Source organism: Trematomus bernacchii, unplaced genomic scaffold (genome assembly GCF_902827165.1).
Source record: "Trematomus bernacchii unplaced genomic scaffold, fTreBer1.1, whole genome shotgun sequence".
NCBI lineage: Eukaryota > Metazoa > Chordata > Actinopteri > Perciformes > Nototheniidae > Trematomus > Trematomus bernacchii.
This window is the reverse complement of record NW_022987714.1, coordinates 16,610,284-16,682,372: the sequence shown is the minus strand read 5'-3', so window position 1 is coordinate 16,682,372 and position 72,089 is coordinate 16,610,284. Positions and strand designations below refer to the sequence as shown.

General features: G+C 40.0%; 3 protein-coding genes across 4 annotated transcripts in view; 2 read left to right on the top strand and 1 right to left on the bottom strand.

The window, feature by feature from the left end:
- LOC117491281 (phosphatidylcholine-sterol acyltransferase-like) overlaps window positions 1-12,971 on the bottom strand; it is a 21,236-nt gene extending 8,265 nt beyond the window's left edge. Inside the window, exons 1-5 of the mRNA XM_034141182.1 lie at window positions 12,615-12,971; window positions 5,472-5,628; window positions 4,722-4,837; window positions 4,436-4,531; window positions 2-226 (exon numbers count right to left, since the gene is read on the bottom strand). Coding sequence (XP_033997073.1) covers window positions 2-226; window positions 4,436-4,531; window positions 4,722-4,837; window positions 5,472-5,628; window positions 12,615-12,765 — 745 coding nt within the window. The 5' untranslated portion in view covers window positions 12,766-12,971. The remainder of the gene's footprint in view (window position 1; window positions 227-4,435; window positions 4,532-4,721; window positions 4,838-5,471; window positions 5,629-12,614) is intronic.
- Window positions 12,972-15,803: 2,832 nt separating this feature from the next.
- Window positions 15,804-38,963, top strand: uba2 (ubiquitin-like modifier activating enzyme 2). Its single transcript, XM_034141789.1, has 17 exons — window positions 15,804-16,044; window positions 17,049-17,132; window positions 17,276-17,346; window positions 17,436-17,500; window positions 17,598-17,698; window positions 18,060-18,181; window positions 18,347-18,414; window positions 18,546-18,667; window positions 22,067-22,166; window positions 25,960-26,108; window positions 29,455-29,548; window positions 29,717-29,829; window positions 33,264-33,416; window positions 35,547-35,643; window positions 36,221-36,326; window positions 36,460-36,602; window positions 37,719-38,963. Exons 1-17 carry the CDS (start codon window positions 15,904-15,906, stop codon window positions 37,934-37,936), a joined length of 1,947 nt encoding a protein of 648 aa, XP_033997680.1. The 5' UTR covers window positions 15,804-15,903; the 3' UTR covers window positions 37,937-38,963.
- Window positions 38,964-40,614: 1,651 nt separating this feature from the next.
- Window positions 40,615-56,218, top strand: ca5a (carbonic anhydrase Va). Of its 2 annotated transcripts, none has more exons than XM_034141297.1 (7): window positions 40,615-41,074; window positions 44,894-45,091; window positions 47,030-47,148; window positions 51,549-51,644; window positions 51,751-51,813; window positions 54,053-54,211; window positions 55,493-56,218. In XM_034141297.1, the coding sequence occupies exons 1-7, from the start codon at window positions 40,933-40,935 to the stop codon at window positions 55,655-55,657; spliced, it is 942 nt and encodes a 313-aa protein (XP_033997188.1). In that variant the 5' UTR covers window positions 40,615-40,932; the 3' UTR covers window positions 55,658-56,218. The 2 variants fall into 2 exon arrangements, with proteins under 2 accessions (XP_033997188.1, XP_033997189.1); XM_034141298.1 differs by lacking the exon at window positions 40,615-41,074 and adding an exon at window positions 44,074-44,756.
- The last annotated feature ends 15,871 nt before the right edge of the window (window positions 56,219-72,089 follow it).

Genomic DNA, 72,089 nt, shown 5'->3' with positions numbered 1-72,089 from the left:
CCTGACGACAGGACTCTGAGTGGTTTGACAGCGCCCCCCCATGGAGCTGCCAGGGAAATGAAGCCCCTGATGTATTTGTCCTTCCAGGCCTGAGGCTGGTGGTTGAGGAAGTAGAGGACGTAGTGGCAGCCCATGCTGTGTGCCAGCAGGAACACAGGCTTCTGGTACTCCTCGTACATCTCCTCCACCAGTTCGTGCAGCTTCAACAAATACTCTGCGTTCTCATCTGTTGGAGGAGGGGACATCATGTGTTTTTCTTTGTTATCATGCGTGATGATGATCAATTACTATCATTGATCTCATTATTATTATCAGTATAACTTAAAATTGGGTATTGTGACGGTTCTATCAATACCGATACTGCTTATTGTTGCTCTTATCGATATCATGATGAAAGTGGGCACGTGTCCATCTTACACCATCATCAGAGGGCAGGGTTACTCAATGACTGTAGTTAACTATGAAAGGACCTCTCACACCTATATGCTTCTGCAGCAACGCGGACAGCAAGAACTGTATAACTCTTTAAGCAGCAAAAAAAAAAATGTTGGTTCAAACCGCTGTCCACAGAGTGGTGATCTGCAGAGCTGTGCAGAGCAGACACACCAATGCACATGAATACATGTTGCAAGTTCAAAGTTAGGCTAACTTACCTAGCAAGTAGTTAGCGATGCTATGCTTTAGTAGAGGTTCAGTTGTATCTCCGTAGCTAATATTCTAGCAAGCGGTTGCAAATGTAGGCATCTATCAGAAAAGAGGCAACATTTGTAAGTGTTTGGATTTGTCCTTAGCTTTTTTTTGGTCTCCACCAATCCCTGAGAAAACAAAACATTTAAACTGCTAGATAAATGTCTTGTTTATCACCAATTGGTCACTTTGTCTGCAATTCAAAAAAACTAAACAATGAGCTAAAAAGAGGCCAAAAAGCCAAAAGAGTTGAGTAAAAAAATATTTCTACACCAATAGCACCTTGAACGAGCCAAGACTAATTGTTGGGCAAAGTTAGCTCACGCTAAGCTAATTGAGCATTTAGCTTCTTAACTGTCACATATTTAACTAGAGGTAGTTAGGAGTGAAAGAGGGGGAACACCAAACTGAAGTTTGTCAAGAGACCAGACACAACTTTAATCAATGCTAATGTTGCTACATGTTTACTGGATAGGTAAATCAGCAAATGTTTGCATGCTGACAATGTTGTATTAGGAGCTTATTCAATTGCTTCCAAGTAGCCAATTTCTCTTGGTGGAGCTTTAACAAAAACCAAAGACTGTATATAAGAAGTGAACCTAGTCTCCATGACTTCACCCATTGGTTTGTTTGCTACGGATTTGAAGATTCTAATTTGGCATTTTGGCCATTGCCATCTTGCTGCTTTATTCTCAATGTAACTCTTAATGGGACAATTATTTACAAATGAACATCATGCTTCTTTGAAAAAGTCTTAAGACCAGCAAATGATACCTTAAACTTATTCGGAAACTGTTTACTAAGGTAATACATTAAAGGTCTCCTATTATGCTATTTTTAGGCATATATTATAGGTCTCAGATATATGTCTATGAAGTGTTTTTCTCAAAATACCGAACAGATCCGCCATGCCTCATACCCCTCTATTTCAGCCCTGTTATGGCGCTTTTCCACTGCAGGACCTAGCACGGCTTAGTACGGTATGGTTAGGCCTTGGTAGGCCAGGCTCACTTTATGCTGCGTTTCCATTACAGTTTAATAACAGGGGTAGTAACTATAGTAACGCAGTGTAGGCGGGGCGATCGGCTGTTCGGCGGGCGGAGCGACACTGCGAAAAAAATGCCGTCATCTTCAATGTGAACCACAAAACCAAAACATCAGCCGTTAGCTGTTAGCACTCAGAGCTCACAGCTCCTCATATCTGTTCAGAAACTAGCCAAAAGTTAAACAAGTACAAACGGGGAGACTGTCTGTGTCATGGCGAATACAGTCGCTGGTTTATTTATGTCTGTAGGCCGTTGTTGTGAGTGTGGACGGAGCATATACAACGTTAGCTTAGCCTGATCGATCCGATCTCCATTCAGAAAACACGCATTTTAAAAGGTTTTTCGCCTACCGTCTTGTCTGCAGACTTGTCAAAACATTAATTCATGGTTTTTACTAACCGGTATGTTGTTACTTCGGCATCATTTTGAAACGTGTATTACAATTAAATCACGGTAACATATGTTAATTTTGTTGTAGTTGTAGCCCCCTTGCCAGTGATTTTCTCTGATCATTCAGCAGTCGAGAGTGTATACGTCACTACTTTAGCATATTCAGCCCGGTTGTTGGCCCGGTGAGAACCTCGTTTTTGGAGGGCCAGAAAAAAGGTGAAAAAGTAGCCCTGGGCCGGAACTACCCCTAGTGGAAAAGCAAAAAAAAGCGTGCTACGTGCTGCAGTGGAAAAGCGCGATAATAGAGAAGTGCTGATTCTGGGTCTGGCCCTTTAAATGTTGCTGAGCTGCTGCTGGCCACGCCCCTTTGGAGCAAGCATGAGCTCTCCTCTGTGAAGAGAGAGGTTTCTACCCAGATTCTCAGCTAAATGCTGCCGTGATTAAACGCCATATTATGTTCCAAACCACATGGAGGATTATTTCTGAAACAGTATGGAGCTCAAATGTTTTTTCTCTTGCGGGTTTACTACAAGGTGAGTACCTTTTTATATCCGTCTTTTTTACACATACTCTCTCCAGTACAGTGTTAGCTCTGAGTGTTAGTGATGCTTGCTAATGTGAACACAGACCATATTACTTCCAAAACATGTCGCGCATTGTTCCTGATACAGCACGTTTCTGATAGGGCCGTGGGCGTAAAGCCAGCCCACATTTTAGTAATGTCGTCATGACCGCAGCAAATCTGGATTAGCTCCATTGTATCCCCGTTTTTAGAGATGTGGGTACGGAGGAAAAGAGAGAGGGTTTTATTTGATGACACTTTTGGTGCTTTTCCACTGCAGCACGTAGCACGGTTTAAGGTTTCTTTTGCTTTTCCACTAGGGGTAGTTCCGGCTCAGGGCTACTTTTTCACCTTTTTTCTGGCCCTCCAAAATCGAGGTTCTTACCGGGCCAACAACCGGGCTGAATATGCTAAACTAGTGACGTAAACACTCTCGACTGCTGAATGGTCAGAGAGAATCGCTGGCAAGGGGGCTACAACTACAACAACATGAACATATTTTCCCGTGATTTAATTGTAATACACGTTTCAAAATGATGCCGAAGTAACAACATACTGATACCGGTCTGCAGACAAGACAGCAGTTGAAAAACCTTTTAAAATGCGTGTTTTCTGAATGGAAATCGGATCGATCAGGCTAAGCTAACGTTGTATATGCTCCGTCCACACTCAACGGCCTACAGACATAAATAAACCAGCGACTGTATTCGCCATGACACAGACAGTCTCCCCGTTTGTACTTGTTTAACTTTTGTCTAGTTTCTGAACAGATATGAGGAGCTGTGAGGTCTGAGTGCTAACAGCTAACGGCTGATGTTATGGTTTTGTGGTTCGCATTGAAGATGACGTCACGGCAGTTTTACGCAGCGTCGCTCCGCCCGCCGAACAGCCGATCACCCCGCCTACACTGCGTTACTATAGTTACTACCCCAGTTCCTAAACTGTAATGGAAACGCAGCATAAAGTGAGCCTGGCCTACAAAGGCCTAACCATACCGTACTAAGCCGTGCTAGGTCCTGCAGTGGAGTCTCCTTACACACAGTGGAGTCTCCTTACACACCGGGGACACATATTTATGTATAAAAGACATACAAAAGTGCATTTTGCATAATAGGTAACCTTTAAAGGTGGGGTAGGTAAGCTTGAGAAACCGGCTCGAGATACACTTTTTGTTATATTCCATGGAATGCTCTTAACATCCCGATAGCAATGAATATCTTAAGTGCTTTGACAAAAAATCCATAAAAAAATGTCATCTGTGGAAGCCGTAATAGGCTACTGTAAAAAGTACGACCAATCATTTTAGCCGGCCCGGCTAAAATAACTGGATGGCCTACCTGCCTGTCAGCCTTCCATCTGTGCACAAACTTATCTCGTGCCCTCATTGGTCATGTGCGTGTTCGTGTGTGTTGGAGGAGGGGCTCTGTAAGGAAGTGGCAGATTTTCTCCGGCTGTGTATTTTCAAATTCTAGCGATCTCGAGCCGGTTTCTCAAACTTACCTACCCCACCTTTAAGTAATAACTATGGTCATTTTCTCATAGACTTCTAAACAATCCAGGCCTCTATGAGTTCCATTTATATTTTTTGTTTACTGATTAAATGTTTTTACTACATTCTGTTGTTTCACCTATTAGTTCACCACCTTCTCCCTTCTGATGTACTTTTTATACTTCCAAGCGAACACATTCTTGATTGTTATAATAATCTTGTGTGTGTTTGTGTGCATGTGTGTGTAATTTTGCTACTTACTAGGAGCTAATCTCCAGTCGTACGGTGCTCCTCGGACTGTCTCATTCCGCGTGTAGCCCACGTTGACCAAATGTTGCACCATAGTGTGAAAATAACCTGCAAAACCCAGAAGCAGCACACTCAGTGAATGCCAGATGCCAAATCAACTTGCCATCACTTGGTAAAAAGCAGCTGAGCTTCAAAGATATTTGATTAGGTACTGTAGGAATTAAGCACAATTGCTTGGTTACATTCATTTAATTTCATCTTTAGACAAACCCCAAACCAAGCATTAAATGTTTCTTACCAGCCAGTCTATTGCAGTCGAGAAACTCAATGGGATATGTTTGCCCAAATCCTGGCACCCGCACCTGCACCCCTGGTGAGTTGGAAGACCGCCGAGTCGTCTTGTTGTAAACAAGTCTGGGGCACAAAAATGGACATGGAGAGTTATGAAAGTGTACTTGGGCAGAAACATTCTCAAATGTGACTTTAATATCAGACAGGACAATTATACTGGGCAATATTTTAGCTCTTTTCAGATATTATTACAACCATAGTATAACCATAAAAAGAAAACGTAACTAGCTGTAACACGCCAGGCACCTTGCGGTGAGCAAGCTTAAATGCAATTGCCATAGGTAAATAGCTAGCGATAGGCTTTTAACCAACTACATTACATACATACACGTCACCCCTGCTAAGCTAGTACGGCTAACATTTGGCATGATGACATTTAGTAAGCTAATTTAGTCACTTGTTAGCAACTGCCGTTTTCATGACACAAAGAACATTTGGACATTCACAAGCAGAGTATTTGCTGACGTACTTTTTGTCGTAGAACAAAACGTAAAAATATCCTAAGTTAACCACAGACCTTATTTCAGGTATCTAACCAATATAAACATAAAGAAGGTTGACTTCCAGATGAGGGGAAATGTTAACTCATTTTCAAGCTTCAGGACTTATTTCTGCACCACTCTATTATATCATTAAGATGCTAAAAGCTAATACATGATACAGAAGAGAATAGGCATTAAAAGGCAGTCAGTGTTACCTAATGTTATCAATCCAGCAGTCTACACCTACTGGCATGAACATGTTGAGGTCAATCCACAGGGGGAACCAGTGCTCAGTCTTCTTGTAGCACATCCAGTGGACCAGCGTCGGCTTGTCTATCTTTGCTTCCAGACGGTTCCCCAAATTCCCTGGCACTGGACACACATAAACACAAATACACATGTTACATCAGTGAATCTTAATTCAAGCGAAGCACTGTAGGGTAATTCACCACTATGCTTTTTTTCTGTTGTTTTACCTTTACACTTACACAGTAACAATGTCAATGGGTTACTTTTGTAACGTTAAGTGTTGAGAGTTCTGTTTTCCAAAATGTTTCTTGTTCAGCTTTTAGCTGTAAAATAAACAACAACTACTCTGTATAGTCAAAGATAGAAGTTGTTCTTCTCTGTTTTCTCAAAAATGTTGAGGTGCCATACATTTCTCTTATTTTTTGTGTAATTTTTCTGTTAAGAAGAAAAAGTAGTAGAGGTCAATTCCAGGAGCACCAAAAGTTCTTAACTGTCCAAATATGTTCATACCAATGTGTTTGGAATCACCATGAACTTGGGGTGCATGTCCAATTGTTTTATTAAAAGCATTTGTAATGCATAGGCCTGGCCAATATATTATATTGCATTTGTTTTGGCGATCTTAACATAATACACATAGGTGTTGTGCAAAAATACACAATTGAAAAATTGGTAAAATGCCACCAACAAATTCCATGGTTTCAGTAGGCTACTCCCGGATATACAGGAACATCAAAAAGCATCTAACAATAACCAAGAAGCTCGCCATATCATCCTCTAGGGATTTTTATAGTCTTACTTAGGATCAATGGTCCATTTATCCTTTTTAAGCCCACTCATTAAAATAATCCAATCAATATAATTACTTTTAAACATATAATAATCCAAATAGTAAACTTTTGTCCTCTTGACCACGTCCTAAACAAATATGATGAAATTGGAAAACATCAATGAATACTAGAAATCGATTGGATAACAAAGATTAAAATCATTTTGGATCGTTCAGGGTTTCAGATTTGTTCTGCTCTGACACGTTTTTCCAAATTGAACAATCTTGAAAGATATGAAGGAGGACTCCCTATTTGGTATTTATATTGCAACAAGCTGTTGCAAGTCAACTTTGCCTTAGTTTAAGGGTCACCAGCTGAAAAGGTTGCTGCTGTAGATCCCTGGTCATTGAACTGTCTTGTTTTTCACCTATACTGTAAAAAAGAGAAGCTGTTATATTTGGAAAGAACCAAAGTTAAGACTCAAAGTTTGGATCCCACAATATGTTGGGATGGTTCATTAAATATATAGAAAAAGTATGTCCAATATTAACTTTGATGCTTTCATAACAGTCCTTCATTTCACAACATAATCTGTAGACCACAGCATCTATACTTCTTTTGAGGAAAGAATATGTAACAGTGGATCTAAAAATAAGTAAAACTGCATATTAAAATGTTTATTTTGACTAAACAGCAGGTTTTCTGTGTTTCAACAGTGATTGGCATGGGATTTCTCAACTTTTCACACGTGGAAACCCTCAAGTCTGGGCTCCTTTGCAGCAGACTGCATGAATCATGTTTGGTTAACAACCTTTTGACTGCAAACAAAGGGTCATAGGGTGTGGGAAGAGAAAAGTTCTGCAGGGAATCCTAAAATAAATTAAAATCTAATTCCTAATAATGGTTGCGTAAACGAACCCTACTGTCTTGAATACAAATTAGTTTAATTTCTGATATATTATATATTTATACAGTCAATGTATTATTTTATTGTCTTTTGACGTCAGAGCGTCTGCGCTATTGGGTTATTTGGTAGCAATTTGAAGGTCAGTAGTTAACTAGAGAATGCAATTCCTGAAGAAATTGCTAGTGGGAATGCTTTATGCTGAAAAGTAATGTGTAAGAAGAAAGTGAAGAATTTAGATTGAAATGATACATGAACACTGGGGGCTTGAATGTGTGATGAGAGAAGAAAAGAAAGTGAAAAGGCTTGGAAAAGCAGCAGAATATTTGAACTGCAAACCTTTGAACTAACTTGATGGTGAATGATCTGTCGCCATGCCAACGGCATTTGAAGAAATCTCAAAACTGTCCCGTAGATGTCTTCACGGCTGGACTGTTAGCACACATGTGAAGTTTGAGCACTTTTTGAACATTTTCATAGGAGTTATAGCGACATCGTCTTTTATGGCGAGGGATGCTTTTCCATGGAAACGGCATATGGTGAGATCTCAGATTTGGCGTAGAGCTGTTGAGGCATGGACCGGTGATATACAAGTGAAGATTGGGGGACGATCGGACCGTGTCCATTGGACTTACAGCGACATCGTGCTTCATGGCGAGCATTGTGTTGCCATGGCAACGGCATTTGAAGAAATCTCAAAACTGTCCCGTAGATGTCTTCACGGCTGGACTGTTAGCACACATGTGAAGTTTGAGCACTTTTTGAACATTTTCATTGGAGTTATAGCGACATCGTCTTTTATGGCGAGGGATACGGCCATGGAAACGGCACCGGTGTGGCAGAGAGAGAGAGAGAGAGAGAGAGAGAGAGAGAGAGAGAGAGAGAGAGAGAGAGAGAGAGAGAGAGAGAGAGAGAGAGAGAGAGAGAGAGAGAGAGAGAGAGAGAGAGAGAGTGTGTGTGCGAGTATGAAATGAACAGTTAGAACTGACTGCTGTCAGTTGGAGTGATGACATCATCGTGTTCCATTACACAGGTGTTTATGTAATGCTGCGTTCACACCGGACGCGATGCGACTATTCGCTTCGCTCTAATCGCTCCTATCGCATCGCTCTAAACGCTGGAGTTCCACCGCGGCTGCCAGCTGTGTTTACTCGCATCATTCAAACATGGCTCGGGAGCTACAACTACAACAAATGAACATATTTTACCGTGATTAAATTGTAATACACGTTTCTAAATGATGCCGAAGTAACAACATACTGATACCGGTTAGTAACAACCATGAATTAATGCTTTTGACAAGTCTGCAGACAAGACGGCAGGCAAAACACCTTTTAAAATGCTTGTTTTCTGAATGAAGATCGGGTCGACCAGGCTAAGCTAACGTTGTATATGCTCATTCCACACTCATAACAACGGCCTACAGACATAAATAAAGCAGCGACTGAAAAAATGGAACTCTCGCGTTTAACGCGGCACCGTTCAATCGCCTCAATCGCGTGATTCGCGTGATTCGCGCCGCATCCACCGCTTCATGCGCGCCGTCGGAGCGAATTCACGTCTGTCCGCGTCTCTGCATTGACTTTACATGTAATCGCGCCGCCCCCAAACATCGCATCGCGTCCGGTGTGAACGCAGCATAAGGGATAATGTGCAGCGACAAGGTCATTATGGAGAAAAGAAAGAAAGTTATTTTCCCCATAATGACCAAGTCGCTGCACATTATCCCGCTTATTACATGGCCACATTCTCAACAAAGTAATGATATGACTCCCAATATTAATTTAAATGCTTTTATGGATTTAGAAAATGATTTTATTGATTTAAAAAATAGTTGTATGTATTGATTTAAATTGACATGCATCCGCTAAGGAAAATAGTCCGTTGTTACCGTTTGAAAAACGTAGCAACGGCAGGAAGGCGGAGCTTTTTGATTACAGATTTGAAAACATCGTTGCTTGCTTTAAAAGTAGCACAATTCATTATGTCAAACCTTGGAAAGTATCTAGATATCCCTGCCCTAATGCCAAAGGAACTGCACACTGAATATGTTTTGCCGTTTGATGTCTATGTCTGGACCGCTGTGTAAAAAGGAGGGTTTCTGCCCGTTACTTCTCCGCTGTTTTCTTGTCGCTCTTGTCTTGTCAGTTAGAAAAGCAAACTGTATACAGTTAAATCGAACGGACTTGTTTGTGCAGATGTGAGCGTCCTTAACAACGGTCAATAAATCCTTGACAGCGGTCTGTCTGTTCTGGATTAACAACGTGTCACGTGTTCTGAATTGACCAATCAGAATCGAGTATTCAACTAAACCATGTAATAAAGTTGAGCTAACGAGCTATGAAAAGATCAAAGGCTTCATTGTTCTGAATGAGAGATAAACCTCTTACATGTGAACGTTTTGTGGAAGAACGATAACAGATATCTGTGAAATTTCAAAACGTGAAGCATGTCAAGGAAGTTGAGTATCTGAAGTGTAATTTTTGTGTACTTTGGGTTAATAATGTGGCCTTTTTGGCAGTTTAAGAAAGGTGTGCGGCTGCTGCTGTGAGGAAATATCTGCCTGAAATTACAATGGGCTTTAATGGAGACATGTTGAACGTTTTTGTCACTTCATGCCCTCAAGAGGCATTTTGTTTAATTATTTTGCTTAATTATTTGTCATTTTTCAAGCTACGAGATGTTTTCCTACGTTTCTCATGAAAAATTAAGTCTCAGGAATGTAGGGTTTGGGAATTATGGCAGTTTTAAAAAAAAATATGAAGGGAAATTTCAAGATTTCCTACCCTCTAGCTGTGACATCACGCACTCTAACTTAACGAGCTGCGCAATGTTAAAGTTCAAATGTTAAAAATGTGATGTATTATGGGATGTATCTCTGGAATTATGAAAGTTATGAATGATAAAAGTAATAGCGCCCGATTCCCGACCGAGCTGAACGTTTTGATGTTTGAACGGAGTTTCTGCGATGTTGAATGTGGGAGGAGAAGACGGACAAAATAATTGGATGGAATAATAACTCGTTTGTCCGTAGCATAACATATAGTTGGAATGCTGTATCAGCATTCCCACTAAATGACACATACAATCAGTCTTAGTTAGAATTCAAACATTGGTACCCTTCACGGTAACACTTTTTGTTAGTGCGATAGACAATAAGACATGTTTAAAGTGTTTGTTGATTGTTATGTGTGTACCTGCCCAGATGGAAATTAGCCTTTAGCCATATTCTGTCATATATTTTCTCTCTTTGAGATTAAAGTATTGTATGCATTGTCCTTGTTCAATAAAGACTAAGATAAAGAACATGACATATTAAAGTAAAACAAATACATATCTTGATGATATCATATCATACATCCATCTTATCACAAATATCGACAGGAAAACATGACTTGTCAAAAAAAGCTTTGTTGAACTTTTATCATTTCCAGCCCTTTATAATTGTGCGAGAAAATTGTCCTGAACCTGAATGAAGAGCAGAAGTCAGCAAAATGTCAGTTCTGATTGTAACACCCTTATCTTTTACTGAATTATTTCCAATATTACTTTGTAACTCTTGAATTCTTCCAGAAGAATAACAATATCTGCTGGACTGAAGGGCGCATAGCAGTATGACTCCATTCTTTAGCCCTTTTTTAAGGTTTAAAAAAAGATTCCAAACAAGTCCAATTTTTTCTCAAATTCATAGCTTATTAGCTGTTTTTTGGTTTGATCTACTGTAAGCCAAAGTCAAAGTCTCTCTTTCTAAAACTGGCCCCTTTCAGATCACATGATGAAAACGACCAAAGACACAGGAGCAGGTCTAGACATGTTATATACTTATTGTTATCTACTGTATGCACTTGGGGCAGCTTTACTCTATCTGGGTTGCTGACCTTGCTTTTTTAGCGTCATCATGTTTACAAAATTGAATGGAGACCCTAGCTGTGTATCTTTCTTTGTGTATTTGTCAAGCTAAATTTACTAATCTAATGTCCGATGGCTTTTTAAGCTAAGACGTCTAACTAAGAAGACTTTCTAATACTTTACAGGATAAAATATAATTAAAACCTTAGTGTTAATGAAAAACATGACCCAGACAGATAACAGTGGGGTAGTGTGATTAACACAGCAGGGCTCCTAAAGTGATGTGATTAAATGAGGTAAAGAGTCGGTATGAAAATAGAAGAAGGAATCCAGATTTAAAGGTCAGAGAGGAGGGAAAATGAAGAAGGAAATATTGACCTAAAATTGAAAGAGGGCCAAATTCATTGTCTTCACAAGGCCAGAGAAGTAAAACCCTACAGAGCATGACCACCAGATCAAACGTTGGCCCTTTGAGGCTGAAAAGACTTAGTATGACCTATAAGCAGGAGACAAACAGACATGTTGTCTCTATTCCATGCCAAGGCTATCAGGGGGCGTTTGTAAATTAAATACATTGAAACCTACTTTGGCATTGTTATCATTTTTCATTAAACATCTTAATGTCATTACTACATATATAATATTTTTTATATTTAATTATACATGTGATAATAATATTGGCAAAAAACTTAACAATAAAAAAAACGTTAAATATATAGTTTTTTTAAGGATTCAGCAATGAGTGAAATGACTTTCCAATTAGTCTGACAGAAAGGCCATCAACATAGTTATTATCTTTTTACTTAATATTCTTCGTCCATGTGATATTTCCCTGACTCTTTCGATATCATGCATTTCTACTCCACCCCCTAAATTTGTATTATTTCCTTTTTGAGAATAAAATTAAAAAGCAGGTCACATACAGTAAACACAGGGTCAAATGTACAGAGTACATTATACAGCATCACTGATAGCCTAGACATCAATACACAGACAGTGAGTTAGAGAGAGATAAAGCTGGTATTAACCCCTTGTTTCTTCCACTATCTGAAGAAGAAGAAGAAAAAGAAGGCGACATACTTTCAGTTTGTGCAATGTTTACACGTTTCTATAATTGAATACTTGGTCAAAAGTTTCATCATTTGCCCAGTTATTCAGAAATCAGAATCGGTTTTATTACCAAGTAGGTTTACACATACCAGTAATTTGCTTTGGTATATATGGTGCATAGCCTACAAAGACACAAAGACAAGAATACGTAGCAAAAAATAGTACTAATATTAAAGCATTTAAAAAACAATTTTAAGACGATTGTTTCAAATAAAAAATAAATATAATATTTACAACAAAAAAAAATGCGAGAAACTGAGAGTACAGTTACGGTAAATATGACAAATACTATATTCACACTATTCATATACTTTCAATTAAATAAGCTAAAACTATATGACAAACTTTTAGCTAGGGGCTTTCAGGACCCCTGTTGATATTAAACCTTGGTCAGGCAGGCAGATATTACATTCTGGATATGCTAAAATAAATCAGACATTTAAACATTGACTGCACAGTCCCTTCGCTTGGCTTACCGATAATAAGAGGTGGAGTGCTGTTGCTCGGTATTATGGATTTGGCGTTTGGCGGGAACACGACGTTGAGTATCCAGAAGCCGGAGGCGTGATGGAGCCCCAGCAGGAAGACGAGCAGCAGCCCCGAGCAGAGCGGAGCAGCCGGCCCCATGGTTCCTCAGACTGCGTGTGGGACTGCGCGGTGCTGGGTGTCGGTGTGAGTGTGTGCTGGAGGCGGGGAGCTGGCGTACCAGTGTAAAGGTTATATTCCCTGGACGACTTGGAAAAAACGACAGAACCTTTCTGTTATGCTTGGCTCTCAAACGCGATGATGAATCAAGCTGTCAGAACACACATGTAGGAGGCAGCAGGCACAGGGATATTGATTCTCCCCAATCCCACCAATGTATTTACACAATAGAATGTCAATGACTGACCAAGAGAGAAAACGTCATTTTTCTGAGACAAGAAATCAATTTGTTTCTACGAAAAATAATTCAATTGTGTTAAGTGTTCCTTTAAAAAGACATGTTGTTTTGCCTCTTTTGGGATTATTATTAATTATACTTTATTAAATTAAAAGACACACCGGCAAAGGTAAACTGTTTTAATTTCATTTTTTTTTAAAGTTGAATTTACATGTGTACATTGGTGGAATTTACTCAAACTGTTCTTATGAACAATTTTGAGGTACTTGTACTTCCCTTGATTGTTTTCAAACTATAATACTTTTTACTTTAATACATTTTGGAGGCAATCCTGACTTTTTAAACCACTACATTTATTTTCCAAATGTTGTTACTACGTTGTCACGATGTATTTATAATAGAGAATATAGATTAACTAATACATTATTATGTATTATTATGGGTCAAGTTACCCAGCAGTATATCAGGTTATAATCCCCCCTTTACAAAGTGCAACAAATGCATAACAAATTATAGTACAAAAAAATACAATATTTTTTATTATTTTTTACTTTTTGTACCTAAAGTATATTTTGATGCCATTACTTTTGTACTTTTACTTGAGTATACAATTTTGAATGTAGGACATTTACTTTCAACAGAGTACATTACACTGTAGTATTGCTACTTTTACTTAAGTAAAAGGTCTGAATAATTCTTACACCTCTGATTGTAAAACATTTGCATGATAATTTAAACAAAAGGATAAACTTGACTTCACATTCAGGAGTATTCGGACTGCCAGAACTTTCCAGTCAATTTATGGTGCTTTCAAGTTCTGCGTTAACTCCACTTCTTTCAGACTTTATTATGTAGAAATTATAATAATTAAGAAAGTAACATAGTATAAGGTACAACAACATCATTATAACATTGAAAAACATTTGTGACCTTTTAAATTGTGTTTCACAATCAACCATTTTGTTTTCCAGAGACAGAATTAAGAGAAAAATGTAAGGTGTTTCTATGGCCTACAGATTAAAACCATAAATTAGAAAAGACTTTAATGCCCCCATAAAAGCCTGTGGAACATTTAAACTGCCATATGTATGTACTGTAGGTACTCGTTAATTATACAGGTTTGCTTTGTTGTTCAGTGGCATTTTGATCTTTAAACTTTAAAAGATAGCAAAGTAAGGCAGAATATTAAAATGTCATCAGACTTTGGTTTTTACCATGGATACAGAATACCCCAGCCGGTGAACTCATAATCAGGGAATCACATAATTTCACAAGGTTTTCATGGAAGATGTTTTTCACAAGTCCCATAAAAATATGTTTTAGAGTGAAAACTGAGATATCAACATCCTGACCATAATATACTCTGTTCACTTGCAGCTATAAGTGCACATGAACTATAGTGACCCAGAGTAAACATGCCTTATTGGACATGTTTGGACACAGTCAGTAACTTTTGGGGGGCGTATGATCATTGCCTCATACACCTTTCTATCCATCGTAAACATAATAATGTGAGGGGATGTCTTCCCAAATGAATGGGCCTATTTCAAACACATAGATTCTTATTGCATAAAATAGTGTATAAAATTGCTTTAATAGTATAGATAGTATGAATAAATAGACTCCTTCGAAAATAAATTGTCTCTGTAGCTCATATATCTATGGTGTTACATGTGCACAAGTGATGTCAAATAGTTATTGATTAAAACACTTATTAACTAAGTGACCATGGCAAAGGATCTTGTTGTCCTTTCCTTACTAAATAAAACTAGCCCCCCAAAAAATGGACATTCCTTCTCAAGGTTCAAGGTTCTTTATTGTCAATCTGACATAGCTACAGAGTAATTATGCAGTTGAAAATCTTATGTCACAGGCTTCTCCAACAATGCAACATAATAACATAACATAATAACAATAAGAGCAAGAGCAATACAAAAATAATAATAGTTATAAAAATGAAATAAAGTTATGATGTGGAATAGTGCAGTATGAGTCTATATACAAGTTATTGGAATGATATATATATATTAGGTATTAGGTATTCTGTTATTCTCTCAAGCTGATTTTTCTGGTGTTTTTGCAAATCCAAGGTATGGATTCTGATATATATTTCATATTTAATTCTGAGATATTTCCTGAGACTTGGCAACCCTTAGTTGATTAGAAGACAAATAAAAAAATGCAAAGTCTCTCCTCAGAGCTTATTAATACCTGAAATGATATGATGACCCCTAGAGCAAATTTTGGAAGGGTGCAGCCATAATATCATCATCGATGTTTAATTTAATTTAATTCAGTTTTTGCTGTCTTTTGTTTATGTTATTATTTTACTAAATTAAAGTTATTTTATTATCCAACGTGCCTTTATGTCAGGTTTTTATTGTCTCCATTTAATTTGTGTGAAATTATTTAATACCAGCATGTAAAATAGTCTATTCAAATTGTTGCGGCAACAATGTAGTATACAGAAAACAAATAGTACAAAGTATGCCCATTGCATTTATGTTGGTTACTGATAGGAAAACTCCGGATGTGCTTATTTATAATACCTACATCCAGAGCCATATCATAGAATCTATATGGCGCTGCCCAGAGCCGTATAATAGAATATATATAATATGAGATATGATATGATATGATATGATATATATGATATGATATATGGCGCTGGCGCTGCCTACATCTAAACACCAAACAAACGCACTCTACGTTTCGTTGCGAACCATCCAGAAGAGGGAGCTAATTGGACAATCAGCATCCCAGAACACCACAGAAGAAGTTAATTAACCCGGAAGTAGGCGGGACTCCGGTTCTGTAGAAGAAGAAGCTAGCCGCTAGCCCCTCTGTGCTGCAAGTTCGGATTCTGTCTCTAGCCGGTCAACATGGTCCAACTGGTGGGTCCCCTCCGAAAAGAACTCGCCGACTCCCTCTCCACCTGCAAGGTGCTGGTGGTGGGAGCGGGAGGTATCGGCTGCGAGCTCCTGAAGAACCTCGTCCTCACCGGCTTCAAGAACATCGAAGTGGTCCGTCTCACTTGTGTTTGTGTGTGTGTGTATGTTGGCTAGCTAGCTAGGTCTTTGTGCTACCCAGACAGCGACTGGGGGTTTTCGGGCTGAGGCTAATTGCCGGGTCGTAACATTCCAAGAAGTAACACATGCATTCGTGGTGGTTTCTTGATACCCCTCTGTATCCCAGTGAACATGCTCGTGCATTAATTTGTATAAATATGAACACCGGTGGAGCATTTTCAACTGAAGCATTTGGCGCCATTAACAGTGCTAAGTTAGCTAGTAAACTTATTTCAGATGCACTGTAATTTGGACGCCCCTTTGTTTATATGCGTCAGGTTATCTTATTCTTATTTTTTTCCCTAATATGTTGCGTATTTCTGACCCACTGGATCAGAGTGAAGTGTTTAGAAACATTTGAAGATCGTGTCGTTGAGGGGTGCCGGTACACTGAATATTAATATTGATTAATACATTCTCACCGTTATTAATTTTCTCAGAAAATGAGCAGAAATGTACGGTGGCCCTGAAGTGCAAGACACCACAGCATTTCACAAAACACTACAGCATTTCACAACACTACAGCATTTCACAAAACACTACAGCATTTCAGAAAACACTACAGAAAACACTACAGCATTTCAGAAAACACGACAGCATTTCAGAAAACACTACAGCATTTCAGAAAACACTACAGCATTTCAGAAAACACTACAGCATTTCAGAAAACACTACAGCCTTTCAGAAAACACTACAGCATTTCACAAAACACAACAGCATTTCACAAAACACAACAGCATTTCAATACAATTAATTGTGCAGCCCCTATTCTGGAATGTTAAGAAGTTTAGAGGCCCTTATTATATAGTGGAACTGTTCCTGTTTGTCTATCTGCACAGACATATTTCTGTCCAAAATAAAATAAAAACAAATTGCTATATCCAATGCTGTGACAGGTACATTGTAGCTGCCTGATTCTGATATGTCACATGACATCACAACCATATTGATTTTTGCAGATTGACTTGGACACAATTGATGTCAGCAACCTGAACCGACAGTTCCTCTTCCAGAAGAAGCATGTCGGCAAGTCTAAAGCACAGGTATGAGATCCTCAATTAACCTCTGTCGCTGCTCGGTATAAAAAACAATGCTGAAATGCATTCTTTCTGTAACACCACACCGTAGTCTGACATTTTTTTGGTGTGCTGTTTCTCTTGCTCAGTTGGTTTGTGTTGTTTTGCAGGTGGCCAAGGAGAGTGCATTGACGTTTTGTCCCACTGCAAATATCACTGCCTACCATGACAACATCATGAAGTGAGTTCCTTTTGTTTCTTATTCTTTTTAATTTGTAAAATTAATTAAAGAGTTTGGAAACGGATGGGTTTTTTTTTTTCTCCCAACAGCCCTGACTACAACACGGAGTTCTTCAGACAGTTCATCCTGGTGATGAATGCTCTGGATAACAGAGGTACGGTTCTCATGTGACCTCACCTCCCACACATAGTGTGTTCCTCTGCCAACACATTCAAATAATGAGGAAAATAAAACACTTTCTGTCTCCATAGCGGCTCGTAACCATGTGAACAGGATGTGTTTGGCAGCGGACATCCCTCTGATAGAGAGTGGCACAGCCGGATACCTTGGACAAGTCACAGTCATCAAGAAGGTAGAACATGCACTTCATTATTTTACTTGTAATGACATCAACAGAGTGGTGCAGTGATGATGTATTTGTGTAGGTAGACCCAGAAAGTAGCATAGCAATTGCTTACTTGACAAGCAAGGGGATTTTCCATTGGATTTTAGAATTTTGCGGAAAATTAGTTCTGTCAGAAAAATCACGTTTATGATACTTACATTTTTTGTTCAGCAGGATAATCTTCTCACATTAACACTGCTATATTATTTATAAAACGTAAATGCAATCGCCAAAATCTATCCATTAAAATGTGATGACCACAAACTATACTGCCTCTCACTATGTCTGTTGCACTTTTTCCTTCTTTTATTCCTTTCCGCTGCCTCAGGGACTGACTGAGTGCTACGAGTGCCAACCTAAACCCACCCAGAAAACCTTCCCAGGATGCACCATCAGAAACACGCCGTCTGAACCCATTCACTGCATTGTCTGGGCCAAGTACCTCTTCAAGTAACACAATCTCATTCTAACTAAGAACAAGCATCATTAAAGTTGACTTTGTTTCCGACATAGATGCATTGCACTATAAAACCTAACTAGACTAGCTCTTAACAATATAGACCAGTATGATTTATTCTTATTGTAATTTTCTCTGTTTGTTTATTGCCTCTATAGTCAGCTTTTTGGTGAAGATGACGCAGATCAAGAGGTGTCACCCGACACAGCGGACCCAGAGGCTGCATGTGAGTGAGAGCTTGGCAATGCATTTTTTTCCCAATATCTAAAGAGTTATTTTAACAGAATGGATAGTGATACAGCAGGAAATACACACCTAGTCTACTTTAAAATGTGTGTGTATGTGTTCTGTAAACAGGGAATCCTGAAGACACAGCAGCTCGCGCCACAGCCTCAGAAAAGGACGGGGACATCAAGCGAGTCTCCACCAAGGAATGGGCCCGCTCCACAGGATACGACTCCGTTAAACTCTTCCACAAGGTACCAGTCCAAACATTTAAATTGCAGCCCCTGAAAAAGTTTGTTGGACACGCAAAATATATCTTTAACTTTACACAGGGTTCGTACGGGTGCTGGAAATCCTTGAAAATGCTTGACATTTTATGAGGTGTTTGAAAAGTGCTTGAATTTTGGGAATGGTGCTTGAATTGGGGATAAAGTGCTTGAAATTGTACATGCTTTACTTCGCTTTTTAGATTAACAGAAAATAAAGAAGTCGGAGCGCGCTTAATTGCTTCGCTTTTACATAAAACAGCTCCGCTCCGGCCTTCCCGCGCTATGCGTGTGACCTGCAAGTGTTTTTGTTACGTGTGACCTGGGCATTCTGATGAGAGTGATAGTTGACAGAATGCCAGGAGGTTGCAGTTTCAACGAGCGTTGGCTAGCAGAAGACAAATACAAGCCATGGCTAAGACGAGGGTCAAGCCCACGAGTAGCCTCCTGCAAAGTGTGCAAACAAATCATTTCAGTTGTTCACAATGGGAGAGTCTGCGCTGACGAGCTACATGAAAGGTACGCCGTAGTAGAGCATTTTAGATTAGGCTAAAGTTGCATGTTACGTTTGTTTAAGCTAACGTTAGCAAGCTGAATAGCGAACTCGATGAGGGATAATAATAATTGCAGGGGACAATCATTTCAGAGGAGCGTACCTATGTTCATATGTGCGTTACAGTCGCCATCCTGTGGTGTTCAGAGGATGAAGCACTCACTGTTGTAATTCAACCCAGTCTCACGGCATTTCGTGTTATAGTCACGAAATATAATCTATTGATTCGACACAGAACGATTTTAAAAGCAATGTATTTCTACTGGTAGTATGTTTTCGTGCCTAAACCAAATGTGACTTGCTCTATCGAAATCAGTCACATTGACCCGAAGACACATTTTCGTTTGTATTACTGGTCTGGGGGAAGCTCGCGAGTGTGTGTGTGTTTGTGTATTGTGTACCGGGGAAACACTCACAAGAAACACCGGCTGTTGTTATGCTTCTAGCATTTACATGTAGAAAACCTAAAGCTTTACGAGAGCAGAAGTCAGGGAAACTCCAGTGGCGTTTTCTCCCGGAGGCCAAGGGAAGCCAGGCTTCCCCTGTTTTTTCGGATTGTAGTTATAATTTTAATAAATAAATAAAAACACTTTGTTTAGTTTCGGTAATTCTTCTTTGCTGTGTGTTGCTGCCGGCCCATCTCTCCCCCATTCTCATTGAGTATTTTACAAAGAGGTAAACAGCGCCCCTCTATGTTATGGTGAAACAGTAGATTGCACTCACTGTTGCGAGAGGAGGCCAGCCGAAATTGGCTTCCCTTGGTGAAAAAAAATGGAGGGATTGACCAATCAGACGAGGCTCACGTCATGCCCCTGCCAACCTGTGATTAGTCAGCGTCATGCCAAGGGAAGCCAGAGGCAGCTGGCTTCCCTTGCCTCACAATCCAATCAAATCGCATCAACTTAGTGGTGCAGTGACGCGTCCTAAAACACGGAAGTAAGCTGCGCTCGGGTTCCCTCGACAAAAATGTCTCAACATTTTGGGATTTTGGAAAATAGCTGGAAATAAGGTCTGTGGAAAACGAACCTGTTAGATAAATGCACGTTTTGTTCAGCCGGATAATATCCACGTCTACCCTACTTTTATAATTTTCGAATCATAAATCTAATCGATAGATAGCGTCACTGCACCACTCTCACCGCCGTTAGAAAGTAGCAAGCAACTGAAGCAAGTGCAGTTATGGAGGGTGGAGATTTGGAGTATTTAATCAAAAATAATTGTACTAAACTTCCGCTACAGCAGCAACTAAAAATGAAATCTGATGACAGGCCAATGCCCAAACTGGAGCTGCGTACAGAGAGGAAAAAAGGACAGTAACAAAAAAGTTGTTAAAAATAACAAGAATAGAGTTTATAAAAAGAGTGATTTGTAAAATATCCAAAAAGAAAAATCTGCTTACAGTTCTGTTTCATATGGGTGTTGAAAGATGTATCCATAGATCTCTTCTTTTTGCTCTCAAAGTGCACCAGATTGATGCTTTTAACTTCAATATTTAAAAAAAAATCTTCCCGGGAGAGCATGCCCCCGGACCCCCCTACAGGAGGTTAGGACCACCCCCCACTTAAATCATGTCCACATGGATAGGATACTAAATACATTTGCACACATCTTGTGTCCATATCTTTCTGTTTCGGTGGTCATGCCACAACCGTGCACATGCATGCATTGCATGCGCGAGTCATGGTAAGATATCTGGATTAAGAGGTTGCTTTTTCTTTGCACAGCATGAAAGAAAGGCGAAATGGGCTGTGATTTTAGTATTTTTAAGCAGAGGTTGAGTTCAATAATTTGTATGGCCCTAGGAGGATGTTGTAAAAATTGAAAGGAAAAAGGTTCCCCACCCCTGGTGTAAATAATAATAAAAACCCTTGATTTATAACTTAACATCTCTGTCTCCTATTGATCTGAGTATATTATAAAGAATAGCCAGTTAATTGAAGCATTATAGCACAGGCCTTTGTCAGATGGTATATTACGCAGTTTTTTTTCTGCTTCTAATAGTTCTCTCTTTTTTCACCATACGTGTGTTTGCATCCCTGATTATTGGCTTCCCCTATTTTTTTCCCCACGCCACGCTACTGGGAAGCTCAGATCATTGTGACAAAGATTGACATCAGGGCACAGGTCAGAACTAGAAGTTCCAGGATGACATGGACATTGCCCGATATCATCAGTAGTAATACAATCAGAGCACGGCCAAGAGCTAGCAGTGAGTCACAATGCCTAGTTTGTTTTGTGCGCACATTGACAGTGGAATGTAACGTAATCATCTTGTGTAGAGACCTCATAATCACACATGATAGTAGTGGCGGTTCGCATTTGTTATGCGCAGGAGGGGGTAGGGAGGCGGCGAATAACGCAAGGAAAAAGCAGTACAGTTTGGGATTAGCCATTGTTAGTCCAGTGAAGGTAGGAAGCAGCACTCACCCAGAGGTCAACAGTCCTTGGTTGTTCAAGTCCTTGGTTGTTTATAGCATAAAGAACATCTGATTTAATGTGAGGTAGGGAAATAATCATTTGAGTATAAGTATGTGTATATAAATATGTAATTTACAACAGCTGTGAGATGCTTGAAAAGCTTGAAAATGCACCTTGAAAATGCTTGAAAAGTGCTTGAATTTGACTTTGGAAAAGGTGTAAGAACCCTGTTTACAAATGAACAAAGAATGGGTTAATTTGGCCCCACATGTGATAGTAAACTGAGTAAGATTCTCGAGCGGTGGATTAAAAGTTGTCTCCTGCCGATTTATTGTTAATATTTACATACAGCATTTCTGCAAAACAGGTGGTTAATACCAATACAGTAACAAGCTTTGTTCTGATTTGCTCCCCAGCTTTTCAAAGACGACATCAGGTACCTGCTGACCATGGACAAGCTGTGGAAGAAGAGGAAAGCCCCGACACCTTTGGACTGGCACCAGCTGAGGAACAGTGGTACGTTTGTTTACATATCAATGTCAGAGGCAACTTGACAACTACCTGTTAGTTAAATAGTTCAAGTTAGAGGCGTGTTTACTGCTTGCTCATTCCACCTTGTTGAGAACCTCTGTTCTCCCAAAAATGGCAGTAACTGTTGTATGTTAAGCAATAAACCAAAATCCTAAATGATCACAATCAAAATAAGAAACGTGGAATGGCATAGCAGCTATAGGTGTGAGTGTTGTGCGTTACAAAAGCCAAAAATGTTAACTACTTGAAAAACAACAACTTGTCTGTTAGGAAAATACTGAGCATGTATCTGGAATGCAAACTGTAGTTTAGCTTTAGGGTGAGCAGAAGAGTTTTCCCTCACAAACAACATGGAACCAGATCTTATTAAATGTATGTGCAGAGAAAAAAGCTTTTATAAAAACGGTACCACATGCTGCAGAAAAGGAGATGGTGAATCTTCTGAAGCATTTCACAAATGATGTTAACTTTGCAACTAGACACCTGTTTTAAGTTGGTGACTTCATGCTTAAAATGGGGTTTACCTCTGTGTTTCTGTTTGTACTTTCAGATAGGGCTGGCAAAAATAAGTAATTGCAATCATTTAGTGGGAATGCTGATACAGCATTCCAACTATATGTTCTTCTACGGACAAAATCATTATTATTCCACCGGAACTTTGCACCTCTTCTCCTCCGTTCAAACATCAAAACGTTCAGCTCGGTCGGGAATCGATGGCTATCATTTGGATTATTCATAACTCATAATTCCAGAGATACATCCCATTTTTAACATTGAAGTCAATGGAGAAAATCTTCAGACTTGAACAATCTTCATGCGACTTCAACTGCATGTTCATTCATACTTTCACTCAGAAACCTCATTCCAACTTTAAAATGTTACACATCTTTCTGACATTATTCGTGTAACACAACTCAGACTTTGTTAAAGAGGTTTTCTTCAGATTTTAACATTAACTAGAGTGCGTGATGTCACAGCTAGAGGGTAGGGAATCTTGAAATTTGCCTTCATATTTTTTTTTAAAACTGCCATAATTCCGAAACCCTACATTCCTGAGAGATAATTTTTCATGACAAACGTAGGAAAACATCTCGTAGCTTGAAAAATGACAAATAATTAAGCAACAATAATTAAACAAAATGCCTCTTGAGGGCATGAAGTGACAAAAACGTTCAACATGTCTCCATTAAAACCCATTGTAATTTCAGGCTGATATTTCCTCACAGCAGCAGCCGCACACCTTTAGTTAAACTGCCAAAAAGGCCACATTATTAACCCGAAAGTACACAAAAATTACACTTCAGATACTCAACTTCCTTGACATGCTTCACGTTTTGAAATTTCACAGATATCTGTTATGCAGCCTACACGCGGCGGCGTGCGTTGGCGGTGGGCGTGTCTTGAGCTTGGGGAGTTAACGCGAGCAACGCGACCAACAACCAATAACATGAATCTCCCGTGTCTCCCCCGGGTAAAAAGGCTTTAAAAAGGCTCCCGTGTATGAATCTCACCATAGACATTCATGTCTAAAAAGCGATTTTTAGACATTCATGTCTAAAAAGCGATTTTTAATTAATGTCTATGGTGCTATTTTATGCAACATTGCATGGTGGCTAAATATACTGTCTATGCCTGCTGTCCATTCAAACGAAGTACACTGGATATAAACTCCCCAAACAGGCGAAAACCTACCAGTTTCACCCACTGTCTCTGCCACCTCCCTCCATGCCTGGCTCTTCCGGTTTGTATCCCGGTAGGTGAACAGGGACTGAAAGCACCGGGTGATTCCCTACCGCTACGATGATTTTCTCCTCCATTTTTTGGCATATGAGGAAATGAACTGCGGTCTGGCTGTCTCAGCATACACACGGTTTGATTGGCTAGCGCTTGAACTGGCAGATTTGCATACGCGGGATTTGATTGGCTGACGCCTCCGCCTCAGCTTCAAAAGTAGAACATTGCTCTACTTTTGCAGCGAGCACCGCGAGAAAAGCTACGCTTTGCTCCCAGAATGCAGTTCGGCGAATCGTGACGTCACCCCATTCAAAGTGAATGGGCAGAAGCGTTGAAGCGTCAACGCACGCCGCCGTGTGTAGGGGCCGTTATGGTTCTTCCACAAAACGTTCACATGTAAGAGGTTTATCTCTCATTCAGAACAATGCAAACCTTTGATCTCTTCATAGCTCGTTAGCTCAACTATAAACACCTGTGTAATGGAACACGATGATGTCATCACTCCAACTGACAGCAGTCAGCTCTAACTGTTCATTTCATACTCACACACTCTGGGTGTTTCTCAATCGCGAGTAAAGCTGCTTCAGAGCCACTATTTCAAGCATACTACGTCATCGAGTGCCGCCGAAGTACTGTTCCAATCTCTAGTATACTTGGAAATCTACCGAGCCCGGCGTACTCCGTTTGGAGAAATATCGAGTCTGCACATGAGTAGACTTCGCGGTCTTAAAATCCCCACAATGCTTTGTGCACGGACCAATTTCCCCAAATCTGTGGCGGAAGATGTAAGGCGGGGCCTCTCATATGACGCACACCTGCACACTTGCTAGCCTGTTCCACACTTCGTTTTCCGAATGCCAGGAAGTATTCTTGACTCGCTTCTGAAGCAAGATGCTCGGCAGACATGTGCTACCAAGCAAGCGTACTCGCGATTGAGAAACACCCCCCTCTCAATCGCGAGTACGCTTGCTTGGTAGCACATGTCTGCCGAGCATCTTGCTTCAGAAGAGAGTCAAGAATACTTCCTGGCATTCGGAAAACGAAGAGTGGAACACGCTAGCAAGTGTGCGTCATATGAGAGGCCCCGCCTTACATCTTCCGCCACAGATTTGGGGAAATTGGTCCGTGCGCAAAGCATTGTGGGGATTTTAAGACCGCGGAGTCTACTCATGTGCAGCCTCGATATTTCTCCAAACGGAGTATGCCGGGCTCGGTAGATTTCCAAGTATGCTGGAGATTGGAACAGTACTTCGGCGGCACTCGATGACGTAGTATGCTTCAAATAGTGGCTCTGAAGCAGCTTTACTCGCGATTGAGAAACACCCACAGACTCTCACACAGATCGCCACTGGGCTTACAACTAAAGACACAGCCACGCAAAAACTGCGGCATGTGTACGGCTCCTTATGGGTACTGCAATTTCGAGAGAGAGAGAGAGAGAGAGAGAGAGAGAGATGTTGTGTTGAAGGACCCTGACTTTGGCCAGGAAAAACAGGCACTCGCTTGTTTAATTATTTTGCGGTCTAGATTTCTTACATTTTATATATATGGTTTCGCGGGCCGTATACGCGTTTTGGATTTGGCACAAGTCCATATAGCACTTTCGATACATTACCAATTGATTGTGCAACCCTACTTTCCGATATCAGCCCTATTTTACTGTCACGTTCAATGTTCTGGAGCTGTTAAGTTTCAGATGCAAACATAACCTTTCCTGCTATTAATGCTTCAAATGTAAGCTTACCACTGGCAAATTGGAATGCTTTTATTGTGAAGAACTTATAGGAAATGCAGAATTTATTTTAGTCTGCAGAGCTTCATTAGCTGCTATTCATCCAGAACAACAGGTCTAAATATCCCGATATGGACATCTTGTGCGCTATTTGATCAGTGGATCCGTTTTAAATATTGCAGATGCAAAAGCCAAGGTGACTGTCTCGTTCTGTGTTTGACAAGCACACCTCCATCAACATCAGAGGTCTGTCTCTGGCGTTAATTTGTTAACATTTTTATGTTCATCCAACTTGTTGGTGTGTCCCGGCAGGTCCTAAGGAGGAGTCTGTGGGCTCAGGTTTGAAGGACCAGCAGGTTCTGAGTGTTTGGGGTCTTTGTAAGATGTTCCAGCACAGCGTGGAGACCCTCCGCACAATGCTGCAGGAGAAAGGAGAAGGAGCCGAGCTGGTGTGGGACAAGGTAACGCACAAACACAGACTAATGAAAAGTTGTTTGAGAAACCATAGACTAACATACACCCATCTTTATAGGTCGATATGATATTCAGGGTTCGTACGGTCATCGTACTGGAAAAGTCATGGAAATTCAAAATGCAAATTCCAGGCCCTGGAAAAGTTATGGAAAACAATATTTTTCCCAAAGTTTTGGAAAAGTCATGGAAATGTAACTAAAGTTGCGTCAAATATAATTTACATTTGATCTAATCGCCAAAATAATCTGCGATTGTGTTATGTGCCATCATGACGCGCATGGTGTTATGCTGTTTTTATATATGAAGCGCGAGCTGTGTGCTCGAGTCTTCCTGCCTGTCGGCTACCTACGGTGCGTTCGTTAACTGTAACGGTGCGTTCGTTAACTGTAACGGCCCGTCCACACAGCAGCGTTAAAAAAAATCTTCCAGCGCTTCTGCCCATTCACTTTGAATGGGGTGACGTCACTTTGCGCCGAACTGCAAAGTTGAGCAATGTTCAACTTTTGAGGCTGAGGTGGAAGCGTCAGCCAATCAAATCCCGTTTATGCAAATCTGACAGTACAAGCGCTAGCCAATCAAACCGCGTGTAAGCTGGGAGAGACATACCGCAGGTCATTTCCTCATATTCCAAAAAATGGAGGAGAAATTAATTATAGCGGTAGGGAATCACCCGGTGCTTTATGACCAGTCCCTATTTACCTACCGGGATACAAACCGGAGGAGCCAGGCATGGAGGGAGGTGGCAGAGACGGTGGTAGATTTTCGCCTGTTTGGGAAGTTTATATCCAGTTTACTTCGGGCTTTTTTGCTTCGTATGTCGGGGGCGGGAGATTCATGTGATTGGTTGTTGGTCGCGTTGCTCGCAAAAAATCCCCAAGCTTCAGATACGCCCACCTCCAAGATTTTTTTTAACGCTGCTGTGTGGACGTACCGTAACTGTGCGGTCCGGAGTCACTGTGGCACAGACTGGACGGCTGGCAAACAGCTGTTAGAACGGGCCGTTCAGGTGTTCAGAGCAGAGCTCCCTGTTGGAGCGGCAGAGCGCGATGTGAACTGAAACGTTTTTCTGTCGCATTATTATTTAAGGAATCGTTGAGCTAGCTAACTAGCATACATTGTCACTATCTGCTAACGTTAGCTTTAGCCTTCGTTTTGTAATAGTTGTTTTCATAGGCTATAAATAGAGGTGGTATAAGTAGATATTGTACTAGAGTAAAAGTAGAAGTACTCAGATCTTGTACTAGAGTAAAAGTAGAAGTACTCGGATATTGTACTAGAGAAAAAGTAGAAGTACTCAGATCTTGTACTTGAGTAAAAGTAGAAGTATTCAGATATTGTACTTGAGTAAAAGTAGAAGTACTCAGGTCTTGTTCTTGAGTAAAAGTAGAAGTACCAGAGTGTAGGAATACTCTGTTACAGTAAAAGTCCTGTATTCAAAATGTTCCTCAAGTAGAAGTAGAAAAGTATTCTCATCAAAATATAGTTAAAGTAGCGACAGTAAAAGTAGTCATTGTGCAGATTGGTCCATTTCAGAATAATATGTTTTATAATGATTGATCATGAAAGTGTTCTCAAAGCTGGTAAAGGTGCAGCTAGTTTGAATGACTTTGTATACTGCAGGGTAGCTTGTGAATTTACTCCAGGTGGAACTAAAGTCTGATTTAACACTTGATTATATTTCACATCATTAATCCACATCTGTAAAGTAACTAAAGGTATTAAATACCATTTCCCTCTGAACTGTAGAGGAGTAGAAGAACAAAGTAGCAAAACATTGAAATACTTAAATAAAGTACAAGTATCTCAAAATTGTACCTAAGTATAGTACTTGAGTTTATGAACTTAGTTACTTTTCACCGCTGGCTATAAAGATAGAAAGACTAAGCCTTGCACAGAGGCATGAAAATACATTTTCAAAATGCTCAACAGTCCTGCCAACATTATAAACTGACTGCTACACAATTAAAATAAATGCTTTATATATTTCTATTAGGGCTGTGAAGTTAACGCGTTAACGCAAAAAAAAATTAACGCCACTAATTATTTTAACTCGATTAACGCATGTGTATTTTTTGTCCTCGGCCGCCGTAGTTTCAGAGCGCATCGAGTGTAAAATACCATCTACAAGCTGATGCTGACAGCCCCGCTCCTGCCGCCCGCTTGTGGCAGACCACACTTCCACGCTCACCGGCAGGCCCGGACTGGCCATCGGGAGGACCGGGAGGGAGTGTGTATGTGTGGCGCGACTCGCCAGCGAGGCACACCTTACGTGTTGTTGTTAGCATCTGGTGCTAGCTAGCTGCGCTAACGGATATAAGGAGCTGTTTCAATGACATTTCGCCGACAACTGCGCCGAGCACTTGACTTTATGCAGGTAGCCAGACAGTGGGACATTGTACGAAAAGTCAGCACACTCAGCACGGATAGTACGCGCAACATGATTGCAGCGTCCAGGCAGCTCCCATTCGAGCATATATGCCTTGAGCTGCACATAGCTCCAACAATCCATCACAGTGTCTCCACATTCACACACACACACACACACACACACACACACACACACACACACACACACACACACACACACACACACACACACACACACACAGTATTATTGTATGAGAGAGGTTCCAGGTTGAATTGAGGCGAATATTTGTAATGTTCAGAGGTTGTTGTGTTTAATATTCATGAGAATATTTGTCATTGTTCAAATGATAATAAACAAACATATAAAGCATATTTGTCCACTCATATGTTGATAAGAGTATTAAAAACTTGAAAGATATCCCTCTAAGGTACATTTAGAACAGATAAAAAATGTGCGATTAATTTGCGATTAATCGCGATTAACTATGGACAATCATGCGATTAATCGCGATTAAATATTTTAATCGACTGACAGCCCTAATTTCTATTAGATGTGACACTTTAGCATTTCTGTTATTATTAACACTGCTGCTTTAGTTGTTCTGACTGCTAAAATCCTCTGTTATTCCTCATTTTAAAGCCGATATTCCGTGGGGTCGGGGGCTCGGATCCTTGTCACCTTTTTCATACCTGATGAGTTTGCATCCCTGACTACAGTTGATTTAGCGTGTAGAAGCTAGTAAGCCTACTATTTGATTTGTTTTAGATTTTCAGTGGTATCGCTGAGAAAGAGTCATTTTTTTCGGTCATGGAAAATTAGGTAAAGATCATGGAGAAGTCATTGAAAATCATTGGTGAAAAAGTGTATGAACCCTGGATATTAGCTTCACGTCTCAATACACAGCCATACTGAAATGTTAGTGACACACAGATACATGAGCTTTCACTGCCTCCTCTTGTTCTCAGGATGACGCTCCAGCCATGGACTTTGTTACAGCAGCTGCCAACCTTCGTATGCACATCTTCAGCATGAACACGAAGAGTCGCTTCGACGTGAAGTGTAAGTTTATTGTCTCACATCTGGAATCAAATAATTAATGTAGAAATGACCTCGTTTGATTTAATAATGAAAATTATCTTAATTGGTTTTACATATCTTAATTGCATTCTATAGTTGTGCACATTCAGATGCCCCCAATTCAAAGTTGTGTCTTTTTGTTTGTTTCAGCCATGGCAGGGAACATCATCCCAGCTATCGCTACAACCAACGCTATCATCGCTGGACTCATTGTGCTGGAGAGCTTGAAGATCCTGTCTGGTGAACTGGAGTCCTGTCGCACGGTGAGTACCAGGACTGGTTAGTCCAGTCAAATGTCACAGCCTAAGATAGTCACCTGTGGTTAAAACATGTTTATTTAACTACACTATGCTAATGGCTAAACGGTTTAGAACTAAGAAAGAAAACCTGAGCGAGACCTAAAGGAGCGGCTTGTCACTAAACAGACAGTGGTTGGTCCACCTTAAAGTGCAGCCTACCTTAACCTGTTAAGCACCAAGCCTGTTTTTCATGTTTCAGGCTCGAAAATGACATGCCCAAAACAAATGACTACAACTGAACTTCTAAAAGGGTTATATGAATAATTTCTTTTATCAAAGCAAGGTTACATCTGTGAGTTGGATGTAGAAGTGTCAGAATCAATATAGATGTTTTTTATTTTAAAGAAAATTCAGATTTTACATAGTAAAAAACTGTAAATTATAGTGTCCGTCCAAAGATTCTTTTTTACAGATAGTGAAAACTACCCTTGGATGATGGGTTAGTAGAATAAAAGCTTTAGGAATCCAAAGTACAACATATAATAAGTACCCTGTATCAAGATTGATGCAAAACAAGTGACATTTGACCTTTTTAAGAGAGGTTTAGCCAAAACCACCCCACCTCTGAGGTGATTTGGGTGAACATTTTTTTTTTTCCCATATCTCTGGCCCCCCTTGGTCGATTTTGATGGTTGACACCTCTTTCTGACCGTTAGAGCCAATAGAATCGAAGGGGGAGTCCCCCACACACACACGTTGTGAAGAGAAGAGGTGGAGGCTTCGAGCATGTAATTTGGCAGCAGAGTGGACCGATCTCTCGCTCTGACATTTGGAAACGAAAAAGCAGTTTTATTGCTTATGGATTATCAGAAATAATTTCAAAGAGGACACAGACACATTGGATTAACCTATGGATTAACTGCAGCATCGTTTTTTTATCGTTTTAATGCCATTGAAGACCAGTTTTGACCAAGGTAAGCCATGTTAGCGTTTCTAGCTACCTAGCTCCACATGTTATGATGTACGCTTTCGTTTATAGCGTCGCAAATGTTTATCACTGAGTGTTGAGGAGGGCACCACTAGATTCTGTGTCTCCAGCTGATGTAAAACGAGGGGTTGGCTGTGCATCTAGGATAAGTAATAAGGGAGTTATGAGTGAGTTTAGGTGCAGAGTTAGGTTAAATTTTTTCGCTCGTGGCTAATTCAGAGGCTGAGGCATTGTGGGTTTTTTTTGAGAAATTTTTTTTAAAAAGATCGGTTAGCTGAGTTTCTTCCCGTTACATGGATATAAAACATTCATAGTTTATTAAATATTAAGATTCCTTAGACGTTGTTTCCTGCAAATGACGCGTTTATCCGCCCGGTACCGGGGGGGTGGTGCGTAACAGGTTAACCTGTTAAACCAGAGAGGCCCCTAATCCGGGGCCTGCGGGGTGTTTTTTCACGAAACTGTGTCTCAGGTCTTCTTAATATTTAAAAACCTATTAATGTGTCATACCCATTTAACGGGAAGAAACTCAGCTAACTGACGATACGAACAATTTTTACCGAAACAAAACACAAGTCTCACAAGAAGCGTCTAAATGAGCCCTGAGCGAAAAGATGCTAACGCACTTGGCACAGAACTCAAGGTAAAAATACCCGTATTGCTTATCGTAACTGCACATACATGATATCAGATTAAAGCTGAGATTCCACAGATTCTATAGGTATTCGTATCATCACTGAGCGATCAAAACTCGCGACAGGGGAAGCAAACAGACATCACAACACGTAGCATTATGGAGCATTCACGGGAGATCGTCTCACCTTAGCTGTTGTTCTGATCAAAAATTGTGTTCAATGGCATTAAAACGATAAAAACGCTGCTGAAGGTTAATCCATAGGTTAATCCAATGTGTCTGTGTCACTTTGAAATGATTACTGATAATCCATCTTCATTTTTATGTCAAAAACTGAGATTTCATATTGGCTGCTAATGGTAGCCACCAGAGTGTATCGCAGCTTCCGGTTCCGGGGCATTCTGGCTACGCATCACTCATTCACCAATGGGTAATGTTTAGATGGATTTTTAGGAACTTCCCCTTGATTCTATTGGCTCTAACGGTTAAAAAGAGGTGTCGATCATCAAAATCGACCGAGGGGGGCCAGAGATATGGAAAATGCACCCAAATGACCCCAGAAGTGGGGTTTTTTTACCTCTAAAAAGGTAACATTTCACTTGTTGTGCATCAATCTTGATACAGGGTACTTATTATATGTTATAGTTTGGATTCCTAAAGCTTTTAGTCTACTATCCCATCATTCAAGGGTGGTTTTCACTATAAGCAATGTTTTTTTTTGGGACGGACACTATAATTTACATTTCTTTTTTTACTATGTTCAATCTGAATTTACTTTAAAATAAAAAAAATCTATATTGATTCTGACTTCTCTACATCCAACTCACAGGTTTATCATTGCTTTGAGAAAAAAGATTATTAATGTACCCCTTTTTAGAAGTGAAGATATAGTAATTTGTTCTGGGAATGTCATTTTTTGAGCCTGAGACCTGAAAAACAGGCTCGTAAGCATGAGTTGTTGCTAACTTCAGAGCTAACAATCTTTTCTTTGATCAGCAGTTTCTGAAGGCAGTCTTGAGGAGCAGTAGCATTTTGTTCACTGATAAGTAAACTGTACACGCAGTGCTTCGTTAACAGCTATATTCTTTATTTATATTTGACACACTTGGCAGCCTTGCATACATTGATAGATTAACACTTACCTTATAATAAAACTTAATTAACTTGAATCGGCTGGTTAGTGTTATTGATGAATCCATGTTTTTCCCCCCCCAATGTCTCTCTTTCTGCTAATGCGTTCCCTTGCTGAAGCAGTCTGTGGCTGAGTAGTCTTCCATAGGCAGACGTAAATTAAGACTTTCCTTTAGTTGTCCAATGTCCGACAGTGGCTCAGTCAGTAGGGGCTTGGACTGGGAGCTGTAGGGTCGCCGGTTCAAGTCCACAACCAGACCTAAAATATGGAGTGTGGACTGCTACTTGGAGAGGTCCCAGTTCACCTCCTGCCCTGCCGTGGTGCCCTTGAGCAAGGCACCGGACACCCCCCTTCCCCCCTCACTCCCATTTCTCCCCGGGCGCTGTGCAATAGCTGCCCACTGCTCCTAGTACTAGACTCCTGGTACTAGGATGGGTTAAATGCAGAGGCCAAATTTCACTGTGTGCTGTGTGCTCTGCATGTGTGACCATTAAAAGAGGGTTTCATCCCTCCCAATTCTATTCTAGTTCTTGCTTTTTTTTCGTAGGCAGATCATTAAATAAGCACATAGAATGACAAGAACTGCCAAAAAAACCTCTGGCGTACTCAGCCTTCCACCAATATATTCCTCCAATCTCCAAACCCTACTACTAGCTCTGTGTTTTTCCACCTTTCACATTGGTCTTTGTTTCCCTTTTTTCCAGATCTTCCTGAATAAGTGTCCCAGCCTCAGGAGGCTGCTGGTCCCATGTATCCTGGATCCGCCCTGCGCCAACTGCTACGTCTGCGCCAGCAAACCCGAAGTCACGGTCAAACTGAACGTCCACAAAACCACCGTCCTCTGTCTGCAGGACCGGGTAATATGATAAACCTGTTTTACACCAACATGAAGGGGTGCTTGTGTCATTTATCCACAAAGATCTTGAACACAACTGAGTTCTAAATTATGCCAACTCTTTGTTTATTAAAAGTATTACAACTTTCCACCGCTTCAGTTCAAACGGAACATTTCTCCAGGTCATAGCTCCCACACTAAACAAGATATTCTTACTGTGCTCTGATTATCAATTTCTTTTTTTAAGACCCAAATATGGGGCAGAGCCTATATTGCTTGAGGAAAAAAGCTTGAATGCAATTGTTGGCCATGAAGATCTCAAAAAGTACCAGGCCCTGCCAACACACAAAATACACGTCACATCAAGTCTATGACTAGACTTAAAATCTAGTCATACCATTTTGCAAGAATAAATACGCTTCTGTATGTACATAAAACATAGCTATAGATACAGGGTGCCCGCGGGGTCTTAAAAAGTATTAAAAGTTGATAAATAAATGTAGCAAAAATTAAGGCTATTAAAAAGTATTAAACAGCATTTTTCCGGGTAGCGTCTCGCAGCGGAGAAACTGGGACGACTGTGACGGCTGCTAGTGGAGCCTCGCAGCAACTCTGCTTTCTGCACCACAATCTGGTGCTGCTGAATTGGGACTACTAAATGAGTGAGACTCAAATATCAGAAGTTCAGAACAAGTTTTAGTAGTTTTTATTTTATTTTTACTTCATTTACTTTACTCAGGGTCACTTATGCCCCTTTCACACCGGCGGTTTTTCAGCTCCGGCTCGGAGCTGGAGCCTGAAAAGTACCGGTTTTTCCTGTTCACACCGCAGCGGCGCCGCCTCTTAGCTCCGGAATGCGGTTCACTTCCAGCTCCAAAACATTGTCGGTCTAGAGGCAAGAGCTTCGGAGCTAGAGGCGGCGTCGCTTACGTCTCTCTTACGTCGAGGCGTGCAGGAAACTAAACCCACCTCCCCTGAACATGGGTCGACTGAAGAGTCTCGTCATGCCTGCCTACAAGCAGTAGCGCTGAGCAAAGTGACTAGAAGGCAACCACACACTTATAAAAAAAAAACACTTTATAAAGTCAGGCAACACTAACCAGGCTTCGTGTGATTCTGTTTAGTTGTACCTTACTTTGACCATCCGTTCGCTGTTATTGATCATTGTGGAGAGCAGGCAGACGTTTTGTTTATTATAGCAGCTATCGGATGGAATCAATACATGGGCTGCACAGGTTGTCATGTCCGACTATCACAAGTAGAATCATAATGAAAAATACGCCGGTAAAATGTGCCTGTAGAACACGGCTTAGCAAGTAGTCAGTTTAGCTTCGGTTGCTATGCTAACTTCACCCATGTTATACCAGAGAAACTTTCATAACAGCGTTGTGATGCCAAACAGCGTCAATTCAGACTGACACACATTCACTTAAGGGGAACTGGGGATATGTATCAGCTGCTTGTGTGACAGTCAGACAGTGAATACTTTAGAGCCGTGTGAGCTAACCCGGAGCTAACGGGAGAATAAACTCCCGTGGAAGAGCAGCCAGCACTGCAGCGGTCGGTAAATGCCGCTGAAACACATTAATAAACAATGAACCACGGCACTCTGGAGAAAAGTATAAGGTTGGAGAAGTCGTTATTTAATTTAATCTGGCTTCGTATGATTAAAAGCAACACGATCATCGACCCGACGCAGTCCCCCGTTGTTGTTGTTAGCTCCGTTGGGGAGAAAATCAGCGAGATAAACGGTGACGTCATGACGCAGCAGCGGCAGCTCTGGGCGGTGTGAACAGAGCGGGAGCTGAAAAGGGAAACCGGAGCTGAACCAGAAAAGCTCTAGCTAGGAGCTAGAAAGGGAAAAGCGCTGGTGTGAAAGCCGCAAGAGAGGAAACCAGTTTTAAGATGTTGAAAAGTTCATTAAACATAAAAAGGCATTTCAAAGAAGTTGTGTTATTCTACATTTTGACACCAAGATTTTCTGATTTTACTGCAAATGTATATCGGTTCCAAATATCGGTTATCGGTCTCCTTGATTACTAATAATCGGTATCGGCCTTGAAAAAGCCATATCAGTCGATCCCTAGTATCTGCTGTAAATGTTTGATATTGCCCTACTTGTGGTTGACTGGATTTTGTTTGCTTTAATCAGATCCTAAAGGAGAGGTTCGGCATGGTGGCTCCAGATGTTCAGATAGAGGACGGGAAAGGGACCATCCTCATCTCCTCAGAGGAAGGAGAGACAGACGGTAAGGAGGAAGCGGGAAAAACACAACGCAATGCATCACATGCAGCAATTCTTCATCTCCACAACAGAGGGCGGTCTGGCTGCATTTGTGAATAAATAATCTAAAAACACATTCTGGCCAAAAAGGGGGAGGGAAAGAGGAAATAACAAATAAAAACACTTAGTGAAAAGCATCTTTGTTGATGTGTTAACTGTGTCTACATGCTCGGTTTTAGAAGAGTTTGTCATTTCAAATGTATAAAATAAAAAGAGCAGTTCTGGATTTCATCCTTTAGCCTGGCACTAACAGAATGAGTGAGATGCTCATCAGAGAAAATGATGTTCAGAGGATATTCAGAGTAATGAAACAATAACAACTTTTATTTTTTTGAGAGTTGGGGCTTGTTTATAAATGTAACAAGAACACACATCAAATTCGGTTGATGATTACAAAAAAAACTGGAAATGTATTTGGGTTTGATTTCCTTTAAATGATTTGGTATTCCTGTATGACAGAATGGATTATGCCTACATGTCAAGAACTACAAATACATGTTTTTAGGTGTGGGTGTAACACCATTCCTGTCTGTCCTCCACAGCCAACAACCACAAATTTCTCGCCGATTTCGGGATCCGTAATGGCAGCCGCCTCCAAATCGATGACTTCCTCCAAGACTACACACTCCTCGTCAATGTCCTGCACACGTATGTCCCTCTGTGAATGTGCTTTGATGAATGAAATGCATTGTGCACAGTCAAATGTGTTACATTTGCATGATTTGTTTTGAATGGTGACTTAACAGAACAACTAACAAAGTCTGTGCGTCTTCTTTGGCAGTGAGGAACTGGAGCGGGATGTGGAGTTTGAAGTCGTAGGTGAAGCCCCGGACAAAGCTCCGCCCCCTCAGCCAAACAAGGAAGAGGTTAACAGCGTCACTAACGGCAACAAGGACTCCGCCCAGCCATCCACCTCTTCTAAAGGTCAGCATGAGACGAACACTTCATTTATTTCTAGTTTAATATGGTATTAAGTGTCTTTGTTAAATACATTGAGCAGGAATGTATAAGCTATATTTCATTTTTTTCCCAGTGAGTGTGTGTACGGCCCTTTATTTTATGTGCAGATATAAGAATCATATCTGTGAATCTAAAGTCCTATCAAAAGCCAATGCACTGCAAGTGCTTTGTAATAGCAATTGACAACTCTAGAAAGTTATGCTGATGTTTTCTCTTTTACTGTAACAATGGCAAGGTAAACAGTCAAATAAAGCTTTCATGTTACAAACTAATCCACCAGGAATTTGCTCTCTCCAATTTGGTTGGCCAACACCTTCCATTGCATTCAAGAAAGAAGTTACGCTAGTTTCAAGGTGGCCTTGGTTAATGTATTTTTTCCTCTGTGCTATCACCCTCAATGCATACACAGACTGGTCTCATTCAGATTAGGGGAGCTGCCTTTTTTTTACTTGAAAATATACATCGATTAGTATTTTTCTTTAAGTATCTGATTCCAGTAGTTTAAATGTAAATGTTTTCTTTTTCTTCATCTCTTTGACAGAAATATAGCCATTTGAGCATGTTATCTTGGGTTTTGCAAAAAACTTATCTGCATATTTTTTTGTTTTGTTTTTATAGACCAAACAACTCATAGACTCGCTAAAATAACCTTCCTTGCCAGAAGGTGGTACAGGTTTGCAGGTGGAGGACTGCAGTTTGACACTGCCTGTACTGAGGCTCTGTCATAGGATGATTTAAGCTTGGCGTGATGCATGGCCTCTTCTTGAGTCTTAAGTCGTCTTTAGCTGATCTACAACAACACAAAATAATTGCTGTGGATCTACAAAAACATAACTTACTTTATGAAGACCTCAATAGAGTGGTGCAGGGATGACGTATTTACCCGGATGTAAAAAAACGTTGACTCTGAGACGAGAGAACCGGAAGTGGTAAAATGCTAACTCACTTCCGGGTTTTAGGACTCGTTCCTGCACCACTCTATTGCAATTAGTTGTTTGTTTTGAGCATTCTGGTGTTGGTGGAAACAAATAGTAGTTGTTTCTTCACCATCTGTAAACACTGTTGTCCTCCACCTTTCAGCTCCGGCAGACGATGATGACATCATGATCGTCGAATCTGACGAGGAAGGGGCGTCGTCCAGCTCGGCAGCAGCACCATCCAGCGGCACCAAGAGGAGGCACTCAGACGCAGAAACCGGAGAGTCCTCCAGCAAACGTTTACGAATGGACCAGTCGGGTGCAGCTGCTGCCCCTACCAATGATGATGATGATGACGATGACATCATCGCTCTGGACTAACCCCTCCTGCCTGAAGGACTGAGAACTCTGAACGCTTACCGTTTTGACTCGAGACTGACAGGTTTGAATAAAACACCTCTTTTATGAAGAACAATTTACTGCCCTGCTTCATCTTTCGACACCTCCACCCCCCCAACTCTGTGTTTGTGCTTTCATACTCCAGCCGTTCTGACATGATGCTGTAAATAGACTTTACATTTTTAAATGTTTTGAAAAAAACTGTAAACTTTTGTTATCCATATTATTCACTGGTCCCTATAAAATGCTTCTCTCAAAAAAAGAAAGGAAAAAAATGTTTTTTTGGTATTTTTTTATAAACGTACTGTATTTTTCAGTCAGGGTGTTTTTGTGGTCAGGTAACAAAAAACCAAAACATTTTCTTGGATTGTAATGATGATTGGTTGTAAAGGGACGGTGAGACCCAGGATTCTGCAGCTTGTGCTACTGTAGGTGAGATACAGATGGAAAATGGCCATGATGTTCAGGGGGGTCGTTTGTCTGCTACCTCTTTTCTAGAGGTAAGATGTTTTGGATGCAATTTCGTAATCATGCCTTCCAAAACTATGCGACAATGAGGCGTCCAGCTTTTAGAAAAGGGAAATAAAAGTGACAACAAAATTGTTCAGGTGTATCCTGAAGGCTAATGATACAGGCTAGTAGTAGTTTAATGTTAACACGTTAGTCACTTTTTATTAGCATAAATTGGTTCTGTTTAAGCAAAGAGGTCACTGTTTATTCAGACAATTAAGAGCATCATTAAGAAAGAACCAGCAAGAAGTGGTTTGACCTGAAGCAGTGGTTGCTTTCATACTGTAGAGGTTACTCTGATGGCAGAGGATTCCTTCACTGAAGTAACATGAGAACCTCTCGCACAATGCACAGCAGTTGAGCTCCTGCGGTCTTCTCCAGTCCATCTCCTGTTTCAGTGTCCATCATTTCATATTTCATTGTGATCTGACTTGTTTTTGAAAGGCTAATGCCACTGGACCAATTTGGTGAAAACAATAAACTCAACAAAAATGCAGCATGTTGTCTTGTTTATTTGACTCACTTTCAATTTAAAGGGCCCAATTATGTTTTTTTTGTTTTTCCCGTTCCTGTAGTGTGCATGTAAATGGTCTGTAAAGCCTGTATTGCCTCGATTGGACTCCTTTTATTTACTTTCATAATATAATGACATCACTATGTAACACTCTTGTTTCTATTGGCTAGCGCTCTGACACATTGTATGTGATGAGCTTAGAGGCGGGACATCTTTTGGCAGATGACTAATCACAACAGCTAACCAATCAGAGCAGACTGGGCTCTGGTTTCAGACAGAGGGTGAAAAGAGGTGCTGCAGCACAGGCAGTATGAGAAAAATAAAGAGCTTTTGAACATTAAAGCATGGAGACATGTCACAGTAGAATACAGATATGAACATGAGCAGAATAGAGCCCCTTTAGTAAAAAAATCACAATAATTTGGCATGTTTTTACTATACTACATATCCATCCTAATATTATAAACCGTGGAGGGAAAGTTTTCCTTAGAGCTGTTTTCTATGCAATAAGCGCTTGTTTATCATGACTATGTGAAGGTTCAGAGAAAGATCTAAAGTAAACACTAATATCACACACGAGTCTGTTTCTTGTTGTTCTGATCCATTTGTTAGTTTCAGGGATTAAAGTCTGACAGTCATGTGGTCAGCTCTGTACAGAGCGTCACATTCTTGACAAGAGTAACCTTTATGCAACACTACATCCCTCCACACAATACACACTACGATAAACAAGCTTGATGATAAATTGTTTACTTAGATGAAATACAGAATAGAAATTCACAATGGAAACAACTAAAAATTGTAAACATAAGTACGTTTCATGGACCAACGCAGAAAATATTCTCAGGCTTTTCTTTTCAAAATAACCTTTTCAAAACATGACTTTACTTGCTCTTCATTCAACGATACATAACAAATGTAAAAATGTAATTACTTTATCAGAAAATCTAATTATGATTGTATTAAATATTACACATAATATAATAAACTACCCCACCAGTCTGTATTACACCATTACACTTAACAGCTGCCTTAACATCATGTATTTCAACTACTTGCGATACTTCAATGTAATATTGTAATAATACTTATGTACGTTACCTGCAGTACAATTTTGAATGAAGGACTTTAACATGTAATGTAGCATATTTACAGATCATGTACTTAATTAAAAGCAGCATGGTCCTCTAATTTGACAATTGAATTATCACACCACAATCGGAGAGCAGTGTTAAAAAACAATAATTAAACAATTTTTGGAAAGTAACAAGGGAATTAAAAAGATAAAAAAACAACGTTTGGCTAAAATGGATAAAAAAACAAAAGGCCTTATGATGTACTTCGGTAGGCTATATCAATATAGCCTAAAATATTGTTAATAAGTCATGTTAATAATTACAACTAACAGTAGGGTATTGTGCTGAGGATAACTATTGTCGAATATGTACATGTACAATTCATTTGGATAAAAACAGATCCCATCTGTCTGTATTTAATCTGTCCTTCATCATCATCATCATCATCATCATTTACGCCCCTCAGTGCAGGCCTCTGATTGGTCAGCTCTGTTGCCCCCCTCCTCTCACTTCAGCGCTGCGGAGCAAACCGTTTTCTAACGGCCGGGCTATTTGATCGTTTATCGAGTGTTTGGTCCGTCACTGATGCTATTTATCCCGGTTAAATGACGCCATAGCTTCAGGATAAACAGGTTCAGGGTTTCTGCGGTCACATTTTGAATGTGTGTAAAGAAAAGCCTGCCCCTTCCCCCGCCTCCCGGGCACACGGTAGGAGGGCAGACTGCGAGCAGAACAAGCAGAAGATAGTTTTGTTGTGAACAGACTGTTTACCGAGAGCTAACTTTAGTGCTAACAGCTAGCGTCAAATAAAACAGCGCGCGGAAAAAACAAGTTTTGCATCCGCTTGTTGCAAAGCTATTCACGTTAGCTTTATCAATATGGTGACTTTGTCATCCGTAATAAGACCTTTCGCCTCTCAGCTTCACCGTCAGCTCGTCAGACACGCCAACCGTCACCGGATAACGCCCGTCCGGAGATGCAACCTCGCGGCATGTTCCAGCAAATATGTGCTGTCACAGAGTAAGTACTATTATAAGTTAGCTGTGCACAAGGGGTATGTTTTACGAGCGTAAAAACACAGCAGCTCATTATCAAACTGCCTTCAAAGGGAACATTTTAACCTCGGATATGATTGTAAACAGTGGCAGGTTGTGTATAAGCATGGAAGTGGTGTGGTTTTTGGTCGAATTGTGTCTCTTAAGCCTACAGGGCCCTATCATTGTTGCTCACATAACATCAGTTAATGGTCACTTTTGTTGTCATCTGAAAACGTGCATTAGGAGCATTGGAAAGCCCGGGCTGGACCTCCGGATCAGTGTGTTGACTCAGCTGTGTGTGAGATAGACCCAGGCTCCAGGGTTTCCGAACAGGAATTGTTGTCCTTATGTATAGGGGCCATTTGAAGCCCTTTCACCTAAATAGGGGGCCAGTATGTCAAACCACTGCATTATGTATTGTGTGTAGAAGTGGGAAAAGTAGTCAGTTTTAACTATTTGTATTTACCAAAAAAGTGCAATAAGTACAAACGTATACTTACTTTAGTAAAGTAGATTGGCCCTTTTCATAATCATATTAAATGACCGGATTATTGATACATTAGTGTGTTTATCTAAGCAGGTTACGTTGGAGCTCATTTGAATTACTTCGAATACTGCTGCTTGAAACTTTTATTTATATGATTTTTTACAATATTGTAATATTTTGTATTCACTACTTATAATCTGAATCTGTAAAAATAATTAAAAGCTGTCGGATACATTTAGAGGAGTAATAAGCACAATACTGGCTTCCAAAATGTAGTAGATGAATAGAAGTACAAGGTAGCATAAAATGAAAATACTCAGCACTTAGGTACAATGAGTAAATGTACTCTATTAGATTTCACCACTGGTGTCAGGAAAGTTGGTTTAAAATTATTATTATTTTTGTGTGCAATCTGAAAAAATTACCAAACACTTTTATTAGTTTATGAGAGATCATGTGATACACGTAACATAAAATGTTCAAATCAAATGTTTATTAGTGCAGTTATAGCACAGTAAGTCATGATGAAACATGTTTTATTCAACATGGAGAGCAAGTCTTTCGTTTTTTATGCATTAGACATGAGTCATTCTCCTTTAGAAAATGTTGTTCCCATGGAATATACGAGACTCCGAAGCTCGTCCGACAAGTCCTAACAACTTCCTCACCACACCCAGTGACAAAAAAAGAACGAGAAGATGAAACAAATACGCCAGTGCAGCAGAGCTTTAATGTTCAACCGCAATCATAAACAGAGTTCATATTTAACTTTTACAAGGTTTTTGTATTGGGCACTCTCTGTCCAAAGCTTTATGGATTGTTGGCTTATGAGTTGGCCAATAGAAATGTGTTTTTTCGAAATCCTTTGGCCTACCTTTTGCCTTCTGCTTTCCCCACTCCCCAGGTAACAACATGTGACTTACAGGAAAGGGACAGTCTGTGCGTCCCTGATGTAGGGAGGCATGTCAACATTTCAAAATGCCAGGTGTAAGGTCTGAGCACCTCTTATCCTCAGTCAGCCATTGAGTTTCATTACATTTCTATACCGTGGGCTTTGCATATACATACAACATCATTTAAACTATAGTTACCATCCCTTTAACACGTTTAGGTGCAGGGCACAACATTATCACCATTTACCAGACAAATGTTGATAAAAATATGCATGTGGCTATTTGCATCACGCACTCATGGCTGTTGGACACAAACGTTTATTTTTTATTTTTGTTGGTGTTTTGTGTCATTGTGGGCTATGTTTGAAATCAACAAGAAGAACTGCTATATAGCAAGCATATTTAATTTGTATATGATTTTGTGTTCAATGTTTCAAAGCACCTACTGAATCTTTTATAACCTTTCACACGCATTCAAGCATTTCAGAGTTGCCGGTTAACCTAACCTGCCTGTCATTGGTTGGAAATTGGAGAATCCAGACTATAACGTATGAACATAAACTTATTGTCCTTTGGAATTGTTCTTAAACTTGCATTGTCGTTGCATGGTTTTGCATTGAAGACTGTTCAAATATGTCTGCTTGTTCACCTGCTTGATTTTCATACTGAACCGATTGGAAAATCATTGTTAACAGCAGTTGACTGGAATGTAAAAACAAAAAAACATTATAAATTCAAACTCAGGCTTTGGAAAATGGTGTCAAGTAATGTGAATGTTCTCATTCAAACCAAAGCCTTGTGCTAAATGGCTCAACACATTCCACTCTGCTTGCAATCAGACAAAAAGCATTTTTTCAATTTACATTTATTTGTAGGTCTCTTCTTTGTGAATTCTGACTCATTAATCATTGTGGTATCAAATGTTTCAAGCCAACATTTTATTGATGCAGCTTCACATGAAAAACGTTGTTAAATGATTGAAGCAGCTAATGGCCGTGTAATTTCTTCACCACAAAAGCATAGAAACTTTGTTAATGGGGATATCAAAAAACTATAATAAAAAGAAGAATATTTAGTCATCCTTGCAAGATATGGACTTATTCAACAAACACTTTTTTGTATTAACATTATACTAAAAGAAGCACAAAGGCAGAACTGAATACACTTAAACATCTGATTATTTCCCCCAAAACACTGTTATCCAGCTATTCACTTCATCACATAGTTTCCTCATATCATGCAGCCCTAATCTGCACTTTGATAGCATAGCTTGAATGGTTATGGTTGCTCACGGCATGGCTCAGAGTGGTGATACTGGCGGTTAGAAAATGCTATTTTAGATTTTTTCATGACTATATTGAGTGAACAAGCATCTTGATCATCGGCCCAGCAGAGCTGATGTTTAGTGGAGGAAGTAAACTTAGTTTCTGGTTATTGTGGCTGTTGATGTAGACTCAGCTGGTGTTTCAGAGCTAGTTATCCACACATCTGGGGATCATGTGGCGCTATCAGGACATGTGACACCATGACACTGACGTGCCACGATTCAGCTCCACGGCTGATTTATCACCCGGCGAACGAGCATGAATTAGCTTTGCAAGCGGTTATTTTGTGTCTGTGCAATAGCAGAGTCAGGTAGCCAACTCTCCCAGGAGGAGCCGCTGAAATCTGATGAAGACGAAGGTCAGCTCCCAGTCGGACTTGTTCAGCTCGGCTCTCAGTGGAAACCTTAAGCCCTGTGACGGATGAATGGACATGAAAACAAAAGACTGAGCTGCCTTTGTGCCCTTTGACAACAACACCTTAAGGATTTTTTTGTAGAATGTACAACCTTTTACTCCATTTTTACCGTAATGTTTTTTTTGGTGGATTTCATAGGATAATGGAAATGAGAAGGAGGGAGGAAAGGAAAGTGAGCGGAGTTTGGTGTAATTAGGAGTCAGGACGTTGACAGACATTGGCCCGAGCCGGCAGTTTGACCGGCCAGAGGTCCTTGTCGGATTCCCCTGCTGTGGAGTGGAGCTGGGAGCGTGCCAGGACATTCCGCGTGTCAGATTCTGTACAGCCAGCCCACTTCTCTCTTATTTTGTGGTTTCCTTTTGAGAGGACTAGAAGGAAGTACTATTACTCACTTCTTCCATATGCATTCAGTTCCTTTAAACAGCTCAAGGAAGAAGACGGACCTGTGTGTCTAGCACTGAGTAGTTTTTATAATATTTATTAAAGAGTTTGTTTTAAAATGGACTGTTGTAGAATGAAGGAAGCAGCAGAGCACAACATGAAAAGTAGGTGTCAGCATTTTTCAGTTTGTTGTGTGTCTTCTTGAACAGCAGACACGAACAAGAAGAAGTCCTGGCTGTTTTTTAATGTAATAATACTTTTCTCTTTAATTTACTTCCTTCTTCTCCTTTCTCTCCTCCAGTGCATCCCATGTGGCAGGAACCCCTCGCGATACCAGGAGGCGATCGCCAGTCTCCCATCGACATCGTGGTCCGGAAGAGCGTCTACGATTCGGAGCTGAAGCCTCTGGTCACTGATTACGACCCGCAGACCTGCCAACAGATCTGGAACAACGGCTACTCCTTCCTGGTGGAATATGATGACACCACAGACAAGTCCAGTAAGTCCTCTTCTGTGTCTCCTAGGTCTAAATCGTCTTAAAACATCTCAAGATGTGTTAACATTTACATAATCTTCCCTTTAAATCTGATTTAAGGACATTTCAGTATGGGGAATGCATGTTTTAATTCACAAAAAAGGATTATCCACCCCTTAAAGAGCCTTCTGTGTGTTAGAGAACCCTATCATCAATGCTACACTTAAAGCTGTTGATAAAAAGCAGAATAGGTCTGGTGACTGTCATGTGACTCCCGTGATTTTCCTGATCTCAACAACTACCATATTCTATCTTTAAAGTGATGTTAATCACTGGGCTCCACTCAAAACTCTACATAACTTTCCAAAGCATACAAACTAATCACAAATGCTTTTTAAAGGTGTCACATGCCCTCAGTCTGTGCATAAAGAGCTCAGTCTGGTAGTGAGGGAACAAAACAGGTTTACAATGTTGAGAACAGCGTTTTATCACCAGTTAAACAAAGGAAACAATGGAGGGATCAAGGCATGCCAGCGGGTACTTTAAGTACAATCTTTAAATATATGTTTTTGACCACCTTATCTTTCCTTTCCTTATCTGTCGGTAGTATTACTGGAATGTACAGGGGTAATGAAAAGTCATTGCCAAATAGGAGATAATTGTCTCTGCTATACAATATGTCCTGGATGGTCCTGTTCCTCAGCAGATGTGCCCTGTGGGATAATTTCCTCCATTTGGAGGAGGAAACAGATACTAGACAGACATTTGATTCTTTTGGATGACGAGCATTATGTTCTTTTAAAAGGATTGTGAAAGCTGTTCATTGTTTCTTCTCGGTTAACAGCTGGGGTGGGGGGTGCGCTAACACAAATGCAACACAATAAACTCTGCTCTCAAATGTTAAGTTTCTTCTAAAATGTATCAGATACAAATATTGATCAATCAATTTCATTATCACAATACCTTTGTCTGTCCCACAGAGGGGAAATTCACAATAATCCACATGAACCACTTTTAAGGCTAGTAGTCAAAATTCTTCCTTTTTTTTTACATCTGTGATTTTCCCTGTTTTATGGAACTGAAATCAGCTCAAGCCAACCAATCAGAATCTCCTTTAATCAACCTACAATAAAAATATCCTGGTCTTGCCATCAAATTGGAGATACAGGGTCCCACAATTGAATACATTTACACTGGAGCACTCTTTTGTACACCAATCAATACGGGACGATAAAGAGTCTCGAAACATTATGTCCTCAGAGATTCTGATGTCATGTTACATTTCAAACTTGATCTGTTCAAAGTTTCTTATTGTATCGTATGCAGTGCTTACTCTAAAACAACACTGAGAGGAAAACAGCATCACTACTATGTTTTAACTGGATATATTCTCTGATCTAGCTCAGCTCAAAATCAAGCAGCATGTTCATTTGCCATTCATTGCAAAATCTGTTACAAGGTTAACTTTATTTTCCTTGTTCAAAGTCTAACTGAATGTAGCAGTTTGGCTGGCAGAAAATGTGACTGTCTTGCTGTTATTACAGAACCACTGACTCTTGCCTCTGACTCAAAGCATTGGTCCACGGCAGTTCACCGCTGCAGAATGACTACAGGGGAAACACTAGAATGGTTGTTTTACTTTATTTTAGCATTAACAGTACACTACTTGTCTTTTAGCTGACAGTTTTTTCCAGAGCAACTTATAAAGTACTTCTAAACCCGTTAGCCATGCCTACAAGAGACATTTTCGGGGACACTTTGAAATGTTGACTGAGGATCAAACGGCTCACTATCCGATTAGTAGATGCCTATTTACCACGAGCAACAGTCAAACCACAAACCTTACGGGGGTTTGAATTGGCTTTAACATTATTATGTACAATTATATGGCAAACCCGTCTGTAAAGTCAAAGTATGGTGCACTGATCCGTATGTTCTGATCCGAATATCTTTCTGGTGCAGCGGTGAAAGGAGGCCCTCTGCAAGACAAATACCGGTTGTGCCAGTTCCACTTCCACTGGGGGGAGAGCAACGCCTGGGGGTCGGAGCACACCGTGGACAGGAAGCTGTTCCCTGCAGAGGTAGGTACCGTGCTGTATCATGCACCAATACATTAACACACAGCAGGTAGTGAGCACCAAACAGATCATTCCTGCAGGGAGGTCTGATTCAGCATACTTCTGAAATATTGCCGATAAGAAAAGGATATTTGCTGTAGAATAACTTGATTAAAAATAAATAGAACCCACAAAGCATATCCATTCATTTTTATTATATTGTAATCATATTTCATACCCTTTAGGCATTTATTTGATCTGCCTCGCAATATTGTGAGCATGTCCAGGGGGTGTACACAATAATAAGAACACTTTGCAGTATAAAACAGTAGTGCAGTGATGATGTATTTTGAGGCTCCATCACCAAAAAGCAATGTGATTTTTCCATTGGGTTTTGAAACATCACAGAAAATAAGGTCTCTGGAAAACACACGTTTATGAAACCTTCAGGTTTTATTCACCAGGATAATCTCCACATATTTACTCCACTAATAAGGTTTTTGTAGCATAAATGCAGTCACCAGAAGTAAAACGCTAACGGAAAATGGGTGGGCCCATATGACCAGTTGGAGTTATGGGCCTGCCAGCACAAGACCACATACATGATCCTAGTGGCTAGTGGAATTTTCCATTCATTTCCTTCGTCAGCTCTTCCGCTCTCACAGTGTTAAAGTCACTGCATTTCCTAACTGAACAACACGGCTATATTGAAACAGATGAGCTAATTTTAGCAGTGAGGGATACCATTGTGCTTGGACACAGCTAATGGCCTAGAATAGCTATATACAGGGTTCCCGCGGGGTCTTAAAAAGTCTTACATTTGATAATCTGAATTTGAGGCCTTAAAAAGGTCTTAAATATGACCAAAAAAATAAGAAAGGTCTTAAATATGATTTAGAAGGTCTTAAAAATGATCGGATTTGAAAGGTACTTCTGGGTTGCAATCGCGTAAATGTGTTTTGGGGGAAATGTCCGGGCTGCAAAGTAACCAGTACGGTAATAGCCTTTCAGTTCCCCCCAACAATTTGTATTGAAATAAATCAACATGGAACCCGTAATCACTAACTTTGTTTCCCCCGGCCCCTTATCGGAGAACACCCAGCTAGTAACCTAGCAACCAAGCTTCAGCTAGCGGCAGTCAGGAACTCATGTCTCTTCGAATCTACTTACAAATAAATATAGGGAAGTGTAAGTTCAACCGTATTTGTTTGGAAAAGATCGAATTTAGTGCTTGGTTGAAACCAGTGGAGGGAACGTATTTGAAGCCCGCTGCACCTTTTGCAAAATAAATTAGCGTTTGTTTTGCTAATGCAGCGTTAGCTAGTGCAGCGTTAGCTAGTGCAGTGTTAGCTAGTGCAGCAGCTCCCGCAACAATACCGGGGGACCTCCGGGCGACGTTTGGGTCTACGTCAACCCTAAAAGCGGAGGTGCTGTAGACGCTAAATACCGTAGCTAAACACCAATCATACAACAGCAACGATGAAAGATTGTAGCCAAGGCAGCAGAGCTCTGAATATAGCTCTTGTTACTCTCACACATTAAACTTTTAAACATTTTTATAGTGATGAACACGGTTCAATTTTTTAATTAATTAACAGCACTAGTATCTCTATATACACAATTTAGTAAATAATATATGATTATGTAATGATCCTTAGTGTTTGTCTGTTTTCTTATATTTAGAGCAAAACAACATTTTGACATTAACATAAGATAATATAGGGTATAGGATTTATACAAGGTGGAAGCTTATACTTTAATATAACAATTTATAGTATAAACAGCAGTATAAAATGTAATATCAAGTATAATAAATTGGTATAATTTAAGAAATAAGCTTGTTTAAATGAAGAGAATGTGATATTCAAATCCGTTTTTCAGAGTGTATTGCTCCTCAGTGCTGTATTTAAAAGCAACATTATAGTAAAAGCTCTCTCACACACACACAAGCACACAGACACACATACACACTTTTGTCTAACACGCTAACACAGTTCTGTGTATGCTGTTATGTTCAGTCATTGTTCTTATGTTGAACATGAATACATTTACTTTGTAAGTAATTATGGGATGTATTTCTTCTTTCATAGCAATTTTCCTTCATACTTTCTTGCCGTGAAATAGGTCTTAAATTCTATTCAAAGTGGTCTTAAAAAGGTCTTAAAAAGTCTTAAATTTGAGTTGGTGAAACCTGCAGGAACCCTGTATATATATATATATATATATATATACATATACATATATATATATATATATATATATATAGTATCAGCAGCATCTTTGTAGCCTTTTTTGTACCCGCTGTTTCTTAAAAAAAAAGAAGCTCAACTGCTTGCTGCTGAGCAACATAAATATGACCAATTAGAGGGTCAGCGGTTCGATGCCCACCTCTTTGGCACTTAAAAAAAATATATATAGGGGAGGGATGAAACTCTTAATGGTCACACATGCAGAGCACACAGCACACAGTGAAATTTGTTCTCTGCTTTTAACCCATCCTAGTACCAGGAGTCTAGTACTAGGAGCAGTGGGCAGCTATTGTACAGCGCCCGGGGAGCAATGGGAGTGAGGGGGTAAGGGGGTTGTCCGGTGCCTTGCTCAAGGGCACCACGGCAGGGCAGGAGGTGAACTAGGACCTCTCCAAGTAGCAGTCCACACTCCATTTTTAGGTCTGGTCGGGGACTTGAACCGGCGACCCTACGACTCACAGTCCAATCCCCTACTGACTGAGCCACTGCCGGACCCTAAAAGGGGCCCTATTATGCTTTTTTTTGTTTTCCTTTCAAAGCCTAAAATCCCTGTGTTCCCTCTAAAGGGAGTTTCTCTCCCACTCACCCCCCCCCCCTGCATAGTGACATCACTACGTAACACTCGCAATTCTATTTGCTACCGCCCCAACACATTGTACGGGATAGGCTAAGGGGCGGGACATATCTAAGCAGTTGACCAATCACAACAGAGCCGGCCAGCGAACCAATCAGAACAGACTGGGCTCTGGTTTCAGACAGAGGGTGAAAAGAGGTGCTGCAGCACAGATAGTATGTCACCATGTCATTTATAAAACATTTGTACATACAAATGCGCTGTGACATGTGCCAGGTGTGTGTGACCAGGTCATCGAGAGGAGAACAAGTCAGATAGGTATTTAAAAACACAGCTATTTAAATAATGGAGAGAAGAAAAAAACAGTTAGTGCCCAAATCGTCTCCTAAGGGTTAAAAGAAGAAAAGAAAAAAACGTCACACTATGCTGTTTAAACATCATAGGTGTTGACTTACTTTACGATCTAATTTATTTTCTATTCATGTGTCCTTCTGGAAATCTCTGGAATACTGAGAGTTGTCATTCAGGCATGTCTTTTAAACCAGCGGTATTTCTACATTTCCCTTTATATCAATAAATCCAAATTCAAACATAGACCGTTTATTTTCTCTCAGTGTGAGGGACATGAAACCAGTTATGTTGCCTAACCCCACATATGAACACCGAATATCTATTTTCACGTTGTACCATTAACTTTAGGACACTTATGTAACACAAGGTTGCACGAACTGTGCGTGTGTTCCTCGGCAAAGCTCTTGTTGTAGCAATGGGAATGTGTCCGTGTCATAGTTGTCATCACTCCGCAGTCTTTGTGTGTGTAAGTGTGTGTGCAGAGGATCACGTTACAGTCCTGTCTGACAGCATTGAAGCTGTCAAAGACACTGCAAATGACCAGTGCTGTGGGTAAATCTAATTGGGTTACTTTTATGTATTTTCCCGGTTTATAGAAAATGACTTATTTAGATGTTTGTTTTTTAGTTTATTCAGCCATAGTCGACTTTTGACTGGTAGTTTTGAATTATGCACAAACAGATCTGCTGCTCTTCTACACATGCACTGAATCTTTCCTAAATATATGGTATTTTAGGTATGTTTTAGAATTAAAAAGGTCACAGGAAAGGGTCAAGCTTCATGTAAAGCCCCACAAGTGAAATTAAACAATAGCTATCCAGTATGTTTCTTTATCTAAAACAATGATATAGCTTGGGCTGTTATTGCCTGTTCTGTTTCATTTATTCTCCATTTATTTAGCTTTTTTTAACTTAGAAATACATTATACACATTCCAAATCAGTCAGACAATCACGAGAATAAACTCTTATTTTGATAAGAAGGAATTATTCGGTCAATTGGAGGACAGAATGATTGGGCTAGGGTTTAAAAGATCAAGGCTATGGGATACAGACAAACACACACACACACAGAATTGTAATCTGCAACACTGCTTTTGTGCAGTGTATATACTTTTTACAGTTAAATGTTGTTATTCCTCTCTGCTACTTTCACTACTTTAATATATTCACTTTCTTTGTAATGCTACTACTTCTTATTTTAAGATAGCTGATTTCTGATGATGTATTTGTGACCTGCGTGTGTTTTCAGCTCCACTTGGTGCACTGGAACTCTGATAAATACAGTTTGTTTGAGGAGGCCGTGATGGAGGAAAACGGGCTGGCTGTCATTGGAGTCTTTCTGAAGGTACACACGTCACACATGGAACGCAGACACGTTTCACTTGATAACCTGGTGTGTTTTGCATATGCAGCTTTAAACTGACTGATGAATGAGTCTAATCCTTGTGTAGGTGGGAAAGAGACACGAAGGGCTGCAGAAACTGGTAGACGCCCTGCCTGCTATCAGACACAAGGTTAATGCACACACACAAATGCACACGCACCACATTCCTGCTTTTTGAAGATAACATTCTGATGCCTTATATAGATATATTGACCAATATAAAATCTATAAAAAATCTGATAACGTTTGGTAACACCAGTTCTCTGGAAGGTAAATACTGGCGCCCTCTGGTGGTTCAGTAAAGACACTACCGGACTGATTAGGAGTCAGAAAAAATAAATACTGATCAGCTTTTTTCACCCAGGAACTATATTCACAAGCAAAATCCCAAACTTTAAAAAATCTATCAACTAATTCCTGTTTGCCTATCCATAATAGACCAATTGGATCCGTCATTGAATAACCGTTGAGATGTGATACTTGTGACATTGCGTGTTGCACAAGCACAGTGTCAGTGTTTAAAATACCAGGAATTAAAATGCTAAAGATGTATTCAATAATAGTGTTAATTTCGTCAGCTATTTTTTAATTTAGTTTTAGTCTTAGTCCTGTGTTAAATTTCCTTTTTAGTTTTAGTCATATTTAGTAACCTTCATCCTGTTTTTATTTAGTCAAGTTTTAGTCGACTAAAAGTCTGAGCATTTTAGTCTTATTTTAGTCAAAGAAAACTAATTATTTTAGTCTACTTTTTGTCAATGAAAACTGTTGAGTCTTTTTTAGTCATCAGATTATATAGAACATTTCAGTCAAACTAGTCTAGCCAAAACCAATAACTTGTCATTTTACTCAAACTTATTTCACAATAAGATGATATCTTGTCCTTATTTGATGGACAGGTTGAATGATTAAGAAAGCAGCTTTGCAGAGAGTATCTGGTCAGGTTTGTGGTGTTTTTACCAGCTGTGTTATGGCCACATTGCTTCCCTTCTGATAAAACAATGCATTCGATTTTTTTCTCCGGCTCATTGTAGCGAAAATGGGCCCAAATATCACATCGTTTCTTTCTCCCAAACAGTGGTGGCGTTAGACTTTTTCGTTGTCAGTCATTTTGACGGACAGGATCGTAACATTTCCGTCATATTTTATATTTTATATTTTATTTTATTTTTCTTTCTATTCTTGTATATTTTGTAGTTTTGTTTTATTGTAAAATGCCTTTTATGCTGCTGTAACAACAACAATTTCCCAATTTGGGATCAATAAAGTACTATCTATCTATCTATCTATCTATAATCCATTATTACCCGTCGAGTCTGTACACAACTCGTCACTCACTCGCGCTGCCGGGACAGGGGGGGACGGGGTATTCGGTTAACGCGACCACTGCTCCCAAGCCCTGTTGTTGCCATTTTATTTTCTGTTACATAAGGTTAGTTAGACCATGAGTTAGACCCGAGTCTTCCTGACAGTTCATATTGTGCCGCTGTCCGGTGTATTTCAAATGTACCGCCGCCCGCAGCACAGACACACAGCTGCTGCCCAGCCGCAGCACCGGAAATGGAACTGCTGGGAGAAAAACTGACTATCAGAGATGTAACGTTGTCTTTGATAATATTTCGTCTCCTCATTTTTCGTCAACGAAAGTAAAGAGAGATTTTGGCATAGTTTTTATTTAGTAAACTACATTTTCGTCTCGTCACTTTTCGTCAACGATATTGCATGATGATTTCGTTACAGTTATTGTTTACTGCCGTCGGTGCCGTCTCGTCATCGTCTCGTTTTCGTCATGGAAAAAAAGGTCGTTGACGAACATATTTCGTCATAGTTTTAGTCAACGAAATTAACACTAGTCAATGCATTATTAATCGTTATTAATTAATCTACCAGTTTAGAATTGACTGATCTTGATGCTTAAACAGCCTAGGAGTTACTAGTGTGTAATGAAAATACATTATTTTCAGAAATGTACTTCATATATGTTTATATGTTGTTGGTTGTACATGTTTGCCCTTCTTTCACATCACTGCTACTACACTGCTTATCTCTAATATTGTCTGATAAGGCTTTTATTTGTCCGATAAAAGGAAATGCGACAGTTGTATACGGCATATTTATACTGGATAATGATGGTTGTATTACTTAGATAATATCTTCATTCTTCTATGGTTACCGCCTGTGCTGTAATGATAAAGACGTTTTTCACGGATACATGAATGAGTATAGTATAACAGGAGATATGAATAGTATAGTGTTTTATCTTTTAAATATAAGAAACTCTGTGTGCACAGTGTTTGTGTCTGCTATGATTTTGCGTGTCTCATGCCCGTAACATTAAAATCATTTCTTCTGTTGTCTCTGTGTGTTTGCAGAACAGTGTAGTGGAGTTTAACCGGTTCGACCCAGCCTGTCTGTTACCCAGCAACACTGACAACTACTGGACCTACCACGGCTCTCTGACCACCCCCCCTCTCACTGAGTCCGTCACCTGGATGGTGATGAAGCAGCACATCGAAGTCAGCCATGACCAGGTGTGTGTGAGATTTAAACTAAATATCTTTACTTCTTGCATGTCCATTCTTTATGTTTTAAACATGGTGCACATAATGCAGCATTTAGAGACATCTTTTCCTCAGGAGTTGGCAGAGACCAAAACAGAGCTAAAAGGAGATTCATTATTTACATTTGACAGGAGTCAAGAAACCTAAATGCTAATGTTTCTCTCTGGCGATCTTAAGTGTTTCTTTCAGTAGTGGTTATATTTTTAAGGTAAAAATGAAGAAGCTTATCAGCGGTCCTTTTCAGTAGAGCATTGCAACAATCCTGACCATCAAGGGGTGTGCCCAACTATTCTAACAATGAAGGGAGTAACACTGAGCTGGACAAACCTGCACGGCAGCATGTTGTTCCTTAAAGGGCCCATGTCATGCTTTTCCGGTTATTACCCGTCCCCTTGTGTGTTATGAAGGTTTTTATGCATGTAAACGGTGTGCAGAGTCAAAACCCTCAAAGTACACCCTGTAGCGAGTAGAACTCTAACACAGAAAATACCTCCCCAAAACGCCTCGTTGGAGATACGTCACTGCCCATTTGATTCTTCCATTTCGTTCGGGGTACGGCATGATGTCAAGCCGTACCCGGAACGAAATGGACCAATCCGTGAAGCCGTTACGTTAAGCCCCCGCTGATTGGTCCAAATTGACCAATCCACAGACTTCCTCACACACACATCTGTGTGCAGGGAGCAGGCAGCTCAGTTGATTTCTCCTCCCTGGCTGCAGGCTGATAACAGACAGTTGGGATCGTGGAGAAATTCTCTCTGCAGACCCATTCTCACAGCGTTTATCAACCTTTTTCTTACTCAATATCAAGCCACACTTATTGTTTTTACTTCGGCTGTGACTTTGTGTGTGCTCAGGATGAGTTTGGCTGTGTTTGGCTGTGTATCGCTAACAAGGAAACAACACCTCCACGGAGCTCAGCGCGATTCACAACGTCCCGACCAATCAGAGCACACTGTGCTCACAGGGAGGGTGGGGGCTGGAGCTATTGGAGCTACAACGAGCCGTTAAAGGCAGAGAGTGAAATTCAGTGAATACACGTAGTTTACAGAGATGCTGTATGAGAAACCAATGTGAGTTTGGAAAAATGCACAATATAAATCTATTCTAGTAGACCTCAACAATGGAATTATGATCAGTGGAAATGGCCATGACATGGGCCCTTTAAGATGTGCACCCTTCTACAAACAGGATGAGCTAAATGAGCCTGTGTATATTAGGTTTTTCTGACTGTGTCTTTTCCTCCTTCAGCTGGCGGTGTTCCGCAGCCTTCTCTTCACCTCAGCTGATGAGGAAGTGCAGAAGGGCATGGTGAACAACTTCCGCGTGCAGCAGTCTCAGTGCGGCCGCACCGTGCGCTCCTCCTTCTCTCCCTTCCTGCAGGAGGCGCCGTCGGCTGAAGTGGACAAACACTGACGCCGCTGGAGCCAGAACACACAGTAAAACACACCTTTACTCTGTGCCCGGACTCTGCTTTCCTTTTTTACTCCGTCACAACAAACACCCATTTTTAAGCTTGATGACGTTTCATCACAGGATCTTCAGTTTTACTGCAAATGTATTTATTTTTTAATACAAACCATTTTTGATTTTGGTGCAGACTAAATCCCACGAAAGGATGGTTGCTGTGGGGGAAACACTTTGTTTAACTGACTTTTTTTAACAGAAATCCTATTTATTCTACATTAACAGTCCATTAGTTACAGCACATGTGGGTTTTACCTGCAGCTCAGTGTAGAACGAGCTTAGGAAACAAATCAGCAGCACCATGTGCTGGCCGCAGTCTGTGCTACACCTCTCACTTCCTCTGTGATGTTTATATCCATAAAATGATACAGCAGGAAGCTGCAAAGGAGTTAAAAAAGGAGTTATCACTGTTATACGTGTCTCTCCAGTAGAATACATAATATATCATCAAGGGCTTTTACTCCTGTATGGCGGGTTGTTGGGTTTATCGTGGATGTTATCATGTATACATTAATAAGATGATTAGAATGTATGTTTTTAAATTTGTTACAAAGAGATTATACTGTGTACAGGACATCTGACATTCAGAAACCCTCGTTTCTTACAGTATGTGACGTTCAAACATCCCTCACATACAGAAGGGTTTAAGAACCATTACTTTGCGCACAATAATGCCAGGTCACTGTAGCACATAAATGCATTTTAGGGAAAAGCTGATTGAGAGAAGCAGTTCCCTCCCAATATCCTTCTTTCTTTCTCTTCTTTTTTACAGACGTTTCAAGTATTCAACCTACAGTGCCTTAAATATTCCGAATCACTGCCATGAGTTTCACCATTACAGGACTTCAGGACACCGGTAGAGGAATTGTTTAACCCAGCGGTTCCCAACCTTTTTCAGTCAGGCCCCCCTTGTGTAATTGGAAATATTTCCGAGCCCCCCCTAATCCGGTTCCCACAGAGATTGGTAGAATTAATTGTATATAGTTGTACAAAGATTACATTTTCTCTGCTAATAATAACAAGATAAAAAGATCCAACTATAATTTAATATTTTATTATGGATTGAACATGAACAAAAGTGCTTGTAATGGCAGATGATCCTGTGCCACTGTGAAATAATGAGGCCTAATTGAAACAATTACAAGTACTGCTTATCGATCCGGTTCTTTAACAGTATTTTGATAGGTTATTTTTGTTCTTTTTTAGGGGAAAACTAAACAAATTAGAAACAGAATTCACATTGATTCATTTTGTGTAGTGTGGATTATGGGCTGCTAGCACAAATAACATAGGCCTACCTGCAGTGGTGGTGGTAAGTAGATTTACTCAAGTACTGTACTAATATTGAGGTACTTAAGTATTTCCACTTTGGCTTCTTTGTAATTCTGCTCCTCTACAGTTCAGAAGTAAATCATGTACTTTTCCTCCACTACATGTATTTAATACCTTTAGTTACTTTACAGATGTGGATTCATGATGTGAAATATAATCAAGTCTTAAATCAGACTTTAGTTCCACCTGGAGTAAATGTACAAGCTACCCTGCAGTATACTACTTTTACTGATCTGAGTACTTCTTCCACCTTACACGTAATTGGGGCAACAGAACTCACGAGTTAAGGAAGTTGAAAACGGTGCATTTCTCCGTATGAATATGATGCCTTTTGGCCAGCTGATGGACAGATTGCTCGTGTTTCCGCGAAAATCCTTATGGCAAACAAGCATTGACCACATCGAGCCTTGTAGATTAGATTGTCACTTTTGAATGCTCTGTTGTCCTCCGGCAGATCTCTGTGTGCACGGTGCTGCAGCGAGTCTGTGAGCGAGCTGCCCCCCCCCACACAGACAAGAGAGAGAGAGAGAGAGAGAGAAAGAGAGATCTCCGTACCGAACACGTTAGATGTCAAGGGAGATGTGTGCCTCATCATACTTTGTTGATTTGGGCATTATAGCTGAAAGACTTGTCGTGGGCTCGTCCACTTTTCTTTTAACTGCCGGTTGTGTTAAAAATGTGTCCATTTTATTGATTTTACGAGCAAACAATGTTTGTTTACAACTTCTTCCCAAGCTTCACGCGCCCCTCCTGCAATAGCGCTGCACCCCTCCTAGGGGGTGCACCCCCAGGTTGGGAACCACTGGGTTAACCTGTGGATAACTAGCTGTTCAGGTCCTCTCAAGTCTATTTCTGGAGGGAACGGCTGTCTCTGGTTTGGTTGGTTAAACAAATTGAAAAGTTACTGTTGTGGTTCGGGAAATAATTACAAGTATTTTACTGTAACGTAGAATCTCGGAACTAGTTTAAATTTCTTCAATCTTTTTAAATTGAAGTCAAACTGACAGGTGACACAGTGGGACCAACTGACTACAATTTCCTTGTGAATCACAACGCCTGTCAAGCACTTTGTTTATATTGGCTTTCACTGCTTCCCAACTAAAAGTAATCTCCCATTCAGGATTTCTTTCCGGGGAAATGAAGCCTCTTCCTGGGGTTTCTTTTACACATTCTAACTCAAATTAACATCTACTATTAGCAGCGGCTACTACAATTCCAAGCCTTCGTGATTTTAATAAGAGCTAAAGGAGTGTTTGTAACACCCAAGAAATGTTTGCACAAATACTTCCATCGTCATAACTTGTTTTTATGCATCTCTAAAACAAAATCTGTGTTATCTCTGCCGGTTTAAATCTCGTACAGCGTATACTGTTATTACAGACATGTCAGACCCATGGGAGTATGGGAAATGGTGTTCAATTAAAGGCCACTATAAACCACATATTGTTAAACAATGATAGTAGGGTGATTCAAGGAAAAAACTGTAAAGCTCTTTTTGCTGATGCTGGATCTTTGTTTCATTTTCCACTTTTAAAATGTCTTTTTTACTAAAAACCGAAAGCTCTGCTTTACGGCGGCCTTATTTAATCTTCTTAACTAACACTTCATGTACCTTATGACGGGTTTACGGTTATCTACATAAATCAAACCCTCCTTTGTGTTTTTCACTTGATCCAACAACTCTGCAGAAACTTTGCAGATGAGGATTTTGTCATTTGAACAGAAAGAGCATCTTATGCAATCTTGCATCATATAAAGAAGTCTGGCAGTGTGCCTGTTTGGCTCCTGTCCAGTAGCTGCTTCACTCTGGGTGAATCTTACTATGCAGCTCTATTAGAGAGAGAAGGATTGGTTTGAAGAAAAGAGAGTAGGGCGGATACAAAGTTACAGGGAGGATAGTTCCTTTTTGGAAACCCAACTTGGAATGATCTGTAATTCCTCAGACCTGCCTGATCATACGTCTTTTACTTTAGAAGAGGAATTTGCACTAAAATCCAGAAACCTGCATGTATCTGGCTCCTTCTAGTTTCCTCTGTTGATGTACAGTTGAGTTGGGGGAGGGGTGGGAGGTCCCGGCTGTCTTTATAATCCTAGGGGAACAATGCAACAGTCCAAAGGGGGCCTAAGCTTCTTAGAAATAGCCGTTTCTTCCCTCCTGCCCATCAGGCATTCAAACCCTGCTCCCTCTCCCCCTGGCCCCTGTTGACGCCATATTCTGAATGGACGGCCTTCAAATGTATGTCAAAGATCCAACTTTATGCAGATGGTGCTAACCTGTTATAAAGGCTTCAGATATGCTAGATAGTCCCTGACAGAGTGGACGTTTTGGGAATGTTTCATGGCTGCTTTTTTCTTTTCTTACACATTCAGTGTTTCATGGAGACGAGGGACCCAGTACTGCCTTCATCTCGCTCAGCCATGTATTTGAAATCGTGCACCCTTGACTGCCTTCATCTTCCATGGCATTTACTCATATCTTTTTTTGAATGCCTTTTTTCCAACTTGAATTCAATGCGAATTATTCCAATGCAAATGTTGGGGAAAATGTCCGTCTACATTGCCTTTTTTTTGCAGATTTGTATCACTGTGCCTTTCTAACCATATTATAGGACTCCGTCATGATGCTGTCTTTTCCTCATTACACCATGGATACTTGTTCCCTGCCGTGTGTAGCCCAGTGTGATGTTTTAGCAGGTGTATGCAGTACATATTTGAGCTGTTTATTTGTTTAGTGGGCAGCCGACATTCCTGCCCCGTGGGGCTGGCCCCTCTCCCCTCCCAGCATGCTTTGCTCCACCTGGATGGCTCCTTATAGGCAGCTGTGCAACCATGATGTGTTTTTCTCCCTGCTCCCGAGGGGTGGAGGGAGAATGTTGAAAACCACCCAAAGGTGTCACATGATATAGATGTAAAAATGATTGTAAAGAAACTGATATATATATATAGATGGTGTATAACAATAAAGTATGTGTGATGTGAAAAGGATCTATATCTCGGTGTGTTTTCTTTACTTGCTTTCCTATGTAGTGAGACACCTGTTTTCAGTTTGTCCATGGGAATACAATATCCCAGGAACAACACGATTAAATGTCATATTTGGCACATAAATCCACACCGACTCGATGATGATCTGATCAGATTTCGGAATTTGTGGAAAGTATTTTAGTACATTTAATACAGCATTTCCACTTATCGCTACTTTTTTACACTCCATTACATTTCAGAGGCAAATATCCTACTTTTTACTAGTGTAGTACTCGAGACCGGTCTTGGTCTCGAGACCACTTTTTAAAGGTCTTGGTCTTGTCTTGGAATCGACAGCATTTGTCCTCGGTCTCTCGGTCTCGGACCTATAGGACTCAAAATTCTCGATAATTTGGCTACACAAACCACACATTTGACTAATTTACTGTTTTTAAATGAAATCACTTTTTGAATAAATATGATGACGTTGAATTTATATGTACTGTTTGTATGTGGGTCTTTTTATGATGATGTGGATCTTTCAGATCAAATGTATGGTTTCTTCCACATTTTATTGTAAGTGTATTATGTAGTGTTGGTTCCGGTCTTGGCTCAGTCTCGCCCTGCCTTGGTCTTGACTTCGTCTCGACCTCTTAAAGTCTTGGTCTGGTCTTGGTCTTGGTACACTCCGGTCTTGGTCATGACTTGGTCTCGGTTAAGGTGGTCTTGACTACAACACTACTTTTTACTCCACTACATTCATTTTACATTCACACCAGTTTCTGCATATAGAAACACATACTACTAATCTACACAGTATATCTCTTACCTACATTTGGTCCACATTGACAAACTTAAATGCTCTTACATGTGTCAAAAGAGGATCATTTAACCATACATTTAACCAGTGTAATATAATAGTGTGAAAAGATTCATTCTGCAAAACAAGTACTGTTGATACTTAGCTGATAAGTCATCTGTATTTTTATTTTATTCCGAAATGGGCTATTTTAAGTAACATTTTAAAAGCAGGGCTTTTACTTGTAGTGGAGTGTTTGAAGACCATGGTATTTGTGTATTGTTTTCAGTTAAGGATCAGAGTATTTCTTCCAACACTAGATTTCGGTGGTCAAAGCTCAAGGTCACTGTCACCTAACGAAACACTTGTTTGGGCATAAATCAAGAATTTGCACGCTAATAATGTTACTTTCAAAAATATCCCTATACTATAAAATGAAGTGATGACATTTTAGCAGTGGTGGAATTTAACTAAGTACATTTACTCAAGTACAATGAAGATGTACTTGACTTCAGTGTTTTCTTTTCATGACACTTTATTCTTCAACTCCACTACAATTGAAAGACAAATATTGGAATGTTAACTTCCCAACATTTATTTTACAATTCAAGTTAAGATGTTTACATAAAAAACAAAAGTTTCTAAAAAATGTTAAATGTTGTTGTAAATGAAACTAGCCAACAGTTTAACCTGTTAAACCCCATCCGCCCGCCGGCGGGGGGGAAAACGCATCATCTGCAGGAAACAGCGTCTGAGGGCTTCTTAATATTTAATAAACTATGAATGTTTCATATCCATGTAACAGGAAGAAACTCAGCTAACTGATGATATGAACCATTTTTAGCAAAAAAAAGCACAAGACTAACGCTGAGCCTCTGAATTAGCCCTTAGCGAAAAAATGCTAACGCCGTATAAAACCCTTATTACGTATCGTAAATGCAAATCCAACCCATCGATTAGCATCGTGAGATTACACAGATTCGATAGGTATCTGTATCATCACTCCATGATCAGAACTCGCGAAATGAGAAACAAAAACAGACATCACACCACGTAGCATTAGGTAGCCAACACGGCAATATGTCTTACCTTTGTTGTTTTCTGATCAAAAGTTGTCTTCAATGGCATTAAAACGATAAAAACGCTGCTGAAGGTTAATCCATAGGTTAATCCAATGTGTCTGTGTCCCTTTGAAATGATTTCTGATAATCCATAAGCAATAAACCTACTTTTCCGGTTTCAGATTTCAGAGCGTAAGATAGGTTTCGCTTTGGGCAAACTGCGTGCGCATAGCCCCCACTTCTCAATGGTAACGTTAGTGTGTATGTGGAAATTTCCCTTCGATTCTATTGGCTCTAACGGTTCAAAAGAGATGTCAATCATCAAAATCGACCAATGGGTTCCAGAGAAACGGCAAAAACGCCCATTTCCACCCAAATGACCCCAGAGGTGGAGTTTCTTTTTCTAAACCTCTCTAAAAAGGTAAAATGTCACTTGTTTTGCATCAATCTTGATACAGGGTACTTATTATATGTTGTACTTTGGATTCCTAAAGCTTTTAGTCTACTAACCCATCATCCAAGGGTTGTTTTTACTATAAGTAAAAAATATTTTTTGGACGGACACTATCATTTACAGTTTTTTACTATGTAAAATCTGAATTTTCTTTAGAATAAAAACATCTATATTGATTCTGACTTTTCTACATCCAACTCACAGGTTTATCATTACTTTGAGAATAAAGATTATTAATTTAACCCTTTTAGAAGGGAAGATATGGTCATTTGTTCTGGAAATGTCATTTTCGAGCCTGAGACCTAAAAAACAGGCTTGGGGCTTAACAGGTTAAACAAAGAACAGCTTAGTCGGTTCGTCAACTAGCCAACAGAGATAATTAATTATCGTTTACAAATATCTAAGTAATTAGATTTGTATCACTTATCTAGTTACATATGTTTTCCAAACCTTGCTCCTCATTGGAGAACTGAAACATAAGACAAATATTATATGTGTTTGTTAAAAAATAATAATATCGAATAATAAAACACTTTTAAGAACCATTCTGCATGATTAGTACTTACATTTTTTGAAACATTTACATACATTTTAATAATAATAATAATAATATATGGGACTTATATAGCGCTTTTCAGGAAACTCAAAGACGCTTGAGTTTGCATAATTCTATACTTTTACTTTAGAATCTTTGTCAATGCAGGATTTTAACTTGTAACAGAGTATTTGGACAGTGTTGTATTAGTACTTTTACTTGAGTAAAGAATCTAAATACTTCTTCCTCTCCATTTTAGACACACATGGAAGTAAACGGCATCTTAACTGGTTGGGGGGGGCATACATGTACATACATTACAAGGCTGTAATGATAGTCATTTCAATGACAGCTGTTTGAACTTAACCGAACCTGAAAAGCCAAATGGAGTCTTTAAAAACGTTGACAGATTTTCTAAGAAATGTGTACATCCCTTATATATACAGTCTATGGTACATCCTCATTGTTCCTCCTTTTCTCATAGCATGAGAAAAGGCCTCTCTCAACCCCCGCCCTATTCCCGACGATTTCTTTGAAGCCTCGTTACACAGCGGGGGGGATGTTTGATGACCCCCACCCAGACGCCTGGGGTCCTGAGGGCGGGTTGTTTCAACTCTTTTATACACTGTTACAACAGGCGGGTGTGATTTGGGTCTCCACCTGATTCTAAAGAGATGGCGATTGAAGCCGACCTCTGGGGGTGTTTATTGTGTTTGGCTGCGGGGAGATGGGCCTGAGTGTACCGGGACACACTCAGCCTGGACTGGGCTTCCCTTGATTGTATGAATGGACAGACTGACTGGAGTCCAGGAGCTTTGAACTCTACATTGTATGTGACTCTGAGCATGAACATGTTCCTTATAGGAGGTGAATGAGAGGCTAGTGCTGCTAAAATAGGTGAAAATGGCAGGGATTATTTAAAGCTACTTTTGCTGCTCTAGTGGTTATTTACAGCGGCATGATGGTCTCTGGGGGATTGAGTCCACATAAACTGTAGTGTGTGTGTTTACCGGAATGAATGAGTTACTTGTCACCCAGTGCAACAGTGTGACGCATTTTTTTTTTTTTAATACTTTTAGCCACGTTACGACACAGTCCATTACTTTGTTGCTGGGTGACACAGCTCAACTGCTATTGGTTGATAGACACATTTTGTACAAACATTGATGGTCGCCAGAGGATGAACCCTGCTAACATTGGTGATCCTCTGATTTCTTTTTTAGGGCCACTACGATATGGACATTTTGGTTTTTAATGAAATATTTCAACAAATATAGTGATATATAAGAATATTTCACAAATGGCCATGAAAGTATGTGCATAGTCCCCAGGGGATGAATCTTTTTACTTTTTAAATATTCAATATGGAAAGGTTTATTGTCATAACAAATGCAAAACTACGGTGTAATTATGTAATCTATGAAAACACTCAGATCGCAGGTTCCTCAACAGTGCAATTTACAAGAGATGAAAAAGTTAATATAAAAAACAACAATACAAATAACAATAGTGCAAGCTCAGGAAGCACTGTCTCTGAGTCTGGTGGTTTTTGTCCTGATGCTGCGGTACCGCCTGCCAGACGGCAGCAGACAGAACAGTTTGTGGCTGGGGTGATGGGGGTCTTTTGTAATCCTGAGGGCTTTCTTCCTGAGCCGCTGGGAGTAGAGGTCCTCCATGGATGGCAGCTCCGTCCTGGTGATGTGCTGTGCAGTTTTCACCACCCTCTGTAAAGTCTTAAGGTTGTGGGTGGTGCAGCTGCCGTACCAGGCCGTGATGCAGCCAGTCAGGATCCTCTCTATGGTGCACCTGTAGAAGGTCAGGATGCTCTCTATGGTGCACCTGTAGAAGGTCAGGATCCTCTCTATGGTGCACCTGTAGAAGGTCAGGATCCTCTCTATGGTGCACCTGTAGAAGGTCAGGATGCTCTCTATGGTGCACCTGTAGAAGGTCAGGATCCTCTCTATGGTGCACCTGTAGAAGGTCAGGATACTCTCTATGCTGCACCTGTAGAAGGTCAGGATACTCTCTATGGTGCACCTGTAGAAGGTCAGGATACTCTCTATGGTGCACCTGTAGAAGGTCAGGATACTCTCTATGGTGCACCTGTAGAAGGTCAGGATACTCTCTATGGTGCACCTGTAGAAGGTCAGGATGCTCTCTATGCTGCACCTGTAGAAGGTCAGGATACTCTCTATGGTGCACCTGTAGAAGGTCAGGATACTCTCTATGGTGCACCTGTAGAAGGTCAGGATCCTCTCTATGGTGCACCTGTAGAAGGTCAGGATGCTCTCTATGCTGCACCTGTAGAAGGTCAGGATCCTCTCTATGGTGCACCTGTAGAATGTCAGGATGCTCTCTAAGCTGCACCTGTAGAAGTTGCAGAGTATCTGGAGTCCATTTTGAAGGAGGAAAAGAGCTGCTGTCTAACTGTTTTAGTGATGGTGTTTATGTGATGATTCCATGTCAGGTCCTCAGTGATGTGGACAATAAATTGGCATCACTACCGTTTAGCGCCACTATAACATTTATATTTTGGTTCCCATCATCCTCCACTGTATTTTTTGTGCTAAATGAACAAATGTTAACATTCTAAACTAAGATATTTAACAATATTAATTTGTCAATTAAAGCATGCACAAGGTATACACTTCTAAATCAGTGCTAGTGTAGTAGTATTCTTGTTGCCACTTTCATACTGCAGGCACTTTGTGTTCCTAGATGTTGTCCAGTATCTCCCACTCCTGTGTAACCTTGTGCATGCTTCAGCATAATGCCTTTCCTCCAGTGGTGTCCAGTCAGCACAATACATGAAGCTTGTACCAGTTCCTCTGCTTTCTTTGACTTGTCAGTGCCATGCAATAATGGTAAACATGTGCACAGGAATTATGGGAAGAAGTCGGGGTCAAACTTGGTAATGTCATTATTTGTGTTCATTTTTTTCCTGATTAATCGCAAGCTTTAACATTGACAAGTCTACTAAATAATAAACCTGAGCAAGCTTTCAAAATGGTTAGACACCATTTATTTACACTGATTTAGGTGAACTGTTATATAAGAGGTAAATATCTCCTTGGGTGTTTCAAAAAAACTTTGATGAACATCTAACAAAACATTTACCAGGTCTACCGGCAGTTCTTGTATGATATCCAAAAATAGATGTCCATTGACATAAAGCGTTTAGTCTGCCCCATTGTGACCATCAATGAATCAGAGAGATGAAAAGAAGAAGATGAAGAAGAGAGCAGCTTCTTATTTGAGAACTGCTCTTCCTGCTGTCCTACTGTTCTTGCTTTACATCAACAAGCCAAAAACCCCACCAGTTCTCCATACAGGCAGCAGATATATAAACAGGAACATACAATGAGGGGCCCTCTTCCTCTGAGCCAGATGCTCTTCCTCCTGTTTTGCTCATCTCTGCTCTTCAGCATCTCTGATCTGAATGTTTGCTGCTTCAGATATTTCAGACAAAGGACTTCCCCCCCATGTGATCTATGTTTTGACTTGAATGCTAAACTGCTTTGCTGCGAGGCATTTGTGAGCACACTTTAATTCACTGGATCATGTCCATACAGGCTGCACCATATTTTCACAACATTATACACACAGGCACAGTTAGTAGTGACTCCTAGTACACATTTCTGTACTTCAAACTGTAATTTGCTGATATAATAACTTACACAGTCCATTTTATGCAAAATAATGTTTCAAGACTTTCCAAAAAATACAGCAAAAGGTTTATGGAGTTGGACTGGTGTACATAAAAGCACCATTCTGCTGTTTGGGCACATTGTAATGGCTTTACAGAAGAGAGATGACAGGAAATGAGGGCGGAGAGAGAGGGACAGCCATGCAGAATATTAAGGCCCCGAAGCTTGACACCAACCAGCGTTACAGTTCACGGTTGCTTTGCATCTGTTCTGCTCCTTTTTTGAAAAGAGAACTCGGTATCCTGGAGTAAAAGATACCCCAAATAAATGAAACAAAGTAAAGCATCATTTAATTCAATAAAAAAGGGATAAAACACAATATAAAAGCATAAAGTTTAGTATAACGAAGTCTTGTTTTGTTACGTTTCCTAATACGCATCTAAATGAAAGGTTATCATCTAAAGAGTTTCTTACATCAGGGGCTTTTTTCGTCCTTGCATGTCAATATGTTTTTCTCAATTATGTTTGCTTTTAACCTTGTTCCAAGGTTGATTTTTATTAGCTGTTGAACAGTGAATAAAGGCATTAAATAATCAAGTTTTGGGTACTTCACTGTTACGTCAAAACCAAAACCTATGGTCAAAACGTCCACTAGCCTACTAGTTACTTGAATTAACAACAACACAGAGGCTCCTTAGTTTGAACAAAGACAGCAAACTTTATTGTTCCTTTCAACGTTCAAGTCAAAGGCAGGGTAGATGCTCTATAGAAATCTACATGAATAAGCGATGTTGCGTATCCGTTTACCAGACAGAACTCTAAATCATTCAGAGCATTTAGCTAAAGTAAATAAATAAGTGTGGTAGCTTGTACGTAGTTCTGATGAGAAATATTTGCAGATGAGTATTCCGAATTTTCGTGTTGATATGCATCATGCCGCTAGTGCCGAAAGGGCTAGCACCTTAATAGATTTTTGGCTGCTGGGGCAATGGTAGGCTATTAGCATACAAGCAAACAAGCTAGCAAAGACGTGTTGACACATCCAACAGACATGGAGGAATGTCAGCCTTCATTTTTAATTGCGTTTTTTGCTTTGCTCTCCTGAGGAAAATATCTGTCTCTTTATCTGCTAACCTACTAGCTATTACCTTTGTCTGTTTGACGTTTGGTGCTGGGCGGAATTTTACTAGTTTGTGCTGACAACAACTGCCTGTTATTCGCAGATAGAATGGTTAAACCAAAACAGAACAGGTGCAGCTGGTAAAAAAACAAAAGAGTTAGCTGTAAATGCTAAACACCTGTTAGCACTGAGTGGAACTGTATGGTTAAAGGAGATAGAACACCGATAACTTCACCTGGAGACTAGCACCCCAGTAAGGTCTGACAGGGATATATATATTCCAGCTAACAAAACACTCAGACTCACCGTAAACCAAGGGACACAGACAAAGTTTAAGATAAATGTATTTGTATTACATTTAGTCAAAATAAGAAAATAGATAAAAACTAGCTAATGATTTAACACCATATGAAATAATAGTTTAAAATATTATTTTGAAGAGGCCCATAATATGCTTTTTGGAGATGTCTCTTTCCTGTAGTGTGTTATAAAGGTCTTTGAGCATGTAAATGATCTGAAAAGGCCCAAACTTCCTGAAACGCCTTCATTGGACTCCTTTATTTACTTCTGTACCATAATGTCATCACTATGTAACACTTACGCTTCTATTTCAACACAGTCTCACGGCATTTCGTGTTATAGTCACGAAATTAATCTATTGATTCGTGTTCACCAACACGATTTCGCCATTTTTTTCGTGTCACACAGAACGATTTTAAAAGCAATGTAAATAATAACAAATTAGAAGGAAAAACAGATAAAAAAAAATACAGATTTCAGTATTCTGACACAGAACGATTTTAGAAGCAATGTATTTCTATTGGTAGTATGTTTCGTGCCTGCACCAAATAATAACAAATTAGAAGGAAAAAAAGATGACAAAAAATACAGATGTCAGTATTCTGAGGCTCTGAGCTACATTTCTTTTCCTCACTGACGGCAAAAAAAACTCCGACATTATACAATTTAAAATAAAAGGGATAGGATTAGGCTTAGGGTAAGATATTGAGTAAGAACATGTTTTTATGAACCACACAGCTTCTGGTCTTCCAAGACCCGACCGGACAAAAAGACGTGGTGCAGGCACGAGACATACTACCAATAGAAATACATTGCTTTTAAAATCGTTCTGTGTGACACGAAAAAAATGCGAAAATCGTGTTGGTGAACATGAATCAATAGATTAAATTAATTTCGTGACTATAACACGAAATGCCGTGAGACTGGGTTGTCTATTTGCTAAAATGTCACAGTAGAGGCACACAATAATATGAACCTGGAAATTAGCAGAATAGAGCCCCTTTAAAAATAAATGAGTTAGTATTTCAAACTACTACGTTTTTATCAAACATACGAGATAATAAGAAATTATTTTGTAAACATTTTCATTATATTGCAAGAGTTAGTCATTATTTGGAGAAAGTTTGACATTAAAATGAATGAATCTCTTTTTTCATCACATTGGCAAAAAAGGGCTTCATAAGACTATGTTTTTTTGTGACAGGAAGGAAACAACAGTACTTGGAGTTTCAACCACAATGTGGCACAGGCAGTATGGGAACAATAAAGAGCTTTTTGAACATTAAAGCGTGGAGACATGTCACAGTAGAGCCACTAAATACAGATTGAAACAGGGGGATAGAGAGATGACACGTGAAGGGACTGCAAGAGGGATTTGAACCTGCATCTGCCACAGTAGTGACTGAGCCCCAGAACTTGGTCTGCCCGCTCTGTATCTGTAATACTGTACCTATATCTGTCCCGGGCGATTGACACTTACTGTTAGGTCCTAAATAAAAGCAGACACACTAGGCACAATACCACAGAGGATGAAAAGACCCATCCACTGGAAGGAGCTTCGTATCTTTGGGGAGCTTACTACATGGGCAATCAATCACATGTTCAAATGTACCTCATAGTAGCGAACAATGGACATATTTTTCCATGTAAGGGTCTTTCACAGGGGAATTAACAGGCACAGTCCAACCCCCTGCTTGACTGATACTGTTTCAAAGCATTTGCTGCTGATAAAAAGCATGTTAAACTTAAAAGGCAAAAGCTTTATTCTCAGCAAGAGCAGACACTCTGACACGTGTAGCCTAAAAAATGCTACTCTTTCCACCTATGCATCTCTCAGACTTTCCAAAAACATCAGAAGATATATTAAGCAGTACTACAAAGTTCTGGCGCTATTGCCAAATGTTGTGTTGGGGAAGGTTGTTTACATGTTTGTGCTTTTGATGACTTCAGGGGTCAGCCTACATCCAGATTCCCTGGGAGAGAAGGGGGAAACGGAGTGGATGTTACTACAGCTGCAAAAAATAAAGGAGCTCTCCCACGCCCACTCCACAGAGTCACAGCTTTGTTTACCGAACCTTTTACCCTTTCATATTTGCTTGTAAGAAAGTTCCAAGTGAAGAATTGTATAAGTCATTGTTATATTTATTATCAGACAATAGTAGCACTGACACCCAGCCTCAGCCTCTAGACTGTGCTTCCATTGTGAATGTGCCTGTGGGAAACCTGATGATTATTGTATGACACAAAACAGAACACCTTCTGCAGTTACGTTTAAGATAAAGTGTAAATACCTGAGTATTATATATACAGTCGGCCGTTCACGGAAACAACCGATTATGACCGAGAAATGATATCATGAAAGTTACGGTGCTTATTAAGCATTTTAAAACGTATGTGGTAAGTTGCCAAAGTGCTTTGTTTTGAACGTTCATCAGTATTATCATCAAAAAGAGAAATATGAACGTTAGTTTTTACTGAAATGATCAAATAAAGTCAACATTTCACAGTCTTTACTGAGCTGTGTGGGGTTTGTTCAACTTTTAAAAGATGTTTGAATGGTGATATACACAGTGATAGATGTTAAGGACTAACGTTTATAATAAATACATTTGTATTGATTTTAAGATCTTTTCATACAATCATATGTATTGGGATCATTTGTATTAATGTGGACCGGAGGGAGAGGGTGACGAGCATAAGTTTCACTTTCCTTTTTTATTTCAATTCCAACTTTGGTCACGAAGAATATGTTTCTCTGTTGTCCACGTTCATAAAGCATACAACAACAGCATCAGAGCACGGTGCAGAGTCTCTAGATGAGTTTACAGTAGTCCCTCGTTCTTATTAAACATCCATGTTGTAGTCCGCTGTATAGAAAACTGTAGTTTCCATAGTTTCCCCACAGCAGCAGACGCACATTTATGACCTCCGCTGGTGCATCATAAACACGTTTATGTTTATGTTTATTAAGGATCCCCATTAGCTTTTGCTCTTGACAAAAGCTACTCTTCTTGGGGTCCGACACTTAAAACAATACAACAATAATACAACAATAATACAAAAACATTCAAGACATAACTCCTGACATCATTAACAATATTAACAACATCACCAATATCATCAACAATTTCCAACATCATCAACAATCTCATCCACTTACAACATCAATCTCAGCCAAGGATGAGTGCACAAGACACCCACCAGTACAAAGCATGAGATCAGATTAAATTAGGGATCACAGCTCACAAGGGTACATGGTCATTAGTAGATGGCCCTTCAATCTCTCCTTGAAAGAGACTCTGGACTCTATTTCAGCAAGGTAGTTAGGCAATGAGTTCCATTCCTTTATAGCTCTATAAGTCACAGAAGATTTCAGAAGATTGGTCCTGGGTTTAGGTGCCAGTAGATGACCTGATGTAGCTTGTCTAGTCCTATGGTCATGCTCGTCTCTTGTGTAAACTATTTGATCATAAAAATACAGTGTTTTTTTGCTAAATTGGACATTTTTTAGAAAAGTGATAACACGAGATTGCAGACGTTTCTCAACCGGAAGCCATGATAGGTTTCTATGCATAACTCCAATATGAGTGCACTTCGAACAGTGGAGAGCTAGCCATGGCAGCCTTGTTTTGAGCCATTTGTAATTTCTGTATATGTGTTTTTGCTGCTGATGACCATATGACCGGACAGTACTCAAGATGTGACAAAACCAGAGACTGGATGACTTGTTTCAAAGTGGTTGGTGTTACATACTTTGTACATTTTCTCGTCACAGCTATGCTCCTTCCCATTTTAGTTACGATACTGTCAATTTGCTTTGTCCACTTTAAACCAGAATCAAGAACAATGCCAAGCAACTTATTCTCGTTTACCTGTTCCACTGGCTGACCAGCCAGTGTCAGGCTTCATTGAGGATTGCTGCTTAACATCTGCCTGGGTCCGAACACCATTGCTTTTGTTTTTGCAATGTTGAGTACCAGTTTGTTATTGTTGACCCAGTCTGCTATGGCTTTAATCCCTATTTTAAGTAGATTGTTTAACTCACTGCATGTTGATGCTGTACTGTACATTGTGGAATCATCAGCATACATTATTACACTGGACTTATTTAATACGTAAGGAAGGTCATTTGTGAATATTGAATATAACAAAGGCCCAAGCAAACTCCC

Coding starts and splice junctions, on each gene's coding strand:
- uba2 (XM_034141789.1), top strand. CDS start 15,904: ATGGTCCAACTGGTGGGTCCCCTCCGAAAAGAACTCGCCGACTCCCTC. Junction 17,133..17,275: donor TCGGCAAGTCTAAAGCACAG/GTATGAGATCCT, acceptor GTTGTTTTGCAG/GTGGCCAAGGAGAGTGCATT. Junction 18,182..18,346: donor TGGGCCAAGTACCTCTTCAA/GTAACACAATCT, acceptor TTGCCTCTATAG/TCAGCTTTTTGGTGAAGATG.
- ca5a (XM_034141297.1), top strand. CDS start 40,933: ATGGTGACTTTGTCATCCGTAATAAGACCTTTCGCCTCTCAGCTTCAC. Junction 47,149..51,548: donor GGAAGCTGTTCCCTGCAGAG/GTAGGTACCGTG, acceptor GTGTGTTTTCAG/CTCCACTTGGTGCACTGGAA. Junction 51,645..51,750: donor TCATTGGAGTCTTTCTGAAG/GTACACACGTCA, acceptor ATCCTTGTGTAG/GTGGGAAAGAGACACGAAGG.